The 71,881-nt window shown below is 49.6% G+C and overlaps 1 protein-coding gene across 1 annotated transcript; it reads right to left on the reverse strand.

Annotated features, from left to right (window-relative positions):
* Positions 1–35,158: 35,158 nt before the first annotated feature.
* On the reverse strand, positions 35,159–56,032 carry LOC126037046 (E3 ubiquitin-protein ligase RBBP6-like; the record flags this gene model as incomplete). The annotated part of the gene is made up of 10 exons (XM_049797274.1): positions 55,867–56,032; positions 49,367–49,459; positions 44,622–44,665; positions 41,799–41,834; positions 39,315–39,403; positions 39,099–39,195; positions 38,116–38,255; positions 36,595–36,764; positions 35,701–35,804; positions 35,159–35,251 (listed from the first exon to the last, which is right to left on the reverse strand). Coding segments are annotated over exons 1-10 (1,032 nt in total), but the record flags the coding sequence as incomplete, so codon positions are not given.
* Positions 56,033–71,881: the final 15,849 nt, after the last annotated feature.

Below are 71,881 nucleotides of genomic sequence, written 5' to 3' on the forward strand. Positions count from 1 at the left end.
CTGTTCTGCTGGGTCCAAACGAGTGTTGTTTCTGCAAGGCGATCCCCAAAGCTGAACACGGATTAAAGCTCTTCCTGGAGGGACCTGTGGGCAGGCAGGCCAGCCGGCAGAGCTGTCCGAGTCTCTGGAAGGTCTCTCTGAGCTCTTCCTGGCCAGAGGCAGCACTGGGAGGAGAGACAGGGTGGGCTGCTGGTGCCCTTTGTGCAGCTTGGTCCCGGCTAGGGGAGGTTTTGATGCTTCCTGGATTCCTGGATTCCTCTTCCTCTCCGGCACTGCAGCAGTCGGATGCCGTGCTCCTTCCTCATCCAGGTTGACAATCTGCCCCCGTCACCATCTCAGCACCCTGGGTGATTGCCTGATGGGCATCCCTTAAGGATCCCCTCCATCACCCTGGGGCACCTCAAAACTCCCTTGGAGACCCCAAAACCTGCCTTGGACCACCCCCCCAAAGCTCATTTAGGGCCCCCCAAAGCCCCCTTGGGCCCCCCAGCGCCAAGGGCCAGCGTCCGGGCCCTCGACCTGCTCTCAGTGCTGCGGGCGAGCAAAGCCGTGGGGCCAGGCCCTATAGGGGCTATATGGCCTTGGGCGGGGGGCAGCTATATGGAGCTCGGGGGGGGGTTCTGTGTGGCTGGGGGTGAGGATGTGGGGCTGCGGAGGGGGGTTATAGGGTCTATATAGGGCTGGGCAGAGGGTTTCTAGGGTCTATATGGGCCTTGGAGGGGTCTATATGGGAGACAGGGAGGAGCCAAGGAGAGTTTACACTAAGTCAAGGATTTTCCATCTTCTCCTGCCCAGCCAGCAAGAAGGCTGGAGGGGCACAAGGAGTTGGGAGGGGACACGGTCAGGGCAGCTGACGCAAACTGGCCAACGGGGTATTCCATACCCTATGATGTCATGCCTAGTATATAAACTGGGGGGAGTGGGGGTGGGGGTAATCACCGCTCAGGGACTAACTGGGCATCGGTCGGCGGGTGGTGAGCAATTGCATTGCGCATCACTGGTATATTCCAATCCTTTTATTATTACTATTGTCATTTTAGCATTGTTATTACTATCACTATTAGTTTCTTCCTTTCTGTCCTATTAAACTGTTCTTATCTCAACCCACGAGTTTGACTTCTTTTCCCCCAATTCTCTCCCCCATCCCACTCCGTGGGGGGGAAGCAAGCGAGCGAGCGGCTGCGTGGTGCTGAGTTGCCGGCTGGGGTTAAACCCTGACAAAGGTGTGGGAGGGGCTGAGGGTAGAGGGTCTCTATGGAGAAGGGTGTTCTATATGGGGTTGGGGGGGCTGTATGGGGTTTGGAGGGGCGGTTGTGGGAGTTTTATGGGGCTGGGGTGATCTATATGGGGGTGTGTGTGTTTTAGGATCTATATGGCTCTGGGGGGGATTATATGGTCCATATGGGGCTGGGGGAGTCTATAGAACTGTGGGGAGGGTCTACAGGGTTGGAAAGAGTGGCCTATAAGGTCTATACGGCCCGAGGGGGGAGAAAAACTATGGGGTTTATATGAGGCTGAGGGGAGTTATAGGGCATCTGGGTCGGGGGGGGCATCTAGCCCTGGACACCCTGGTCCGTTACCTGGACACCTGGGGCTGCCTGCATGTCCAGATGACCGGGTCCTCCTGTGACAGTGGGATCTATAAGGTCCAGGGGGATCTATAGGGTCCAGAGGGATCTATATGGCCCAGGGCAGGGAATAACAGAGGGATCCAGGCAGTCCAGGGGATCTAGATGGTCCAGGCTTGGGGGGAAGCAGGGATCCATAGGGTCCTGCGGGAGTGTGTGTGTGTGTGTATATAGCTTCCAGGAGAAATCTTTAGGGCCTGGAGGGGGAGTGGGATCCATGGGGTCTGGGGGAATCTACAGGGGCTGGGTTCAGTGAAAGGAGGGAATTATAAGGTTGGGGGGGCGGAATCTACAGGGTCCAAGGGGGGAAAGGTAGTGATCTATAGGGTCTGGGGGGATCTGTAGGGCTAGAGGGAGGGAAGGGAGGGAGGGATCTATAGGGTCTGGGGGGATCTGTAGGGCTAGAGGGAGGGAAGGGAGGGAGGGATCTATAGGGTCTGGGGGATAGGTACGGACAAGGGGAGGGAGAAATCTATAGGGTCGGGTTCTATGGGGTCAGGGAAGGGACTATAGCGTCCGGGGGGGCGGCAGGGATCCATAGGGTGGGGTTCTCCCCCCACTCCCTGTGGGGCCGCGGGGTCCGTCGGGGCGATGGCGGGGGGGCGGGGGGCTTGGGGCGGGGCATGGCGAGGCCACGCCCACTGCGGGGAGGGGGGAAGGACCCCGGGTGTTCGGGGGGTCACGGGGGGGGGGAACCCAAAAGTTCGGGTCCCACCCTCCGTCACACACACACCCCCCGGCTCCCCCCTCCTGACCTCACAGCCCCGCTAGGGCATCAGGCCGCCCAACGTGACGTCACACCCGACACCCCCCCACAACCTGCGGCCGCCGCCGCCCGGATTCAAACCTCCCGCCGCGTCGCCCCGTATGACGTCATTTCGGCTCGCCCGCCCGCCCACCGTCCGACCAACAGGCGCCCGCGCGGCCGCTCTGCGCCGCCGGAGGCCGCGTCTCGATGGTGCCCTGGAGGTGCAGAGAGGGGACGGGAGGGGGAGAAGCAGCCGCGGGGTGGCATTAGCATAAATTTGCATGGCTCCTCCCCCAGCCGCAGGGCACCCCGGCGGACCCAGGCGTCCGGACAAGCAGCTCAGCGTTTCTTGACCGGGGAGGTGGGGCAGGCTTCCGCCCCTGTTGCTCCCAGGATGATCCCAGTCTCGCCCAGCATGATCCCAGTTGCCAGCAGCGTAGTCCCACTTGCTCCCAGTATGATCCCCGTCTTGCCCTGCATGATACCAGTTGCTCCCAGGTACCCCAGCATGGTCCCAGGTGCCCCCCAACATAGTCCCACTTGCTCCCAGTTAACCCAGTATGGTCGCAGTTGCCCCCAGCAGGCTCAGAGTCACTCCCAGTACAATTCCAGTCGCTCCCAATACGATCCCAGTTGCCCCCAGCATGCTCCAAGTGACTACCAGGATGATTCTGGTTGCTCACGGTATGATCCCAGTTGCCCCGAGTGTGGTCCCACTTGCTGCCAGCATGATCTCACTTGCTTCCAGTGTGGTCCCAGTCACTCCCAGTTGCCCCCCAACATAGTCCTAATTGCCCCCAGGAAAATCCCGGCTGCTCCTAGTCACTTCCAGTCCCTCCCAGTGTGGTCCCACTTGCTCCTAGTATGTTCCCGCTTGTCCCCAGCACGGTCCCAATTGCTCCCACTGTTCTCCCAGTTGCCCCCGATTGCCACCATCATGATCCCAGTTCCTCCCCGAGTGGTTCCAGTCACTCCCAGTTGCTCCAATCATGTTCTCATTGGCTCTTAGTCCCTCCCAATGTCACTCCCAACGTCATTCCGCTTGCACCCCCTTGCTCCCAGCATGATCCCAGTACCTCCCAGTGTGGTACCAGTTACTCCCACTTGCTCCCAGCATGATCGCAGTTGCTCCCAGTCTGCTCCCAGTTGCTCCTAGTCACTTCAAGTCACTCCCAACTTCATTCCAATTGCACCACTTGTCTCCATCATGATCCCAGATCCTCCCAGTGTGGTACCAGTCACTCCCAGTTGCTCCCAGCATGATCCACTTGCTCCCAGCATGATCCCAGTTGCTTCAAGTCACTCCCAACATCATCCTAGTTGCACCCAGTTCCCCCCAACATGATCCCATTTCCTCCCAGAGTAATTCCAGTCACTCCCAGTTGCTCCAGTCATGTTCCCGTTTGCTCCCAGTGCCTCCCAATGTTACTCCCAGTGTCATTCCAGATGCCCCCACCTGATCCCAACATGATCCCACGTCCACCCAGTGTGGTTCCAGTCACTCCCAGTTGCTCCCAGCATGATCCTAGTTGCTCCAAACATGTTCCCATTTGCTCCTAGTCCCTCCCAATGTCACTCCCAGCGTCATTCCAGTTGCTCCCACTTCCTCCCAGCATGATCCCAGTTCCTCCCAGTGTGGTACCACTCACTCCCACTTGCTCCCAGCATGATCGCAGTTGCTCCCAGTCTGCTCCCAGTTGCTCCTACTCACTTTGAGTCACTCCCAACTTCATTCCAATTGCCCCAGTTGCCCCCACAATGATCCCACTTCCTCCCAGTGTGGTTCCAGTTACTCTCAGTTGCTCCCAGCATGATTCCAGTTGCTCCAAGCATGATCCCAGTTCCTCCTAGTCCTCCCAATGTCACTCCCAACATCATTCTAGTTGCCCCCAGTTTCCCCCAACATGATCCCAGTTCCTCCCAGTGTGGTTCCAGCCACTCCCAGTTGCTCCCAGCATGATGGCAGTTGCTCCAATCATGTTCCCACGTCCTCCTAGTAAATCCCAACGTCAATTCCAACGTCATCCCAGTTGCCCCCAATTCCCCCCAACATGATCCCACTAACTGCCACTGTGGTTCCAGTCACTCCCAGTTGCTCCCAGCATGATCCCAGTTGATCCAACTCTGCTCTCAGTTGCTCCTAGTCACTTCCAGCCACTCCCAACTTCATTCCAATTGCCCCAGTTGTCCCCAACATGATCCCAGCTCCTCCCAGTGTGGTTCCAGTCACACCCAGTTCCTCCCAGCAGGTTGCTCCTAGTTACTCCCAACGTCATTCCCATTGCCCCCAATTGCCCCCAACATGATCCCGGTTCCTCTCAGTGTGGTTCCAGTCACTCCCAGTTGCTCCCAGCATGATCCCAGTTGCTCCAATCTGTTGAGGAATGGTTAGTGGAACAGGGTCACAAGTCTGTGTAGGCTTTGTGCAAGCAAGAAGATTTCTGCTGAGACAAGACGGCGACGAAAGTAAGGAACTTTGTGAAGAGAAGTTGTGGCTGAAGAAATGTAAAAATAAGTAGCCTGTAACTGCAAGTATGTGCAGTATGGGAGTGTAGCCTTTTTATCCTGTAACCAATAAGAGAATGACTAGTAGGCATATGTTAGAGAAATCATATAAAAGAGCCCTGTTAGGAATAAAGATTGAAGACGCTTGCAGGATCTCATATTGAGTGTTCCGTGTCTTCCCTGCTCGAAACTCTCCGCAAAGTGGCGCCCGAACAGGGACAAACAGGGACCAGCAGGGACCCACAAGGACTCAGGAACACCAGACGCCAACAGGGACTTACACTTTCCCTGTGGAAACCAGCAGAGAGGAGCAGATGGATGGAAAAGTCCTGCCGTGCAGCCAGCAGGGGACGAAAGCTTGTTTGTGCGGGCACAGAGAAGCCGCGTCTGGAGATTCTAAGAATTCTTCGCCGTCCGTCCGCTACCTCCTCTTCGGAAGTGCTGCATTGAAAACGCTGGCCAGCATACATCAAAGGAGAAAGGAAATATGGAAAAAGAGGTAGCTTTACAGTTATTACAAAGAATTTTAGAAAAGAACGGAGCCAATTGTGTTAAACAGTTGGCAGGGCTGGTGGCACTAGGCACAGCCAAAGGATTCTTTGGGGGTCCCGGGCAATTGTTTTCTGTAGATGAGTGGAGAAAATATGGAGATATGTTATGGGATGCTATTATAGATGAAAAGAAGGAAAGTAAGGAATATAAGAAATTATTGAAACCATGGAGAGAAACCATAAATGCTTTAAAGAGATATCATTGTGAAAAGAAAGTAGCTGCTGTGGCAACAACAACCCTAGAGGAAGAAATGCCCAGCAAGGGGGTAACAGATAGAGAGCCTGGGAAAATTACAATAGATTATAGATATGATGCAATTCCTAGTACCTGTGCATCAGTTACAGTGAAAAGGCCAGTGAAATCACCGTCTCCTACTCCTCCAGAACCTGCTGCACCTTTGTTAAGTGATGAGGAGGCTGCAGAGGAGGAGGAGGGGGAGGTGGAGTTTCCTGATCCTCCACCTGTGACAGAGTTAGAAAAGTTATCTATATCTTCTAGCGGGAAACTGGCTACCAAGAAACAGCTATCAAGAATAGACTGGAGCTCATTAGCTACTCACGCTGCAGCTGAAGGAAATTTTGAAGTGGTTGCTGCTGCCGCTGGTATGCAGGCTTTGCCGGTTATTTTTACACCTGTACCAGGAGGACAGCAAGCTGCCTATCATGCTTTAGACTGGAAACTGTTAATGCAGTTACGAGCAACGGTCAGTGAATCAGGGGTACAAAGTGAACCAGTTCCGCAGTTGTTAAATTACATCTGGAATACGCATGTGTTAACGCCAGAAGATATTAAAGGGGTATTTCGTATGGCGTTAACCCCCTCGCAGTTATTGTTATGGCATGCACACTGGCAAAGGTTGTGTGACATCTCGGCTCAGACAGCACGGGCACACGGGGACCCGCTGGCTGACGTTACAGTAGATCAATTGATGGGCACAGGACCCTTTGCACATGTGACAATGCAGATGGAAATGGGTCCCGAGAAATGTCTGGAGTCCATGCGTTGCGCTCGGGAAGCCCTGTCAAACGTAAGGGAAGCTCCAGCCACTCCATCATATATGTCAATCAAACAGGGAACCCAAGAGCCTTTTGCAGCCTTTGTGGATAGGCTCACAGCAGCCTTGAATAAGGCAAATACGCCTCCGGCTCTAAAAGCTGCACTGTTGCGACAATGTGCTTTGGAAAACTGTAACGCTGCCACCAGAGCTGTATTGGTTACCTTGCCAGCTGATGCATCAATTGAACTAGTGCTAGAACGTATGAGCAAGGTCCCTATAGGTCCACAAGCAATGTTAGTGGAATCATTAGAGAAACTAGGGGAAAAGTTAATTGAAGGTCAGCCAGAACAACAGCAAGCCTTTGCAGCCGCCCTTGCACCTTTAAAACCACTAGGGGGCAATAGAGGCTGTAATGACAGTAGGGGTGGAAAGTTGAAATGTTACAGATGTGGAAAGCTAGGTCACAAGAGACAACAGTGTAGGGAGCCAGGAGTTTGGTGCCAGAACTGCCGGCAAGACACCCACAGTACCACTGCGTGCCGTCGATCGGGAAACGGGATGTCGAGCGCGAGGGGTCGCAGCGCGGGGACACCAATCGCGGCTCCAGCATCATTGAGGGACAACCCGACGCCAGCTCCAGAGCCACATCTCAACTCATCTCAGCAGGACAACTATCTCCAGCAACGCGTGGCAGCCTCGGATTGGACTTGGCAACAGCAGTAGATGTTACGCTTATTGACACTAAACCAAAAAGATTGCTACAGGAATATACGGACCAATAATTATAAATGGTGAGAAACAAGGGGCATTGCTGTTGGAACGTCCATCAAGTGGAATAAAAGGAATATTTGTGCTGCCCGGAGTAATAGACAGTGACTTTGAAGGTAAAATCTATACTGTAGCACAAACTTTGTTTCCTCCAATTGTTATACCGAAGGGAAGCAAGATAGCCCAGTTGGTGCCATTGTTACAATTAACCAAGGGAATGACAACTGGAAATCAGCAAATTAGAGGTGACAGAGGATTCGGCTCGACAGGAGGATTGGTGATGTTATCCATGCCTCTCACAGAAAGACCAATAACAACAGTCACTCTGGAAAATAAAGGGGAAAGAGTTATTTTACAAGCCTTGTTGGACACTGGAGCTAATATTTCTATCGTCAGCAAACCTTTTTGGCCAGAATCATGGCCAACAAGGACTGTTGCTGGAGGCGTGGAAGGAGTTGGGGGAACAGCTAGCATTCAACAAAGTCAGGACAGAATCGTAGTTTATCTGGATGGAAGAAGAACCAATGCCACAATTACTGTAATGCCCTTGCCTCATGGAGTTTCAGCCTTGATTGGGCGAGATATTCTTCTCCAGTTAGGAGTAAGATTGACAACTGAGTCGCCTTTTTAGGAGCGGTCGCTGATTGGACTTTCCCGATTCCTTTAGTTTGGACAAATGATGAACCTGTCTGGATCGAACAGTGGCCGCTAAGGAAGGAAAGTCTGGAGCAAGCAGAAATATTGGTAGATGAACAATTAGCATGGGGACATATTAAACCTTCAACTAGCCCGTGGAATACACCCATTTTTGTTATCAAGAAAAAATCAGGCAAATATCGGCTATTACATGACATCAGAGCAGTCAATGATCAGATGCAAGCCATGGGAGCACTTCAGCCGGGAATGCCTAGCCCAGCTATGTTACCGATAGGCTGGCATTTATTAATTATTGACTTAAAAGACTGTTTTTTCACCATCTTTTTACATGCCAGAGATACTGAGCGCTTTGCTTTTACGTTACCATCGGTTAATCAAGCTGGCCCAGCTCGCAGACTTGAATGGATTGTACTTCCACAAGGCATGAAAAACAGTCCTACTTTATGTCAACTTTTTGTGGACAATGCCCTGAAAGAAATCCGATCAACCTGGGACAAGACGGTAATATGTCACTATATGGATGATATTTTGTTGGCCCAACAACAACCATTTTCTACAAACCAGGAACAATATCTTGAAGAGACATTATACAAGCATGGTTTGAAAATTGCAACAGAAAAGATACAACGTCAACCAGTGTGGAAATATTTGGGATGGCTTATTACAGATTCCCAGATACGGCCACAAAAACTAGAAATACAGACTGATGTCAAGACTTTGAACGATGCACAAAATCTGCTAGGAGACTTACAGTGGCTGAGACCAATAGTGGGAATTACCAATGAGGAGTTACAAATTTTACGACCTTTGTTAAAGGGAATTGATCCGTCCTTACCAGTGAAATGATCAAGTCTGCAAGAAGAGACAACAAAAAACATCTCCACTGTTATTACATCTCGTATGGTGGACCGCTTTGATCCAGATTTACCTGTCGATCTCACTATCTTACACTCCAAAAATCAGTTCATAGGTACATTAACCCAATGTAAAAAGAAAAAGGGGGAGCCTCGGGTCTTAGAGTGGCTCTTTACGTCTTTGCAACCAAAAAAGACGATACAACAAAAAGATGAAAATTTGGCAGAGTTAATTCGTAAAGGTAGAATGCAATTGTTACAGATTTTGGGTAAAGAACCGGGAACAATTTATCTCCCAATTCGGCAAGAAGATTTGGACTGGTGGTTACAACATTCGGAAATGTTGCAATTAAGTTTATTGACCCAAGGGTTACAATGGATTCCGTCCAGATGGACTAGACCAGCTGTAAACGACGTTTCTACTGAGACGCCTGGTTTGTAAATAGAACTATAAACTGTTTGATCATTACTAACAACTTTGAACCTCCGCTTGCTTTATAACAGAAAATGGATAGAATTATAACCGGGATGAAGATTTTAATCATATTGTCTGTTATCTTAGGAAAGGGATTGGGAGACCTTCACAAGATTGATATTCGACAGAATATGTGGATTACTTGGGCTAACGAGACAGAACGCGATTCATTTTGTCTATCATTAGCTACCCCATCTGATCCGTTTCGTACGTGCTTAATTGGGGTCCCTTTAAAAAACATGAAAGGATTTGGGCCTTGGAAGACAGCCACAATTTAGGATGATCTAAATCAAGCAAAGACTGGTTTCTGTACCATTCGGCCTGGATTAACCACAAACAATTGGTGTGACACATTAAATATCTCCATAAATCCTTTGGGAGCCCAAACACATAACATTATTAAGAAATTGAATGTTACTGGTATAGAGCCTCAGGAACTTAATATTTTGGGGTCTGTACCTGGAGATTATTGTTTAACTTTTGGGGATTATCAAGGTAAAGATTTGGTTAAAATTAAGAACTTTAAACCTGAAAAGCCAAGAAATGATAGTATTTGGATTACCCCTAAATCTTTTTGGTACTATAACATTACTGGTTATTGTAATGGTTGGAATCGGCCCGTAACCGGGTATGACAAAGTAAAAAAGGCAAGAATGTTACCACCAGGAATATTTCTTATTTGTGGGGATCGTGCTTGGCCAGCCATACCTACAAAAGCACAAGGGGGACCGTGTTATCTTGGCAAATTAACGTTGTTTGCCCCCAGCATTCATCAATTGTTAAATATGAGTAATATAAGTCACAAATCTAAACGTGCCAGACGTGATACATATCAATTGGGACCTGAATGTAAGGATAATGTGGAATTGTGGGAACGTCCGACTGTTATTTTAGCATCTCTTTTTACACCTCAAGCTGCCTCTGCCAAAGCACTAACCCAATTAAAACGGCTAGCTTGTTGGACAGGAAAACAAATTAATATTACCTCCAGAATAATAGATGAACTCATCACTGATGTCGATAGTGTACGGCATACCTTATTGCAAAATCGAGCTGCCATTGATTTTTTGTTGTTAGCACAGAGACACGGTTGGGAAGAGTTTGAAGGAATGTGTTGTATGAATCTTTCTGATCACTCTGAATCTATTCATAAGAAACGTTCTCAATTGCAAGATAACATGAAAAAACTTACTGTTGTTGTAAATCCTGTTGATGACTGGCTTGAAAAATGGGGAATTACCGGTTGGTTAAAAACCTTGATGAAGAAAGGCATTCGGTTCTTTGTTATTATCATTATTGTACTTGTTATCATTTGTTGTGCTTTTTCTTGTGTGAAGAAGGGTTTAGAATCAGTTGTGAAGCGAGTTCGGATTGTTCAACAAAAAGAAAAAGGGGGAATTGTTGAGGAATGGTTAATGGAACAGGGTCACAAGTCTGCGTAGGCGTTGTGCAAGCAAGAAGATTTCTGCTGAGACAAGACAGCGACGAAAGTAAGGAACTTTGTGAAGAGAAGTTGTGGCTGAAGAAATGTAAAAATAAGTAGCCTGTAACAGCAAGTACGTGCAGTATGGGAGTGTAGCCTTTTTATCCTGTAACCAATAAGAGAATGACTAGAGGCATATGTTAGAGAAATCATATAAAAGAGCCCTGTTAGAAATAAAGATTGAAGACGCTTGCAGGATCTCATATTGAGTGTTCTGTGTCTTCCCTGCTCGAAACTCTCCGCACCAATCATGTCCCATTTCCTCCTAGTCACTCCCAATGTCACTTCCAGTGTCATCCCAGTTGCTCCCATATGATCCCAGCATGGTCCCAGTTCTTCCCCGTGTGGTTCCAGTCACTCCCATTTGCTCCCAGCATGATCCCAGTTGATCCTACTCATTACCAACATCATCCCAGTTGCCCTCAACATGATCCCACTTCCTCCCAGTGTGGTACCAGTCACTCCCAGTTGCTCCCAGCATGATCCCAGTTGCTCCCAGTCTGATCCCAGTTGCTCCTACTCACTTTGAGTCACTCCCAACTTCATTCCAATTGCCCCAGTTGCCGCAACATTATCCCAGACCCTACCGGTGTGGTTCCAGTTGCTCCCAGTTGATCCCAGCAAGTTCCTAGTTGCTCCTAGTCACTCCAAATGTCACTCCCAACATCATTCCAATTGCCCCCAAGTGCCACCAACATGATCCCAGTTTCTCCCAGTGTGGTTCCAGTCACTCCCAGTTGCTCCCAGCATGCTCCTGGTTCCTCGTACTTACTCCTAACGTCATTCCAATTGCCCCAGTTGCCCCCAACATGATCCCAGATCCTCCCAGTGTGGTTCCACTCACTCCAAGTTGCCCAAGCATGACCCCAGTTGCTCCCAGCATGTTCCCAGATGCTCCTACTCCCTCCCAATGTCACTCCCAACGTCATCCCAGTTGCTCCCACTTGCTCCCTGCATGATCCCAGTTCCTCCCAGTGTGCTTCCAGTCACTCCCAGGTGCTCCCAGCATGCTCCTGGTTGCTCCTAGTTACTCCCAACGTCATTTCAATTGCCCCCAGTTGCCCCCAACATGATCCCAGTTCCTACCAGTGTGGTTCCAGTCACTCCCAGTTGCTCCCAGCATGATCCCAGTTGCTCCCAGCATGATCCCAGTTGATCCTAGTCACGCCCAACATCATTCCAGTTGCCCTCAACATGATCCCACTTCCTCCCAGTGTGGTTCCAGTCACTCCCAGTTGCTCCCAGCATGCTCCTGGTTGCTCGTAGTTACTCCTAACGTCATTCCAATTGCCCCACTTGCCCCCATCATGATCCCAGTTCCTCCCAGTGTGGTTCCAGTCACTCCCAGTTGCTCCCAGCATGATCCCAGTTGATCCTAGTCACGCCCAACATCATTCCAGTTGCCCTCAACATGATCCCGGTTTCTCCCAGTGTGGTACCAGACACTCCCACTTGCTCCCAGCATAATCCCAGTTGCTCCCAGTTTATTCACAGTTCCTTCTAGTCACGTTGAGTCACTCCCAACTTCATTCCAATATCGCCCAGTTGCCACCAACATGATCCCGGTTCCTCCCAGTGCTGTTCCAGTCACTCCCAGTTGCTCCCAGCATGCTCCTGGTTGCTCCTAGTTACTCTTAACCTCATTCCATTTGCCCCCACTTGCCCCCATTATGATCCCGGTTTCTCCCAGTGTGGTTCCAGTCACTCCCAGTTCTCCCAGCATGATCCTTGTTGCTCCAGTCATGTTCCCATTTGCTCCTAGTCCCTCCCAATGTCACTCCCAACGTCATCCCAGTTGCCCACAATTGCCTCTATCATGATCCCAGTTCCTCCCTTAGAGGTTCCAGTCACTCCCAGTTGCTCCCAGCATGATCCTAGTTCCTCCCAGCATGATCCCAGTTCCGCCTAGTCACTCCCAACATCATCCTAGTTGCCCCCAGTTCCCCCCAACATGATCCCAGATCCTCCCAGTGTGGTTCCAGTCACTCCCAGCTGATCCCAGCATGATCCCAGTTCCTCCCAGCATGATCCCAGTTCCGCCTAGTCACTCCCAACATCATCCTAGTTGCCCCCAGTTCCCCCCAACATGATCCCAGTTCCTCCCAGTGTGGTTCCAGTCACTCCCAGTTGCTCCCAGCATGATCCCAGTTGATCCTAGTCACTCCCAGCATCATCCCAGTTGCCACCAACATGATCCTAGATCCTCCCAGTGTGGTTCCACTTACTCCCAGTTGCTCCCAGCACGATCCCAGATCCTCCCATTTGCTCGCAGATGCTCCTAGTCCCTCCCAATGTCACTCCCAACGTCATTCCGGTTGCTCCTACTTGCTCCCTGCATGATCCAAGTTTCTCTCAGTGTGGATCCAGTCACTCCCAGTTCCCCCCAGCATGCTCCTGATTGCTCCTAGTTACTCCCAATGTCATCCCAGTAGCCCCCAGTTGCCCCAAACATGATCACAGTTTCTCCCAGTGTGGTTCCAGTCACTCCCAGTTGCTCCCAGCATGCTCCTGGTTGCTCGTAGCTACTCCTAAAGTCATTCCAATTGCCCCCACTTGCCCCCATCATGATCCCAGTTCCTCCCAGTGTGGTTCCAGTCACTCCCAGTTGCTCCCAGCATGATCCCAGTTGATCCTGGTCACTCCCAACATCATTCCAGTTGCTCTCAAAACGCTCCCACTTCCTCCCAGTGTGGTACTAGTCACTCCCACTTGCTCCCAGAATGATCCCAGTCGCTCCCAGTCTGCTCCCAGTTGCTCCTAGTCACTTCCAGTCACTCCCAACTTCATTGCAATTGCCCCAGTTCCAACCAACATGATCCCAGATCCTCCCAGTGTGATTCCAGTCACCCCCAGTTGTTCCCAGCATGATCCCAGTTGCCCCCAGCATGATTCCAACTGCTCCCAGTCCCCCCCGATGCACAGAACCTGGTGACCCTCGCCTTCTTTCCTCCCTGGAATCGGGGGACACGGTGACCTCGGGTGACGCGGGTCCTGCCGACTCCTGTCGGGAGAAACCCCGCCGCCGCCGTTTCCGCCTCCCGAGCTCAGGGTGCTGCTGCCGGGAAGAAAGCGTTTCGCCGACCCTCGGCCGCCGGCTTCACCCAGATCCTGCCCACGGGAATTCCGAACTCGGCGTGACTCCCTGGTCTCTGCAACCTGGGTCATGACACTCCCTGACCCCTGGGACCCACCGTGACCCCCAACCCCTGCCGCCCCCTGACCCCTCCACCCCTTTGGCACCCCTAGACCGCCGTGACCCCCCTCAGCCCCCTACCCCATCACCCTCTGGGTCACTGGGGAGCACTAGGATGGACTGGGAGGCACTGGGATGGGACTGGGGGGCACTGGGATGGAGTGGAGGGGAGGCTGGGAGAAGACTGGTCCATACTGGGCGCACTGGTGCCGCTGGGCAGGAAGGGAGGTGACGCTGGCGGTGGTGACCTTCCTGACCAACACGGTGGTGGAGGAGCGGCTGCAGGAGCTGTGCCGTGTCCATTGTGCCCTGGTCAGCACCCCAAAACCGGGGGGGACCGCAAAACACACCCAGGACCGCCAAAACACTATGGCGAGACCCCAAAAGCTCTCCAGGACCCCAAAAGCCCCTGGTAGGACCCCAAAAAGTCCCCGCAGGCCCCCAAAGCCTCTGTGGGGATCCCAAACTCCCCCAGTGGCATCCCCAAACCCTTCCAGGACCTCCAAAACTCCTTGGTGGGAACCAAAATCCCCCCCAGACCCGCAAAAGCTCTTGATGGGATCCTCAAAGCCCCCAAGAACCAACCCTAAACCCTTTGGTGGGACCCCCAAAACCCCCAGGATCCTGAGGAGTTGGAGGGAGGGATTTGGGGAGGGGTCCTATGGGGTTTGGGGTGTCCCTGGGTATTTCGGGGGTGCCTGGGGAATTGGGGTCAGACACTGGCGGGTGTTTTGGGGTGCATCACCCCCCCAGCACACGCTGGCCCTGCAGCCCCCCCGGGACTCGCTGTGCCCCCCCAGCAGCCCCAGGGGGCCCCGCCCCCCGCCCCTGCGCCCGGCCACGCCCCCACCCCCGCCCCTTTCCGCTCTGGATCCGCCCACCTCCTGCCCCCTTCCGCGGCTGCCACGCCCCCTCATCCTCCCCGCCCATTTTAACCATGGCTCCACCCCTTTCATCCGTGGACACGCCCCCTTCCGCGGTCACCCCGCCCCCTCAATCTTCCCGCCCTTTGTAACGGCCATTCCCCTTTCCATTTCCTCACAGACTGAGGCGCGCAGGGGTGCTGGTGCCGCCACAGCTGGCAGGCGACGGTGGGGAAGGGGGGGACGGGGACACGGACACCCTAGCAGGCGGCTGACCGCCCCAGCATGGACTGGTTCCAGTACAACTCCTGCTTATGCCAAGAGGGAGCCTGCTTTGCTGTCGCCAGGTGCGGCCACGTCCTCCGCACAGTGTGCAGGGGCGCAGGTAGGAGCCCCTTCACCCCTGCAAAATGGAGGGGCACACCCCCACTTCCCCCTCACCTTGAACCCCTAAAATGTCAGAAGGGAAGGAGCCCCCTGACCTTAACCTGCTAAAATGGCAGAAGGGAGGGATGCCCTCTCACCTTATATCCATAAAATGGTGGAAGGGAGGGATTCCCGCCCCCCGTCCCATCTTGCCAAACATTTTCCCTCATAACCGCCATTTTGGAGGGGTGCTCGTGTCTGTTTCCTCACGCAGGTCCGTGCCCTGTCTGCGCCACCAACTGCTGCTGCCTCCCCATCTCCGACAAGGCGAGTTACTGCCCCGTCCTGGCTGCCATTTTGAACCCTTCTCCTCCTTCATCCCTGGCCACCATTGTGAACCTTCCTCGTCCTCCATCACTGGTGGCCATCTCCTCCGCTCCCCACAGGTGTGCCTGCAGGAGAAGCTCTTCTTCAAGAGCCCGGCTCAAGCACTTGACCCACAAGTCCCAGGCAAGGAGGAGGAGGAGGATGGAGAGCAGCCCACCCCACCCCAGCCATGGGGCCAGCCCCACAGCTCTGCCCCACAGGTCTGGCGTTTCCAGCGGGCGCAGTCCAACCTGCTGCTGGCCTCTCACAAGGAAGCTGGCCGCCATGTCCTGGACCCCAGCAATAGGTGACACTGTCCTCCCTCAGGGCTGCCATCTTGAGAGGAGTCCACCTTCCTGGAGGCCATCTTGGAAGGGTCTGTCCCCCCACACCCTCTCCCTGCCACCATCTTGGGAAGGTCTGCCCCACATCACAGCCCTGCTCCGGCAGGGTGCTGGAGGCGCTGTGGCTGGAGAACAGGGAGCTGCGCCGCACTCAGGTGACCACCCCCCCCACTCCCCCCACCCTTCTCGTTCAGTCCCCCCATCTCTTCCCTGCCCATACTGACCACCCATTTTCTCCCACCACAGCTCTCCCCTGGCTGGCGAGGGGGCAGCAGGTGAGACCCCCGCTGTGAGGTTTCAAAGGGGGGGCTGTGACAGCATTGGCAGTGGCACCCCCATATATCTCCACACACGAGCAGCATGCCCCAGCCGGTCAGCATCCCCTCCCTGGTGCAGACAGGTAGGTGCCCCCCTGCCCTCAAATTTTTGGGGTCCCCCCTATCCCCTATTCCCCCCCCTCTTTACTTATGACGACCACTGGGACCACCCTAGGGGCATCTGGGATCATACTGGGAGCAAGTGGGACCACACTGGGGGCAACTGGCATCATACTGGGAGCATCTAGGACCATGCTGTGGGACTCTGGGACCATGCTGGGGGCAACTGGAATCATAGTGGGAGTGACTCTCAGGGTAAACTCAGTTATGCATGTAAACCAAAAACTTGGCATACATACTGCACCGAAACGTATTCTCTAGCTTTGCCCTGAAAACCACTGGGGGATTTTTGTATTTTCACATGGAAAACACCCTTACAGAAGCTTCAAGAAGTATCTGTATCGCTGATACACCAATGCAGTGGAGTAAAATGAGTTGAAGACAAAACTGAGTCACCAAACCCACTCTCTTTTCTTCAAATTAGCCATCTGTTCTGTTTCCATCACTTTCAGCTTTGTCTGCCAGATTTCTCTGAAGATTTCTTTGAGGTTTGTTATTAAAGGATCTCCTCCCACATTTCCGTATCATTTTACCTCGAGGAATTCCAGGAAACCAACACTTTTGTAAGCACTATACGTTGCCCATCAACCACGCTTTCTTCTGTGCCTAGCTCCACGTCCAAAGCACAGATCTGAAGGTAGTTGTCAGAACAGCAACTGCAAAAGAACAGCTCTGTGAGGTCCCCAACACGAGTCACAGCTACATTATCACTTCCCACCCCACTTCATCCCTGGTGACACTTGATCAGCCTGACTCATGCTACATGGGCATGAGCCACAAAGGGCAGAGCATGGCTCCCGCAGGCCATGGCCGTCGCAGGGTCACCTGCGACGCCACCAGCCGGGCAGTCCCCAAGGCCCCGTTCCTCTTGCCCCCACGCACCTTCTTTGGTCTGGGCATTGGTGACGTGCAGGTCGCAGCTGGCCGCCGTCAGCTTCTCGGGGCCCATGATCTGGAGCTTGAGGTCATGCAGAGAGATACAGAGGCAGTCGAAGGTGACCGTACCATAGTTCAGCTTGGAGAAGAACTTGTGGTGGACACACGATGTGGTCAGGGCCAGGCGATGCCTGCTCTGCGACGGTATCTACTGTGGCAGATGGCGACGGCGCCCACCCGGCTCCTCCTCGCAGCCTCGTGTCCTGTCACCCCCCAGGCTGTCACTGACCCGTGTCCCTCCTGTCATACGCCTAGCCTGTCATTGACCCGTTTCCCTCCTGTCATTCCCAGGTGTCCCTCCTGTCACCCTGCAGGCTGTCATCTCCCCGTGTCCCCTCCTGTCAGCAGCCAGCCAGGACAAGGCAGCCTGGCGGAGATGCAGCGTGCCTTGCCGTGGGGCACTCGGCTGCCAGCGCCGCAGTGACAGTGAAGGGAGAGGACATCTCGGCAACCCGAGCGTGCCAGCCAAAGCTGTGAACAGGCACGCTTACAGCCCTGGGCAGGCTTTTATTCATCCAGCCCATGCAGCTGCAGGAAGAGGTGGGAGCTCTGCCGGCAGACAAACAGCCCTGCGCCAGCAGCATGTGCGGAGGTCCAGTGACTGCCGGCTATAGGAGGTGCCCGGGCTGTGGCGACTGTGGTGCTCGATGGCCTCAAGGGGACATGTCCCCGTGCAGCCCCGTGTCACAAAGGGGCAGTGATGTGGCACCTGCCCGGCGCTTGTGAGCACACCTGGCCAGGTCTTGGGATCCTGAAAAGCAGGCCAGCAAAAGCTAGTTGGGCTGAGCTGGCCTTCGGGATAACTCAGCTCCTTCCTTTGCTACTTGCGTGCCTACATTTTTCCAGCCAGTTATCATTTACAGCTCAATTCTCAACTTCCATCCTCTTTAAAGGTAATTATGATTTGACTTTCAGGACAGATCATAGAGTAGGTAGATACGGGATGAAAGTACAGGCTGGTCTGTGCCTTCTGAGCTGCAGGCTGAGCTATTACACCTTGATAGGCTGGCCAGAGATGGGCTATGGGTAGAGTTCCTGTTTGCTATTTCCTTACCATATCCTAGGATAGGTAAGTAGGGGGTGGCAGTGTAGTCTGAGGTGTTGGGCTCAGCCTAGAATGACAAGAAGCCTGCCCTGACTGAGGCGGTAGGAAGGGAGACAGAAAAGGAGCACGGCAAAGGCAGACGTTAAAATAGCGGCCGAAAGCCGGTCACTCCTGCATCCAAGGTGAGCAAGTGTGGGCTGGAGAGCCCGAGGGCTCTGCTGCTAAGGCTAGCCACAGGTAAGCAGCAGGTCCTCTTCCGAGAAGGTGACACGCAATGCAGTCTTTCAAAAGGGCCTCGGTAATTGCTGTCAACTGGAGTCCTGTGACAGGGACAGTGGGGCCATCAGCCTGCAGCTCGACAGCGGTTACAAGAGCCACTGAAACACTGTTGATGGTGGATGCTGTTCTGTGGGTTGCATTTGGGGTTTTTTTTTAAGCATCTTGTTGAGCTACAATTATTTCTTTGTGATCAGGAGACGGGATTGGCGCTGATCTTCTCTTTCTGGAGCACGTCCTGACCTCCTTTGTCATCCAAAGCTTTCCCCTCTGTTCCTGAGAGGAGTGATGGCCGCAATGGGGAACGACTCCCGTAAGTAACGGCTTCGCCAGCAGGCTTGGGCTTTGTGAATCCCCAAAGGCAACGGACGTGGCTGGTGCTCCATCCTTGAATGTGCTGACAGCCTAGAGTGAATTCTGGGGCATTTCCTGATAGCAGCCAGACTTATCCAGGTGCTTCCGATTAGACGCAGGAAAACGCTCCTCTGTCACTCCTCTGCCACTAGTACAAGACTTTGAAAGATGACCTTGCTCGTAGAAAGATCTGACATCAGTTGGGTTACCTTCTGTGCTAGATACTTGCTCGTTTTCATCAATTTACAATCAGGAACAGGGGAGACTTGGCCTGATAATCCAATTCAAGTCTCGAGAGGGAAAGGAAGGTAGCCCTGGGCACAGAAATCGGAGTGTGGGCTTGTTGGACTTTTGGCACAATAAACAGGGTAACAGCCTATTTTCCAAAGCTGTTTCTTGACCAGTAAGTATCAACGGCAGCATTAGGCTTCCCCCAGTGTTTCTGGGTTGGAGGTTGGAGCTGGTTGTCCTGAGTGCTCCTGTACAGAACTCGACTTTTAAAAATGCTTTTGTGCAACAAAATTGTGTCATCTCTTTTCAAACGTCATTTCCCTGCAGTCATTGCCAAGGAAATGGCTCCACAACAAAGGATCCTCTTTCCCCCGGAGAAGATTTGCATGGATTGGCAGCAAAGACAGAGAGCTGGAGCGGGACTGCACAACCTGGGCAATACGTGCTTCGTCAACTCCGTCCTGCAGTGCCTGACGTACACAGCCCCTCTGGCCAACTACCTGCTCTCTCGTGAGCACAGCCAGTCGTGTGAGTACTTTGAGGAACATTTCCTTGTACATCTGTGGGGCACTTCCCCAGGATTCCCAGAATCTGGAATTTGATTCAGGAGAAAAGCAGCCCTTCTTTGTCGACCCCACAAGGAGCTGTTCTTTGAACGCTCAGGCCTAGCAGCCGCTTGTCTTATCTAGGTGTGTTCACCTTCAGATAGGCACTTCTTTGTAGCCCCGGGTCTTGGTCCCTATTCCTGCAAGTCAACCTCTCTTTGCTTATTGCGCAGAAAACTTCTGTCAGTTAAGCATCCCTCTGAAGAAAGTTTTCTACACACTAAAATGTCCCGAGCTGGTTGGGACGTTGGCACCTTGGGAGGAGTGGAGACTGTTCTTAAAACTTCAGGATCTCCATGAGGCTTCCCATCGCTATGGCTATTTTGCTAACCTGAGGAGCTTGCTTCCCTCCCTCCCTCTCTCCCTCTTCAGGTCGTCAGCAAGACTTCTGCATGATGTGCATAATGGAAGCGCACGTTAACAAGGTCCTGCATTCCTTGGTCAGTGCCATCCAGCCTAGCGCTGTCATCAGTGTCCTCACACGTAAGTCATTTCAGGTGCTTTTACAGGTTTTCTCCCCTTCTTGCAGGAGAGAATTACTAGCTTCTTCCTTCTTAGGAATAGGAGAACATTTCCAGCTTGGCAGGCAGGAAGATGCCCACGAGTTCCTATGCTATACTGTCGATGCCATGCAGAGAGCTTGTCTGAGTGGAAGCAGCAAGTAAGCACAAGCAAATTACCTTTTCAATGTTCCCGAGCCCTTTGGACTCCTTGATGTATTCGCACCAAGGAAAACTTATGCCCAGGGCTTTCTGACAAAGCAAGACTCTTGGAGGAGATCACCCTCTGCCTTCCCATTTATTTCCAGATTGGACATGTCTTCTCAAGCAACTACCGTCATTCATCAAATATTTGGGGGCTTTCTGAGATCCAGAGGTACTTTTCCGCAACTATTGCTCAACTTGGAATTGTCTGTGCCCTTCTGTTGGCCTGTGATAAACAGCCAGTCGTGTGACTGGCATAGTAGGTATGAAGGACGGAAACTGGCACAGCCAGTGACTTCCCCTATCGCTGAGCATTTTGATTTGCCTTCCAGTCACGTGCTTGAGCTGCAAAGCAGTTTCTGATTCCTACGAGGCTTTCCTGGATGTCCCTTTGGATATAAAGGTAAGAGGGTTTATAGCTGTGCTTCAAGACATCCCAAGGCCCCTGTAGCTTTCCGGAATCCATGTGGTCGACTTAAAAACGTATACTGCGACCACAAGAGAGCTTGGTGGAGGGTCGGAAGTGGAATGGGCTGAGTTCTTCTGGGGAGGCCATGGCAGTGGTCTCCTTGGAGGTGCTGGCTTAAAGCTGGACAAGTACGAATTATCCTCTCTGCACCCTTGACGTACTCTCATCCTTCTTCCTTTTGCCCTCCCTCAGCACCCCATCTGGCTCCCAGGCTGATGGGTTGTATCGTTTTCATTATTGATGACCCTGCAGTGCCACAGGGAAGTAGCTCCCGATAGCCCCGGGAATCCCTCAGGATTTCAGTTCCCTGAGGGAAATGTTCAGCATCATACCCTCTTTCTGCCTCCTTCTGGACACTGCTTGCGGGCTCAAAGTGCGTCTCCTCAGCATCAGCTACCTGGGTCTTCTTGTCAACTCCTAGTAAGTGTTTGGGCAAGGGCATTGCCCGCAGCTCACTGCTCTCCTTTCTCACTCCTCCAGGCAGCCTCTTCTGTCACTGCAGCTCTGGAGGACTTTGTGAAACCGGAGCAGCTGGATGGTGAAAACTGCTTTAAATGTAGCAAGTAAGATGATTACTAGCGACCTAGTAGTACTAGATCCTGCGGGAAGGTGCTGCATGTCATTGAGCAGAAGTCATCGTTTCACATAGGCTTAATGCATGATAATGAGACGCAGCTTTTTTTAATATGGCCTTATGGTACTGAATAGCCTTAAAATAGTGTAAGGCTGTGTGAGACATGAAAGCTTGTCTGGTCTTCTTGGGGGAAAATTGGGTGCATTTCAGCACTTGGCTCTGTGCTTGCTTTCAAGGTGTGACAAGATGGTTGCTGCCTCCAAGGGGTTTACAGTCCATTGCGCGCCCAGGGTTCTCACAGTGTGTCTGAAAAGGTTTGAAGATTGCACCGGCAGGAAGATCAGCAAGGTTTGTATGCCACTGGAGGGCAATTTTCTCTTCCTGGAGCAGGAGATTTCCCAAAGCAGTACGCTCTTTCACAAGCTGTTCCTGTGGGGTTTTTCGTATTCCCTTCCGAGGAGAGGAGAGTTCCGGTGGGAAGACAAGCATGTACTCTGCTCCAACAGAGCTGCTTTGGCCGGGAACAGTTTCCTGCCAGCCAAACCATGCCATGTTGAAGGCTATTTCATGTAGTACTTCAGGATCATATCTGAGTCCTCCTGCTCTCCCTGTAGGTTGTGGAGTATCCTGAGTACTTGGATCTTCAGCCATACATGTCCCAGACAGCTGGAGAAGTGCTCCTCTACTCCTTATATGCTGTCCTGGTGCATCATGGTGACAGCTGTGGTGAAGGACACTATTTGTGCTACACAAAGGTAAAGAGCAACTTCCTTCCTAGCAGGGGAAAAATGTGTGCTGGGGAAGACAAACCTTCCTGGCAGTGTAACTGGCGGCCAAGGGTTGGGGGGAGAAGGTCTCCTTAGGGGCTGGATTGGATTTGTGTTGGCGTACACTTGGTTCTGTAGTTTTCCGCCCGTGTTTTTGTGGAGAATCCATGCGGTTCATCTCCAGAGACTGATGCCTTTCTTTGCAGGCCAGCAATGGACTGTGGTACAAGATGAACGACATGGCTGTGGATGGTTGTGGCATCGAGACAGTTCTCAGGCAGCAAGCCTATTTACTGTTTTATGTCAGGTGATGACAAGTATTAAAATGTGTTCAGAATACGTTTCCTTTTCCTGTCTTTGCTATTTTTCTTCTCCTCCTCCTGCCTGTTTCTCTTTCTGTCATAGGAGACAATTACTACCTGCCTCCTTCAGTGCTGTTGAATCTGAACTACCCCACGTCAGTCCTTATCTTCCCTTGCCGGGCTTCAGGCTGCTGCCCTGGTGTAAAGTGCTACTTGTCTGCTGTCTGAAGCTGGCTAATGTAGAGAAGAGTAGTTAAAGGGGGCCTACAGGCAAGATGGGGAGGGACTCTCTATCAGGGAGTGTAGTGATAGGACGAGGGGTAACAGTTTTAAAGTGAAAGAGGGAAGATTTAGATTAGATATTAGGAAGAAATTCTTTACGGTGAGGGTGGTGAAACACTGGGAGAGTTTTCCCAGAGGGGTTGTGGATGCCCTCTCCCTGGAGGTGTTCAAGGCCAGGTTGGATGGGGCTTTGAGCAACCTTGTCTAGTGGAAGGTGTCCCTGCCCATGGCAGGGGGCTTGGAACTAGATGATCTTTAAGGTCCCTTCCAACCCACACCATTCGATGATTCTATGATTCTATGAAATGGAGGCCGTAGGGATGATAAAGACGAGGACTTGCTCTGACAGGGGCAGACCTGGTGGGTTAGACCCCAATCAATTTTCCCATTTGTAGTCTTGGTTACATCTTCTGTCTGTTGTAGAAACCGCTCCAAGAAAATGACTGAACCCCAGACAAAGCTGCAAGAACAGCCCTAAATGCAGATCACTCTTTTTTTCTCCAGGTGCTCTGATTTGAAAATGGGAGAGAGGGTGCCTTCCTCACTGGCACCAGCATATGCCTGTTCCTCCCTCAGTCAATGTGGGGCCGACAGCAAGCAGGAGGATTCTGTGGGACCAGAGGGTCTGCCTCCTAGGACTAAGGTAACCTGGGGAGGTGGGTCAGGGCACCAGATGGACAGCAGGTTTCTTTCTGGGATCTTGGCATTGCTCTCTTCTCCCACCCATGCTGCCGCTTTCTTCATAGCCGCTCCTCCCTCTCAAAGCATCCCACCTCGATCCACCCCATTTGTCTGCCTTTGGCCCTTCTGCCTTTGCAGCCCTCCAGGAGAGCCTTTGGGAGGCCCTTAGCTGTCCCCTCCCACAGCTTCTGGGGTTTCCCCACTGTTCAGGTCCTTTCAGCAGGAAACGGCAGGACCTTTGCACAGCTCTCTTTGCAGGACGTGGCGGTGGGCATGGAGGACTCTCCAGAGGACAGCAGCTCCTCTGCACCAGCCAGCACCAGCCAGCTAACCCAGGCAGGTGCACGGGAGGCATCTGCAGGCTGGCCAGGCAGGCTCAGCATCGCCTCCTACGTGGGCTCCTGCTTGCATCGCTTCTTCTGCGGCTGCCTAAGGCTGGTGTCCAGAAGGAAAGCTGCATGCCCGGTCCGCTCTCCACCATTTGCCCCTCTGCACACTGTGCAAGAAGACAGCAACAAAGAGGAGCACGGATTCAGCCCTTCTTCCTGCTGCCAGAGGAACGGTGCCAGGGAGAGGGCCCGGAGCAGATCCCCACAGTGGGGAAGAGAAGTCCGCAGCTGGTTGGTAGACACCACAGACTACGACCACTCAACAGGGAGGAGGAGGAGGAGGAGAAGTAGTCCTCCAAGTCGTGATGACACTCCCAGGGATGGTGCTGCTCCAGGGCCCTCCAACAGCACCTCCCAGTCGGCTCCTGCACCCAGTGCTGCTCAGGAGCAAACCCTGCCAATGCAGAAGCAGAGCAGATCCCTGCAGCAGGGCTACGCTCTCCGCAGCTGGTTTTTGGAGACCACAGACTACCACCACTCAGCGAGGAGGAAGGGGAGGTGGAGAGCAAGTCCTCCACGTCATGACCGAGCCCCAAGGGATGATGCGGCTGCAGGGTCCTCCAATGCCAGCTCCAAGCAGGCTCCCACAGCCAGGGCCGCTCGGGAGCAAGCTCAGCTGCGGGGCTCTGCTCAGCCCACATCGGGGCTCTGACCTCTGTAGCCAGTTTGTGGACACCACCGAGTGTGACCCCTCAGCAGGGAGGAGGAGGGTTTCAGCACCCCGGAGATGCACATCAGGCAATCACTCGGGGTGTTGAGATCGTGACGGGGGCAGATTGTTGACCTGGATGAGGGAGGAGCACGGCATCTGACTGCTGCAGTGCTAGAGAGGAATTGAGGAATCCAGGAATCCAGGAAGCATCAAAACTTCCCCCAGCAGGGACCAAGCTGCACAAAGGGCACCAGCCGCCCACCCTGTCTCTCCTCCCAGTGCTGCCTCTGGCCAGGAAGAGCTCAGAGAGACCTTCCAGAGACTCGGACAGCTCTGCCGGCTGGCCTGCCTGCCCACAGGTCCCTCCAGGAAGAGCTTTAATCCACGTTCAGCTTTGGGGATCGCCTTGCAGAAACAACACTTGTTTGCACCCAGCAGGCAGAAAAGCCAAAGCCAGAATTAAAAAGACTCGTTGGCCTTCCCTGTTGAATTTAGAGGGCGTTTCTTTCTCTGTAGGTGTTGCGGCAATTGGTGGAAATACCCAGTCCGAGAAGTTTACATTGTGGGATTTTGAAAGCAGTGTGTTTGCGTGTGCCCGTCTTGCAACCTCTTCTTTTTAAAGATGGAGTTCAAGTCACTTGAATGGATGTGGGCTGGATGAGCCGACAGCGAGCGGGACTGCATCAGACTGAACGGCCGGGCCCTGAGGGTGCTGCTCAGTGGCACCAAGCCTAGTGTGAAGCCAGGAGCTAGCGGTGTCTCCCGGGCGTCAGTACCGGGTCCGATCCTGTTTAACATTTTCCTTAACTAATGGTCTGGGTGATGGGCAGAGTGCACCCTCAGCAAGTTGGCAGGTGACAGCAGGCTGGGAGGAGAGGTGCTTCAGCCAGGGGGTCGTGCTGCCATCCCGAGGGGCCTGGGCAGGCTGGAGAGATGGGCTGACAGAGACCTCACGCAGTTCAGCAAAGGGTGCTGTGCGGGTGACGAGCCTGTGGAGTCTCCATCCTTGGAGATGTTCCACAGCCCTCTGGACATGGTCATGGTCAACCGGCTGCAGGTGGCCCTGCTTGAGCAGGGGGCTGGGACCAGGTGACTTCACCCTCCAGGTGACCTCCTGGGCAGCCTCAAGTAGCCTGTGATTCTGTGAAATGGGTGCCTGGAGGAGGATCCAGCCACCACCCCTGTCGCCCTCAGGCAGCCTTTGACAGCTCCACCAGGAAGTTGCAGCCCCTGGAGAGGAGCCCTGGCAGCAGCAGGTTCTCTGGCCGGAGCTGTGGCCCGTGGGGTCCAGGCGGGAGCAGGGGAACGGTGTGAGGACAGCGCGGCAGAGACGAGGTGCTCTGGGCTGTCCAGCAGCCCCATTCCCTGTGCTCCTGCACTGCTTGGGGGGGTGAGGGGGTCAAGGAGTTGGGAAGGGAGGAGTGAGGCTGAGCCTGGGAAGAGCGGGGCTGGGGGAAGCTGTTCTCGTTTGGGTTTGTTGCTGCTGTCCTGCTCCCTTTTTAATTGGCAACAAACTGGTGTTCTAGTCTACCCGTCAGGGAGGCTTTGTTGCAGTTACAGGTCTTCAAGCAACCCAGCAAAGAAGTTTTCCAAGGCTGCTGTCCCAATGGAAGTGCAGGGTTTGGCTCCGATTGCTCTCTGTGTGGATTGTGTCTGGTGTCAGGCAGGCGCAGAGCAGCTTTCGGACAAGGAATGGGACTACTCCCGGCTTTTTTTTTCTCTTTTGGGGGAGGAATGTGAAGAGAAGAGAAAAATAGGTTTGGAATAGAGAAAACACCTGCCTTGGGTTTTAGGAGAACACTAAAACAAATGACCTGACCCGTCGCCTGTGCCCAAATTGTTGCCATTTTGAGGTCAGGATCTTTTAAAGATGTTTTAAAGCAGGGCCTCAACTTCTTAGGGGAGGAAAAAGTAAAAAAATCATTGATCTGTTTGGACCAGGGACTTGCCCAGTGGTTTTGGACACAATGTTACTAGATCCAACACTGCTATGCAAAATAATACCCCTTCAGTACTGTCAGTAGCCTGCACCCCAAGTAGGAATTACAGCGAGGTCAGATGGGAGACCTCAGAGCAGCGGCCGTGAGCCAGGACCCCACCAGCATGAGCTCCAATGAATGTAAAGTGGGTCCTCGTACTTTCAGCCACCCATGGCTTCGTTAACTCTGTAAGTCCTGTAAGTAAGGGACTATTCTAATAGGTGTTTTCTGACCTAGAATAGGAAGCATCGGATGTACACCAAAGACACATCTAACATACTTTTTTCTCATGCCACACAAACCAGCACTTGATCTGGCCACCTTTACCTGGATGACAAAACAAGCTGGAGTTGCATCTTCTGTCTAACCATGCTCACTCCCCTCAGCCAGGACGTTTCACTATACGTAACTACGCTCGCTTACCAGTTTGAAAAAGTAGCGCGTCCTGGCAGCCACTGCACACGTACCATTCTCTGGGAATGTATTGGTTTTGTGTGGCAAGGTTTTGGTAGCGGGGGGGGGTTACAGGGGTGGCTTCTGTAAGAAGCTGCTGGAAGCTTCCCCTGTGTTCGAGAGAGAGCGAGCCCATACTAGCCGGCTCTAAGACGGACCCGCCACTGGCCAAGGCCAAGCCAATCAGTGATAGTGGTAACGCCTCTGTGATAACATTTTTAAGAAGGAAAAAAAGTTGGGACAGGGAGAAACAGCTGCCGGAGTGAGGAGTGAGAACATGTAAGAGAAACAAGCCTGCGGCCACCAAGGTCAGTGCAGAAGGAGGGGGAGGAGATGCTCCAGGCGCCGGAGCAGAGATTCCCCTGCAGCCCCTGGGGAAGACCCTGGTGAGGCAGGCTGTCCCCCTGCAGTCCAGGGAGGTCCACGGTGGAGCAGATCTCCACCTGCAGCCCGTGGAGGACCCCACGCTGGAGCAGGTGGGTTCCCGAAGGAGGCTGTGACCCCATGGGAACCCCACGCTGGAGCAGGTTCCTGGCAGGACCTGCGGATCTGTGGAGAGAGGAGCCCACGGAGCAGGTTTTCTGGCAGGACTTGTGACCCCGTGGGGGACTCACGCTGGAGCAGTGTGCTCCTGAAGGACTGCACACCATGGAATGGACCCATGCTGGAGCAGTTTGTGAAGAACTGCAGCCTGTGGGAATGGCCCACGTTGGAGGAGTTCGTGGAGGACTGTCTCCCGTGGGTGGGACCCCACGCTGGAGCAGGGGAAGAGTGTGATGAGCCCTCGCCCTGAGGAGGTGAAGCGGCAGAAAATATCGTGTGATGACCGTAAACCCCATCCCTGTCCCCCTGTGCCGCTGGGGGGGCTTGGTGGAGAAATCTGGGAGTGACGTTGTGCCCGGGAAGAAGGGAGGGGTGGTGGGAAGATGTTCTGAGATTTCGTTTTATTTCTCATTACTTTGCTCTGGTTGATTGGTAATAAATTGAGTTAATTTTCCCACATTGAGTCTGTTTTGCCCGTGACGGTAATTAGTGAATGACCTCTCCTGTCCTTATCTCGACCCGCAAGCTTTTTGTTATAATGTTCTCTCTCCCCTGTCCAGCTGAGGATGGGGGAGTGATAGAACGGCTTTGGTGGGCACCTGGTGTTCAGCCAGGGTCAACCCATCTCATCCCTGTTGCCCCCAACATGATCCCAGTTCCTCCCAGTGTGGTTGCAGTCGGTCCCAGTTGCTCCAACTGTGCTTCCAGTTTCTCCTAGTCACTCCCAGTCACTCCCAATATGATCCCAGTTGCCCCCACTCTGATCCCAGTTGCCCCCAGCATGGGCCCAATTGCTCCCAGTGTGATCCCAGTTGCACCCCAACATAGTCGCAGTTACTCCCACTTGCCCCCAGTAGGATCCCAGTTACCCCAGGAGCTGCGTTCCCATGGGGGGGCCCTCCTGGACCCCTTTGAGGTTTTCCCCTTCTACACCATCGGTCACCTCCTCTTTGGGGAGCTGGTAGGGAACCCGGGCATCTGGGGGGGAACCAGGAATGCCGGGGGACACCCAGGAGTTCGGGGCTGTGTCCTTGGGTGGGGGGACTGTTTGGGTTCTGCGGGGACCCAGGCGTCCGGGCACGCAACTCAGCGTTTATTGACCAGGGAGAGGGGCCAGGGCGGTGGCCCAGTTCCTCCCAGTATGATCCCAGTCGCTCCCAGTATGATTCCAGTTGCCAGCAGTGTAGTCCCAGTTGCTCCCAGTATGATCCCCGTCTTGCCCTGCATGATACCAGTTGCTCCCAGGTACCCCAGCATGGTCCCAGGTGCCCCCCAACATAGTCCCACTTGTTCCCAGTTAACCCAGTATGGTCGCAGTTGCCCCAGCAGGCTCAGAGTCACTCCCAGTACAATTCCAGTCGCTCCCAATACGATCCAGCGCCCCCAGCATGCTCCAAGTCACTCCCAGTATGATTCTGGTTGCTTACGGTATGATCCCAGTTGCCCCGAGTGTGGTCCCACTTGCTGCCAGCATGATCTCACTTGCTTCCAGTGTGGTCCCAGTCACTCCCAGTTGCCCCAGCATGGTCGCAGTTGCCCCCCAACATAGTCTTAATTTCCCCCAGCAAAATCCCCATTGCTCCTAGTCACTTCCAGTCCCTCCCAGTGTGGTCCCACTTGCTCCTAGTATGTTCCCAGTTGTCCCTAGCACGGTCTCAGTTGCTCCAGCTGTGCTTCCAGTTTCTCCTAGTCACTCCCATTCACTCCCAATATGATCCCAGTTGCCCCCGCTGTGATCCCAGTTGCTCCCAGTTGCCCCCAGCATGGGCCCGGTTGCTCCCAGTGTGATCCCAGTTGCTCCCAGTTGCCCCTAGCATGGGCCCACTTGCTCCCAGTGTGATCCCAGTTGCACCCCAGCATAGTCGCAGTTACTCCCAGTTGCTCCCAGCATATCCCACTTGCCCCCAGTGCTCTGCCTGGCCATGGGGCCCCTATAGGAGCGACAGAGCATGCGGCAGGGACAGGGCAGGGGGGCGTTCTCTAGGGCCCCTACAGGGGTCTACAGGGTGCCTACAGGGTGCCTACAGGGCCTGATGGACCCCCCCTCCCCAGCTCTCCCCAGGGCAGCAACTGGTTTCCCTGGAAAGGCTTCGAGTTCTCCGTCCCCTTCACCGAGATGAAGCTGCGGCCGCAGCGCGACCGAGGGGACCCAGGTGTCTGGGGGGGTCCCAGGTGTCCGGGGGGGTCTGCTGGCAAATGACAACAGCTTTCCAAACAAACTGGAACAAGGTTGAAATGTGACAGCTTCGTATTGAACGTTATTCTAAAATAGTCAGGACCAGCTGTGAAGACTGGCTCTCTGTTTGGGGCCACATCCTACCTTTTACAATACAAAAACAAGGCCACTTGGCACAGGAAAAAAACATACCTCTTGGCAGCACCTCCCCACGTCGCATCAGTTCAAAAGATTTAAAGTCCTACCTGTCTTTTCAAAATGAAACCCCTTGATATGTTATTTTTTGTACGTGTTAGCTACCAGCAAGCTTCTACTGGTACCTTTTTTCTGTCACTAGCCTCTTCTCTGCTCCTGTTCAGCTATCACTGCAAATCTCATCACGTTGGATAGTTTACTGAAAATTTATTGTAACCAAAAAGGGACATAACAGGGCTGTAATGGATTCTGCAAAGCATTTTGCTGCTGCTATTCTGTAACAGGTACCACCTTCTTCTGCCAGGCAAGCAAAACAAAATTCAGCTGTGAAATTTTTTGCAGTATACCCCACCCAAACTAATCAACAATGGTTAAAAATAACATGCCCCAGCAAAACCTTTCATGATACATGGCCACAACTCACAATTCTCTACAAAATGTTCACTTCTATAAAGCTCTGATGTAAAACTCAAATAATCAAGCAGCAATATTTTAAGTGCAGCACAGGGTCTTCCATGTCACTATTTGCAACGCTTGAATTCATTTACATTTTAACAAAATTTAATACCGATGACTTGGGAATTAAGTCATTTTTTTAATATCCGTCATTCTATGTAGTGACAGATTTCACGTTTTGCTTATCTTTATCTTTGCTCTCCTTCGATTTTTCCTTCTTGTGTTTGTGGTTTTGGCTCTTCTCCAATTCCGTTTCGCTTCCAATGTGTTTCTTATGCTTCTTGTGACTCTTATGCTTCTTGTGACTCTTATGCTTCTTGTGCTGCTGCTTCTCTTTTTTCTTTTTCTTTTTCTTGCTGTCTTGACTCTCACCTGAGCTGGCACTGCTGCTGTGGCTTCGAGGCTGACTCTCAGGAGGCCTTTGACTACAGCTAACACTGGGACGGCTTTGACTTCTGCTTGCTTCAGGCTGGTCAACTGCAGCAGGTGCTGCCGTATCCTCTTTCACCTTATCAGCAGACTTTTCTTTCGGGTCTTTTGGACGTTTTCCTGCAGCTCCCTCATCTTTTGCAGATACATTACTCTCACTGTCATTTTCATTGTGGTCTTTCTTTGCCTTTTCCTCCATGGCTGCTCTGGTTTCTGGGTGATCTTTTGTCACTTTTGGGTGAACTTTCTGGGGGGTACCAAGAACCTTCTCACCCTTTTGAGAGGAAGATGTTTCAACACTGCCTGTCTTGGGCAACTCCTCCTTCACTTTTTTCGCAGGAGGTTCCATTCCAGGAGATTTTTCACGAAATGAAGGAAATCCTTCATTCTCATCTCCTTTTCTTCTCTCCTGGTGTTTTTTATGTTTATTTCCTTTGCCACCTCCCTGTGGATATTCCACTTCCTTCTCTTTTGATTTGGTAGGATCTTTGATGACAGGGCGCGCTCTTCCGGAAGATTTTTCAGGGTAACTTCCAGCTCTATTACCAGGTGACCTTGACCTAGAACAATAGTTACGACTCTTCCCTTTGCCTCTTCTTGGATACAGCTGCGATGGCGAGTAGGAATGCAAATGGGAACGACAAAATGATCGAGAGTGGGAGCGAGAGGGGGAAGAAGCTGATCTTGACTTGGAGTAGGTATAGAAACTTCTAGAGTAGGACGAAGCACTATAAGGAGGCTTGGACCTTAAAAAAAACACAACACACACACACACAAGTTAATTCAAAACAGTCACTCTCCCCAGTTTTTTCCTCCCAAATTTGGTTTGAGGTTTTTTGACTCTCCATACACTTATGTTCTTTCAGCTGCTGACATAATGCTACTGCCAGCTGAAGAACTTAATAGCATGTAAAAGTTTCTGCTCACAAGACAGAACAGCTGTTGCTTTGTTAGTGGAAAAACAGAGAGGAAGGCTAAGTCTGTTTCCACTCACTTCTACCACATGAACTACCAGACCTATTGGCCGATTTCAGGTGGTGTATAGTGCCCTCTACTGCTATGTCAATGCACACTTTTTTTCACTACTCTGCAACTACATGCAGCGCAATTCATTGCAGTTGTTGCAGTAAGATGCAAAAAGAGCAAGTCTTAATGGCTACAGTGCAGTATCAAACATCAGGAAAACATGGTTTGGCCTGAAGACAGTAAAGCTCAATTTCAAAATGCCTGCTTAGTCTCTTTAACTTCACTACTTCTTTGGCAATTTGTACAGGATGCAAAATACTTGTACTGCAGTCTTACAATCAACACTTCTAGCCCAACGTCCTAGCAAAATCTTGCACATACCTCTAGCTCTAACCAAGGATAGTGACCGTGCTTCAAGAAAAAGTCGTATCTAAAGGCTTCTAAACTCAGCCTCGAGTAATATGACTCAATGCCATTACTCTAGGAAAGCTACTGACAGCATTACTAAGAGACAGCTATTCAGACTCCTGCCCAAGTGATTTGGGGGATAGAAAACATCAGCTGCCCTGAGTTTTTTCTTCACAAGTTTTTCTTGTTTTTCATTTAACAATGCCAACAAAATTCTAGTGAAAGCCACCAGTTTGCAGTCCAGCTTAAAATCTCTCCGTGTATCCACAGGAGAGAGACAAAAGACGAAATGGAGACAATTGTCTCACTTATCTCCTCCGATGTGCTTTGAGGTAATGGTTACAATCAGAACAGGGAGATGCAGAAAATCCGGCTGCTACACCTATTCAGTTCCCAGCCTCCTCACGGCTCTCAGGAGGTGAAGGGTGTCATTGCAGAGAAGCTTCAGGAAAAGAGACCCCTCTTCCTTAACAACTGCTGCCCCATTATCACTATCAGTCAACTGTAATCTCTGCCATATTTGAGCTAGTAACCTACATATGAAACTCCTATCCCTGCTAATCCCTTGAATCATCCAATCCATCCAATGAGAGAGAGGTGCAGTGGAACTCCCCCTGATTCTTCCAGACAACCTGCTTCTCCATTACAGACATGTAAACCAGTTACCTGGAAAATGAATGCCTCTGCTCCTTTGGAATCTTTTTACGTTCCATCAATTCCTTAGCAAAATCACTGGCAAACTCATCGAGTTTGGACTTTTTCTTTTCCCTGTTAAAATAAGTTTGACCTTTATTACAAAAAGGCACCAAGAAACAAAACATGGCCTATATGAGAAAATATAGACTGCGTGCAAACGCAAAAGGGGAACGTGCTATTTCAGCAAAAACAGTTTAGCATTCCTACAAGTTTTAGGGAAAGTTCTAGAATGACATTTGTCTTGGTTTAGTTTTGCATGTTTACCATCTGCAACAAAAAAAGTATATTGGAAAAAACACTGTCATTTTTGCTTACGTCAGGTGCACTTGAGTGTAACTGCAGCTCGTTATGCCATCAAAATACAAACATGAAGCCCCACGCAGCTTCACTGAGCCAAATACTTACTCCTCTTTAAGACTCCGTTGTTCTCTGTAAAACTCCTCCCTAGAGAAAGGAGATGCTTGTGTCCTTGGGATGGTAAGTGAAGGAGACATGGGTACTGCTCTTGGGACCCAAGCTGATGATGTGTTTGCAGGAGCTGGGGGATATCCTGGAGGGGGGACAGTGCACCCAGCAGATGGAGGCTGGCCAGGTGGAAACTGAGGAGGAAACGGTGGTGGTGGTACCCCCAGTGGAAGAAGAAGTGCATGGCGTGCTGGAGGATACAAGGGAGCTGGAGGCACAGGCACAAAGACTGGTGTTGATTCTGGTAGTGCTGGCGCCTGAGTCCTTTGGGTACACTCACTGTGCAGGCGTCCTCGGTTTGGACCTCTAACGAAACCCGAAAACATGTGTCACTGTTTGTTACACTCTGCCTGATTTTAAAGGGGAAAGCGAAGGAAGCGGGAGCATCGTGGCAAGCACTTCTTGTTCTCAACTTAAGCATTTTTCCCCCTGCTTTCCATTCATGGGAGATTACACTCATTTCTTGATCCTCATCCTCGCCTTAGACATCCTCACCCCCAACATTCCCCTCGGTCTTCTCTCCTTACACTCAGCTTTGCAGCTGCGGGTGGAGGCTGCCCATGCTTAACAGAGGCTCCCATCTCCCACGTGCCATGTGCCCACCGCCCCTCTGCTACTCCTTGAGACACTTAATATTTCGCACTTCTAACCTTCAAAGTCCTGCACAAATATTAACTCATCTTCTCTCAAACTTCTTTTAACCTCTTCCACATATGCTTCCTGTGCTGTTGCCTCATGATGATGTACTTGGCCTGTTCTTGTCCCTGCATTGGTATTTTCTTGCTTACTGGATCTGAGATTTTAAACCATCTGTGGGATGGATCCCGATTTTTGTTTGGATTTATCTTTGAGATTTTATAAAGACTCTGCACCCTTACAGTCTATCTAACGTCAAGTATATAAAAAAATGAAGGACTGACTTGGCACAGCAATAATAGATAAAACAGACTCTTCTCTTCCCATCGGAGAGAAAGCAGCTGGGCTATTTGAGACGACTAAATTGAAGAACCTCAAAATTGTCCTATAATAACAGCCTTGACTTTTCCAATGATTTGCTCAATCAGAATCAACTAAGTTGTTCAAAAAAGAACGCTGGAGGCTGGTTTCTATTGGGAAATCAATTTCTTCAGCCTTATACAGCAAGTGAGCAAAAGGGTGGCTTTCCACCTGATCCTTTAATTATATTTGATTTTTAGATGCACTTATCGTTTCCTCAGAAAGCGTTCATTTTTCAGAGTCCTCTTTTCAATTATGCACTGGACTTTTATTGTAAATAATCTTACTGTGAGCACATACCCCTTTGTTAAAGCCAATTCCAATTAGGCCATTTAAAAATTAATGACCACTTGTATTCTACACAACTATCGGTGCACACTTACTTCATTATGAATCAGCTGTTGTAGAACTTATGTGTTACAGCCTCATTTAACAGGTTACAAGTATTAATACATTGCATTTCTGTAGAACACTTACAGTTCCCAGCCTGGTCTGCCATCTGCTGAGCAAATTGTACCGGCTCTCGCGGGATGACCTTTTGGAGCAGAGAGAGGAAAAAGCAAAAAATCCCATTCGGTTTATCTGAAGATCGTTTTTAAAAAGAAATTCTTTTTACAAAATTAAAAGTTACAGTTCCTTACCAGTGGTGAGTGTTGATTGTCCTTGGGGGCCCAGACGACTTGGTAATGCTGGTTGTCTTAGTACAGGAATCTGACAGCCCTTGTGAATAAATGCAGACAGCTGGCAAATAAGCTCTACTAAAATACAAGAATCGCTGCAAATGTTGAAACAAAGCTTACCTTCTCTTCCAACAAACTGCTGATTGACAGAGGCGAATATGGAGACGCTTCAGCAGCAGTCATCAGAGCAGCAGGAGGTGTAAGAGTCACGAGTGGTGGCGGTGGCAGTGGCAGCTGCTGTTGGTGCCAAATCTGCTGACGGTGCCTTTTTCTGTAACCGGCTCCATTTTTGAAGTTGCTCACAGCCTAGAGGCAGAAGAACATTTACGAAAAGGTAATATGAAACTTCAGCAGATACACAAACAAAAGCCTCCACAGAGCAAAATTACTTGTGTAATTAGCTGTAAATGCTATCAATCCCAAAAGAAATCAACATGCCGATACATGAACACATCACATTAAACACTGATACTAGTGACTGGTAACTCAGAGCGTCTGTATTCAAAGTACTGCCGTGTTAACACAGAATTTGAAAGCGAGGCAATCACCTTAAACAAAAGCGTGACCTGAATTTGCCAGATTGTCTCCAAGGAGCTGTAAGCTTCTGTGATAACAGATAATGTACTGGAAAGGTAAATTTAGCCTTATTCAATTCAACCTTGCTTAAGCAGATGTAAATGAATATTTCCTTCCCTTTCAGCTTTTGACAAAGAGCCTATTCTTACAAGCACTTTACGTAAAAGTCATCATGTTACCCGGCGTAGGCACTTGTTGGCCACTAAAGCATCAGGCGAAACACCTGTCTGATGACACTCTGGGCATCTATGTTCCTCAGATTCCAGTAAGGCTGTTCTAATACCTGTGTACAATTAGAATAATCAAAATAGCATTTAGCCAAACTAAGGAAGTTTTGGGCATTCTAATCAACTATAAAAACACGTATATGATCAACAGGTGAATATGGTCTTGAATGGAGAGCAGGAAGCTATAAAGGTTCAATAGCGTAAAAAATTTCTAGTATGCAGCAAATAACTCTAGAGTTTTGGTATGTCACTGTTGTAACATTTGAAGATGTAGAGTAGGCTGTGTCTTGATGTTTCAGCTAGTCTTCTTCCCACTACATAGTACAGTGAGAAGTCCCCACCCTCAAGGTTAATGAATAAAACTTGTCTCAAAAAAACAAATAGTCGGTTCAAAAAACCATTACTAGGTTCGAGTTCTGAAGGTTTTAAGCAACTCTCCCGTGGAGAAAAATGGGGATTAAATGACTCTAACTATCCGTTTGTTGCAGACCACCATAAATCACCAGAGTTGGCTATATAGTTTTGCATGAGAGAAAGGGCTGTGGGCAACCTAAATGCATTCAATATTCAATACTGCAATCACCTGCACAACCAGCCACTCCTCTCATACTCGTCCTTCCGCATGTAAATTTAACTAAAAAGCTATTTTTTTTACTATTCATTTATTTAACTATTACAGCTCTCTGGCTTTTTTTCCCCTTCCTACCAGAAGAGCCCTTTCCTATTCAGGGTATACTTAAGTATAAAATAGAACTGGTAACAAAGTAATTTCTCTACCTCCTCTTTCTGCTTTCAGAAGAGCAGATGTGCTGTTTTGAATTAACAAACATGGGAGTTCACACTTACATTCATCACAGTAACTGTTTCCACAGCAGGGAATAATAGCTGCATCAGTCATTATCTCCTTACAAATGAGACATAAAATCTCATCTGGAATAGGAGCATCTGAGGAGGAAGAGGATGGCTCCTCCGGTAAAAAGGGAGGCTTTTCCTTCTTCGTTCTAGCATAAGCTTCCCTGGAGGAGGGGAAAGGGGAAGGAAAAAGAAACAAATTAAGGGTGGGTAAAGGAAAACTTTTCCAAGCTTTGGATATTATGAAAGGAAGACAGGAGATGGAATTCTTCTCACTCCACATTAGCCTTCTAAAACATAGGCATTTAGTTGAAACTACTTTTCTGTCGCCACCACACTAGAATAGGGAGGGGGGAACAATTTTCCCGCTGCAGAGCTCTCCTATTCAGTGGATCAACAAAGAAATTAGCTCAGATGAGCTGGTGGGTCGAGATAAGGACAGGAGAGATCACTCACCAATTATCGTCAAGAGAAAAACAGACTCAGCTTGGGGAAAATTAACTCAATTTATTACAAATCAACCTGAGTAGGGTAATGAGAAATAAAACCAAATCTCAGAACACCTTCCCTCCACCCCTCTCTTCTTCCCAGGCACAGCTTTACTCCCGAATTCTCTACCTACCCTCCCCCCCGCAGCGGCGCAGAGGGACAGGGAATGGGGGTTACGGTCAGCTCATCACACCTTGTCTCTGCCGCTCCTTCCTCCTCAGGGGGAAAACTCCTCACTCTTCCCCTACTCCAGTGCAGGGTCCCTCCCACGGGAGACAGTTCTCCATGAACTTCTCCAGCATGGGTCCTTCCCACGGGCTGCAGTTCTTCACGAACTGCTCCAGCATGTGTCCCTTCCATGGGCTGCAGTCCTTCAGGAGCACACTGCTCCAGCGTGGGTCCCCCACAGGGTCACAAGTCCTGCCAGAAAACCTGCCCCGTGGGCTCCTCTCCACAGATCCGCAGGTCCTGCCAGGAGCCTGCTCCAGCGCGGGCTTCCCACGGGGTCACAGCCTCCTTCGGGAACCCACCTGCTCCGGCGTGGGGTCCTCCACGGGCTGCAGGTGGAGATCTGCTCCACCGTGGACCTCCCTGGACTGCAGGGGGACAGCCTGCCTCACCAGGGTCTTCCCCAGGGGCTGCAGGGGAATCTCTGCTCCGGCGCCTGGAGCATCTCCTCCCCCTCCTTCTGCACTGACCTTGGTGTCTGCAGGCTTGTTTCTCTTACATGTTCTCACTCCTCTCTCCGGCTGCTGTTTTCCCTCTGTCCCAACTTTTTTTCCCTTCTTAAAAATGTTATCACAGAGGCGTTACCACTATCACTGATTGCCTCAGCCTTGGCGGGTGGCGGGTCCGTCTTAGAGCCAGCTGGTATTGAACATAGGGGAAGGTTCCAGCAGCTTCTTACAGAAGCCACCCCTGTAACCCCCCCTGCTACCAAAACCTTGCCACACAAAGCCAATACACACGTTTACGCACGGTTTCTCTCGTTCACTTTTTGGTCGGTCCAATTAATTCCGTACTTACACATTAACACATGGTATTGCGTATTTTCCAGTTCTTGTTAGCATAACACCCTCCACATTGGGATCTTTCACCTCCAGCAAGAGACTCCTCGGAATTCCCGTGCTCTTTTTCATTCTGGGCACAGACCCAAAACTTTCATCCTGTTGAGACAAGAAATGCAGACATACCGCATCTTAAGACCCACACTTAAAATGACACTTCAATGATTATTTTAAGCAGCAAGAGCCTTTAATCCTCTCCTTTTACCTAGCAGAAGGGTCGCTCGACTAAAATACTTCTTTTCCTAAATGAATACAGCCAGGATGTTCCGAAGGTTAGAGCAGTGTTTTGAACTCAGCCGACATTCTTTGGCTTACCCTCAGGTTCCTTAAGGGTGAAACAGCCCTTAGCTCACCATCCACTCAGAGAAGAGACACAAACCCGCTCCTCATCCTCCAGAGGGCAATTCAGAGGGTGAGCTTAATTCAGTGCTCTGAATCACTCACTGGGGAAACTTACGTTCACCATCTCTATATGAAGGCTAAATTCATACCTCATGCATGTACATTCAGTGACTAACTTTAAACGGCATGAAGACGCAACCAGAGGCTTGTCTAATTAAAACACACAAATGTTCAGTAGATGGGGTCAACAGAAACATCTTCTTATTATACAAAATACTAAAAACTATGAACTGTCATTAAAAAGAGTTAAAACCAGAAACACTTCCAATCAAATTGAAAAGTACAAAAACATGCATGCAAGTTCACAGAGAAAGATCTATGGACACATTTCATGTCCATGACCTAGAAAAAAGAAAATTGTACATTTCTCATTCCAGGTTTCCCTGGAATTCTGAAAGGCTTTGCAACATTGCCATATAAGCTCTGTATTTCACCCCAAGAGAAACAATGCTTCACGTGAGCATTCATGTACTTGTTACCTAACTGCCAGGGTAAAACAATTAAAAACCAAGTTAACACCCGAAGTCCCCCACATCTTACCCCATTTGTTGGGCAGTTCTTTATGGAATGGCCAGGTTTTCTGCAACGATGGCAAGTATATGATGATGGAGGTGGACCCAAGGGTTTCTTCATGTAACTACAAGATTTTGGAGAAGAAAAGAACAAGGTATGCATGTGTCTCTCTTGTTCAACCAAACACCTCTACAGTTTTTTCCATAATCTTCAAAGAACAGATCTGACATTATCAACACTTACTTGGTTGGACCATATTGACGGCTGGACTGTATCATCATAGCTTTTATTTTATCCTCTTCAGAAGCATTGGCTTCAGCCAGATTGGCAGTCTGTTTAACAGGCAATTATTTGACACGCACATTAGAAACACGTTTAAGCCCACACAGCCAAAGACAACACCGCTCACCCAGTCCTGTAAAGAGCAGCACAACGCTAGCAGAGGTTGCATGAAAACAGCTGCTTAGAGACAATACCGTTGTCCTGAAGATGTTCTGGGGAGCCCTTACACCGTTATTACATGGTGTTTGTGTGCTACAAGAGCTACTTGACAAGAGCGTTCTTGGGCACTCAAAACCTTAGGCCCTGTTTGTACCTTACAGAAAGACTTGCGTAACCAACCCAATGGTCTTCCAAGTGGACCGAAGGCATATGTAGACAACATGACACGATCCAGTATTTTTAAGGTGATTTTTAAGCTCCAGCCTCTTTGAAGAAGACATCCACTGTACATTTAATTCAGAAAGATGCATGCAAGTATCCTTATTTACATTTTGCAGCATTAAAAAAAGGGACACACAACTTTTTGCTTGCTGAAATGCAGCTTCCCACACAGAAGCATTAAAAGCAAGCAATCTGTTTAGAATCCCTCAGCAAGACAAAAGATACTTGTCACTACAAATTTGACCATCATGGCTGGAGGCAGTCCACACTGCATGCTTCCCCCTCTACTAACTTCTTCATATTAAGTGATTTAAGTACAGGAAGCACAACCTGCATTTTTTTTCCAGTTGACTGTGTCCTTTTCACATACAAATTGTAATATCAACCTTATGCAGAAATAGACCTTTCAAATTAATGAAGCCAGCTGTTTTTTCAAAGTAGTATTTGTTCCAATGTTTTTATTTCACACTAGTCCAGATCCAAGCAGGGTCTAAGGGAGAGGCTGTAAAGGATGGGGACCTTCAAGCACCTAGCATTCAGACCAACCACTCAGATCAACCACTCATGGTTCTGTTTTTATATGCGTTCATTCACAAAAGCAACCAACTAGTTTCAACATTCTATTAAATGGATGTTTCATAGACACCATTTTTTCCTCCACAGTAACATAATCCAGATCAACGCCTATGAAATCATTTCCTTTAACATTTACAGAAAACTTTACAGATACTTGACTAATTTCTTTGAACCCAAACAGTTTACAAAACACATCCAAAACCCACAACACATTAGTAGGAATAGACCAAAATTCAGATATGGCATTTCACACGTAGTAATAATAAACCAGAAAACTCTTAACATATCACCTCCATGCCAAGCCAGTCTGCACTAAAGAGCTCAGAGTAAGTAACAGGTTTCAGCTGCTTTACATTACGTTCCTGTATTTTTCTGAAATACTGAAATTCTCTCAAAAGCTTAAATGTGTACACCACAAGGACACTTCTTCATATTTTAGAGTTAAATTGGGCATAAGTTTACAGAACCAAGGACATGTTTAGGGACAGCACTAATGGAGACCAAGTTCTTTTGGTGGCTACCTTCCAAACATTTTTTCCCGCCTCCCCAGATGCACACAATTTAATTTCTTCAGTGAGAAGGGAAAGAAGTGACCAGTGTGAAGAGATTCCTCTTTCTTGGAAATGAACTCCAGCCTTCATTTTCAGAAGAGAGAACTAGCTCCTCTGCATTAGGCCCTGCCTTCTCTAAGCTTTGCAAATGTAAAGACTAGTTATTTCATTGGCGAGCACTATGCCTTTTCACAAAGTGCAGCCAGTAGTGCTTTCCCAGAGGAAGGTACACATTGTTGAGCGAAAAATGCAAGCAGTTCCATTAAAACATGGCATTACAACAGTTCCAGAAGGTCACATCTGCTAATATGCCACATATACACATCGGTGTATTCCTAGAAACAATCAGGTGCACTTTCACACTTTACACAGGCTGCATTCAAACAAATTAGATTATGTTGTCTACCGTCTATATACTAGTATTTATGAAACTGTGCAGCATTAAAAGAATGGATCTGTAACTTTAATGGCTCGAAATTCAAAAACAGCCATGCAATTGTCCATGTTACAGAAACGATTCTCTTTTGGCTGTTGCACGCTCCCCCCTCCAAATGGCCGTAACTTACAGCCCATTCAATTCTTCTGTAAAAACTGTTGGTTTCCAATGCAAAATTAATGAATCATATGAGAAATGGCGAACAGCTTCTGAAATGCTGCTTCTCTGTGTCTGGAAGATGCGTAATAGTGCAACATTACGTTGAGGCTGATAAGGTACTCCCCTTCTATCTTCCCAAAGTGGGAACTACTCTTTACAGGCTAGTACCAAAATAGACACACATTTTAAAGTTAAAATGAATACTTTAAATGAATAAAAATTAAATTACAGTTTTGTTCCCATTACAACAGTTATCCAGCTATAGATCACAGTATAAGGTTTTAAGAAACAAAGCAAACACTTTTTTTCTTTTAAGAATTTGACAAGAATATATACATATACCTTAGCAAGGTGGGCCAGAGAAAGAGATGCAGGAGACTCATCTATCTGTTCACAAAAAATTAAAAAACACATATTCAAGTTCTACAGTCAAAACATAGCAATAGTTAACGTCTACTGTAGTCTGAAAGTCTGCACTATATCCTCTGCGTGCCACTGACAGGGGCACTGCCAACCCCGTGGAATTTGTGTTTGCTCAAAACAAAGTCCAAACCTATGGCACCTTAAGAGTGCCTGTGTGGTTAATGAGAAGAAACTAAAATAAGCAAACCCGCACGACATCAACTTACTGCTCCACACTATCTCAGAGAGGGACCCTTGTCAAAGGCTCACATCTGTCAATTTTCAGCTAAAAAGGATTTCGGTTTATTTGAGAAGGAAGCATCACTACAGGAGACTTATTTGCGGTGTAGCTTGTAAATTAATCAGTTAACATCTCATCACTTCTAAATGCACACAGTTATGCTTTTATGAAGGCAGTAGCTGCCTGGCAAAATCAAGCACAGGCGTATCGGCCCTCAACCATGAACTCTTCCCCTCCTGTCACGAAGTTTAAAAATGCCAAACTCACCATACCCCACAACACCCAAATAAAAACACCAAGCCAGAACATCAGCCATGAAAGTAAACCACCACTTTGTCTAGAAAAAAACCCGACTGCTCAAATTAGTGAAATAAAGGTGTTTCCCATGACAGAGCAGCCTACAAAAACAGAGAATACTGATGTCTTGTATTTTATTAGACCACAGGCCATACTATCCAAATTAGTTTGGGAAGCGTGAGAATTTAATATTACGCTCCTTACTATCAGAGCAAAACCAATTTTTAATGATGGTGAAAACACGGAGTCAGAGCACAGTCCTGTAATTTTTTTCTCCACTGCAACCACACTCCTCCCTCCCACTGACCTCCTGGAACACCCTGCAGGAGTCAAGCCCTCAGGCCACTAGTTTCTAATAGGCTGCAGTGTTTACTGAGAACTAATAGTGAAATGCTGCTTTTCCACAAGTAAACAGGGTAACACTTAGCTTGTTCCTTTTCCAGAATATGGAATTATATTATGCCACAAGCAGCAGTTAAGCTTACACTAGCAAAACATGATCAGAAAGACACCTGAATCACTGCTTATTAGGTCTTCAGTTGTTCAAAAATGTAGAATAAAGTGTCACGGCATAAACTGAACAGCTCTCCTCAAGACGTCACTAAATGGATCGGAGGAGAGATTAAAACCCTTCCTTGGAAAAAAGCCCTTGTCCTTTATTACCTAAAGTTGCAGAAGAATTCAAGGGAGCAGTTTTAGCAGATTCTGGGGACAAAATATTTACAGGCAAAAGATGCTTCCTCACTCCAGTTAATCATGTCTTCTCTAGATGTTTAGGAAAGCACAGACAACATGACTCTAACACTAACTGAAACATTCGTGAAAACGTGCCTTTGGAGAGGAGCACCCTGATCTGGAACAAGAGGCCGCCTTTCCACTGCAAACCTTACCAGAAGATTCAACTCTCCTCCCCTTCACAACATTTGGTACCCACCCACTTCTGTCAAAAGGGAAGTCTGATCAAGTATTTTGAAGCTTCATGCCCCACATGCCACTCTTCTTCACGTGTGGAAAAACAGGCCTATGTTCTCTCATGGCAGGCACAACCATTATCACTTTGCGGGTTTTCAGAAGCAAACAAGGAATTGGGAAAGCTCTCTATTGGAGTCTGGCATTAAACAGGCTAGTATTGACCAGTAACTGAAACATAACAGTTCATAGTAGTCCTTGTATTTTTTTAGGAAGCCGTTATTCTATGGCCTGCAGGCAACAGTCTGATTACTTAAAGGAGATGAAAGCGCTCCTTTCTATGAACAGTTACCACAAGCAGCAAAGAGAAAATTCATGTACTATTTAGGACGTTTGCCCAACGGCCATCTTCCAATGATCCTACATTCTTGTGTCTTTGGTTTTTTCCTTTGAATTTCTACTGAAGTATTTCCTGCCAGTCCCTCCAATCGGTCAAGTAGAAACAACACCTCCATGAAACTTGTACACAAACCTAAGGTAATACTGCAGAAGAATTGGGGAAAAAAACCCAAACCAAAAAAAAATCCCACCCAAAGTAAGCGAATAAAGAAAACCCTCAAAAAACCAGAATCAACAGTCAATGTATCAACTCCCATTTCAGACAGAAGACTAAACAGAAACTCACATAAAGCAAGTGGGAAAGGGGACAGAAAATAGGAGGAAAAGGCTAATCTCACTGCTGGAGTGCTGCATTTAAATTACAGTGGTTTCCTAAAACCCAATAGCTTGGTTAAACTGAAAATTCAGCCACGAAGGATCACAGCTGTGCTTGACGGTGCTAAAACAATGCGCATGACTCTCTGCATTTCTGCAGCCTCTGAGGACTAATACCAGCTAGAGCTCCTTGCAGTTACTGAAATAGGAATACGAAAACAAATAGGACTCACTTTCTTGATTTGGCAGTAGGAACAGTAGGACAGCAGCACAGATTTGGAAGTGTAGAATGACAGCTAACGTAAGAGCAAGACAATTAAGAAATAGTCAAAGTATAAGTTTTTGTGCATCCTTTTTAAAAAAAAATCTGGACTGATTTTAACATTGCTGCTTTACTGTTCAACAATAATTGGCAAGCCTTCCCAGTGATTTATTCAGACCACGCTAAGATCCAGGTTTTGCTTTGAAATACATGCAGAAAGATGTTTATTTCAAATAACAAAACAAAACAACCCCCCCACACACACACTTTAGACCAAGACCTGAGTTAGCTTTAAGAATACCGCTAACTGTGCTCCAACGCTAAAAGCACCTGAGGCTGCAGTGCTTTTACTCTGTGAGGAGGGCGGGGGACGGGACACGACGACTTGTACAGAGAGATGCAAGGCTTCTACCCTCCCTATGGCTACCCACAACCCACATCAGGTACCGTCAGAGCAAACAAGAAGGGAACAGTTTTGCTTTGTCTTCCTTTTAATTAGTTCTAACTAACACTAAGTCTTCCCTCCCACTCCAGGATTTTTCCTTTCTTAAAAAAAAATTTTTTTGGAGACATCTATCTAAGCTTATGGTAAGATGCTACTTAGAAATGTAATACAAAGACACCAGGGAACACACGAGGCTGAAAGAATGGTAACCTTATTGATGAAGATGAGATTTATGTTTATACACCAAGCTAGTAAACAAAGAGAAAACTAACTCTTTCCAAGAAATAAAACCCCATCTCAATTAGATCAAATACTATAAACGTGGTTTACATAAATGCGTTACATTAACTGCTGGCGTCACTGGGCTCACAGTGACAGGCTTTCATGTCCAAAAAGGAATTTGAACCAGTCAGTGATAGAATTATGGAAGTCAGGTTTAGGCTTAGTGGTTTTACACCAACGTACAAGAAGTTTTCCACTTTAAGTTCATTGTATACCATTCCACGAGAATCAGAGGCTGTATTCTTCAGAGAACACAACCCCAGAGCTCATGCATTTCTAGATTAAGTTACCCGAACAGCTGATCAAGGGATCAGATCCAATGATCCAGGGTTAGTGCAAAGCCTCACACCATTCTAGTGAAGAAAAAGCAGTTAGACTTCAAGATGAAAGATAAAAACCAACAAATAGGAATTTTTACATTATAAGGGCTATTTTGAAAAGCACAGTTACACCTAGCCTTCGACCCAAGTCGCAAATCCAGATCTAGACCATTACCGGTTAGGTATGTCCTGGTGTGACTTCTCTCTAGTTTAGCAGCCAAATGACAGTGTTTTCTAACCTGAAGAAAAATCCTGCCCCTTTTCCAAATGGAAATTCAGAGTGGGGGTATACTAAAGAAAGGCTTAACCTTTGGGAAATCAAAGCAGCATCCAACCCCGAAGCCACCCAGATCCAAAAATGTACTGCAGGCAGAAGTTCAGAAAAATGTCAGGGATTTTACCCACAAATACACCAGGCTCTAACCTTGTGTCAAAATCTGTACACTGGGTTTTAGATATTTTCATTTGCAGACAAACTATTAAACTAAACCGCTTCATCAGATAGACTGGAAAGATCAAATGCAGAACTTCCGAATACCACTTTGCGTAGCAACCATATTTAAATCCATGGCAATCTCTTAAAGACGCACATGTACTCAGAGGGGCCCAAATCATATCACTTCAATTATACACTTTTAGGAACAAATACCCAAGCATTTAAGGACATGAAAAGGAAACATTTAGCTGCACGTGACTATCCTCAAAATGTATGGGATATGTTGGTTTGGGTATTTGTTTGGACCCCCAGGTCAAAAGTAAGAAACAGTACCAAGTTTAACCACAGTGGTTTCTCAGTGGGTTTTGATAACATTTTCAAAACCCATTAGGAAAAGAGTATTTTAAAAAAAAAGCTAAGTGATATAATGTGGAAATGGCAGAAAATTCACTCCAAACAATTTGGATTGCAAGAAACAAAAAGCACAAAACAACCTACAAACAAAACAATGTACAAACATACACATTACTAGCTATACACAGATGTAGAACACGGCACCACGTTCAGTTGTGCAAACCTCGGACCTACATGACCTAAAAGCGATCATACATTACCTGTGCAACACAAAGTCGTACAGGAAATATTCTAGCATACTCAATGTGAAATGCAATGCATCACTAGGCACCAATACCAATATTTACATTAGAACTGTGCAAATGATGGCATTACCCAGTTTTTCCTACGCCGAATCAAAGACATTGTCTTTACAACATAGACCAGGTTTTACTGGAATACATAATTAGTTAATGTTTGGAAAATTAATACAAGGCTACGTTGTTTAGAATTAAGAGCCGTGTGTAGAAAAAAGTGTGAGATTGTGTTTTTACATACTGCTTTTGATGTTCCACTCACTGCCTCAGTACGACTTCTGGAAGAAGAAAAGAAGGTGATCAGAATTTCAAGTAAAGCACTTGTACCCAGCATAAAGCAGTGACAACAGATTATGAAACCTGAACCTCAAAACATTATGTTCTGATAGTCTAGGGAATGGGAAATGTATTCATATACCTAAACTGTTCTCTCTTGGCACATTCAGTGCAACTAAAAAAAACCAACAACCCAACCCAAATCCCGTTTCTACTTTGTCACAAATTAAGATGTACAGTTACAGAACACAACAGTGCAAGAGGAAGTCCTCAGGTATTTTGTCTCTGCTGCGTCAGTATCAAAAAGATGACGTCTGTCTCACAGCTTGGTGTTCTTAAATAATCAACTATCAAAATACAAAGGCAACTTTAACCAATCTGTACATATCTAGTATTACAAATGGGTACCAGATACAGTACTTTAATTTCCAAGAAAGAACACTGACGTTCTAGACACTTTGAAGTGCAAGTTTACTTCAGAGAAAACAGTCAGTCATCTGACAAAGAAATAACAAAAACGGCAGCAGCACAGGCTTTAGAACAGAGTTTCTTTGTGAAAGCCCAAGCACTGTATTCAGAGAGCTACTACATTTAGCCATGAAAGTGCCAAAATACTAAATGTGTTACATATGCAATATTGACTAAAAATAGTAGTAGAAATGTCACCTGAAAGCAGTTTCTGGGGTTTGGTGTGATTTAGGAGCCCTGTGACAAAAAAGAAAAGGCCTTACTTGCCAGAATTTGCTTTAGGATAATCTTGAAAAGCCTACGATCTTTTTGGCAATAGTCATTACATTTGAAAACTTGCTGAGATTCCACACACTTATTGATCTGTATCTGCATGCCACTCATCATGAATCAGACGTGCAGCCCTTGATCTAGTTAACAAACAATTCATACGTCATCCAAAGCGTCCCATGAGCAGAGACAATTCAAAGGCTGCTGTGGAATTTACGTACAAATAGAAAGGCTCGTGCTTCCTGCCACTGCTAGAATACCACCAGGCTCGCAAGTACAGCCACGTACCTCCTGAAGATGAGGAAGTACAGGGAAATACTTTAGATTACCACACAATGGTTTCTTCATCCATTTACCTTGAAGAACATACAACAAGGTGAGTAACCCATTTTTGAAGGCCTCTCCACCGTTATAGCATACATTCCTCGTTCCCAAACATTAACCACGCTACCAGTTGTTTCTGCAATGTTTCCAGCTGAAGGAATAGAAAGCTCATCTGCCTGGTTCATTTTCAACACTACAACAGCAGCGCCATTCTTTCCTTATCCCCACATCCAGGTCTTGGTTTGATCTTTGATGCCAGCAGCATCTCTCCTCTCATTTCAGGGCAGTATTAAGATACCAGGAGAGAGCGCCAGCCAACCAGAAACGGAGGATGCGTTGACAAGGTGCCACTAAGCACACATATTTAAGTTAAACATGGCCAAAACAAGGCCATCGTTATAAGCACAACACTGTGGCGTCCTGAACCCCTAGGTAGTGCCTGAAAGCACTGCAGCAACTACTGAAGGAATATACCCAAAGTTTACAGGCAGAGTCACAGCAATCAGGGGTTTTTGCTCGCAGATGCTTCACAGGTACCAGGATGCTGCTGTACTGTTTTTTCGAGACACACCGTAACTCACCAGTCTACTTTACTGACTGAGAACCAACATGAGAAAGACATGGCAAAACCACAAGCTAATAATACCTACTAATTGTGGGGGAGAGGCGTCTCTTCAAGAAGGCTGGAAAACATGAATGTTCAAACAATGCTAATGTAGCTGAATACATACATGACAGCAATAATCCTGTAGTCAGCATTGCATGTGGATAGCTGTAAGTTTAACCAACACATCCGATTCTCTGTCCTTCAGAAATCTGAGGAATATAGGTTGAAAACCTGGAGCACGGATATCAACTTAGGGTAAAAACAGACTTAGATAACTAGTAACGCTTGGTAACGTGCTGAACTGCTTAGTGAGTTTCAAGTTTGGAAAGGGTTAACTATTCCTTTGTTGTACTCGCTCAAAAGGTGATACACGTTAGGAGAGTGTTCTTTTTCTCTTGCCTGAAATGGACATTGTCCTTAGGAAACTAACAGGAATCACTTATGAATGGAACTTCTGGTTTGCATGGTTTGCCAGCTGGCAACCCTTGGTCTTTCCTCTGTGTCTGGTATGCAAAACACCCACATTTGGGGGGTAAGATTACCTGCCATATCCCACCCTGCCTCCCCCAAATGCAAGAAATAGTCAAACACTGACTATCAGACTCTTCTGAGGTGGGAACAAATTAGAACTTTACACAACAATGCCTATCTGTCTTTACTATAAAAGCAATCAAATCAAACACATAAAATAAGGAATCTCTCCACGTAGAGGAAATGGGATCTACAACTTGGCTCTCAGAAGAATCAACCCCAAGAACAAACCCAATGGAATCATCTTAAAAGCTACCATTGTTGCAGTTTGAACCCCATCTCCCAGCAGGCCAAAACATGTAAGTCTGCTTTGCGACAGATCTATTAAAATCTAGCCCATGACAACAAAAATTAACAGCAGCTTTAACAAGAAAGATACAATCTGAATGCCTCTTGTCAACTCATATCAGTTTGAAAGTTAATGCACTGAAACCCCTAACCAAGAATACAATGCTTTACGGATACTTACGTAACACAGGTTTTGCTGGTGACTTTAACTCCTCCAGCAGGGATTCTTCTAACAATTACTGATGAGTTCCTACGAATCAGGGCATTACCATCTGTGTATTCTGAAAACAACATCAATACAGAAAAAGAATCTGCCAGTTTACGAGAACCTATATCAATACATAATTACACAACATTTCAGAGAATCCCTTTACCGATAGAAAAGCAAAATCTGATATGTAACATTGTGCTTTTATGGTCCCAACACACTGAAAGTACATTTCAAGAAACCTTCAGGTTTGATCATCAAACACAAGCAGCACAATCTTTTTCATGTTTCTAAAATGGTTGGAATGCCAACAGCAAAATGGTCTCAAAGGTCACTGAAGCGGAGTCTGCTAATGCATGAGGTTCTTCCCCGATCTAGCTTAAGTTGCTTTTGCTTCTGTTAGGCTACAAAACCAACAGAGCTTTGGAGAAAAACCAACCACAGCAAAGTCTCACCTGCATAAACCAGATTCTGAAGTCTGACTAGCTTGCCCTGCAACAAAAGAGTCCCTCAGCTAAAGCATGACAACTCTGCGCCATTGCTTTCGTAGCTGTTAACTGTATCAATTCCCCCGTGCTGCTAGTGGCCAAGACTGACAGAACACAGAAGAGCGCCTGCCATCTCTGTCTATTCCTTGGAGCTTAATCCATCAACACCGCCGCTTCTCAGCTGCTCAGCGCTCTACATGTAAATGGAAACAAAACCGGCAATGCTAGCATTTGGATCAGAGAAATCTGGGGGGGTTTTGAGCTTGCTTTCACAAGTAGGGCAGAACTGGCTCCAACTAAAGTGCTATCTCCCCTCTGAAGCTTATCATCTAGTTTGAATTAACCCAAGGGACATGAATTGGGTGTCAATAGTTGTGGATGCCCCGTCCCTGGGCTTTTGAGCAACTTGGTCTCGTGGAAGGTGTCCCTGCCCGTGGCAGGCAGGTTGGACCTAGATGATCTTTCAGGTCCCTTCCAACCCAAACCATTCCCTGAGTCTAGGATTCTATGAATTCTTGTGATTCATTTTGCAGAGCTGAGAGACTCAAACAAAATTCCTTATGACGACAGCCGTGAAAAGCCTTTTGAAAAGAGCGTGTGCCTGAAGCTACCCGTGCTTTGCCTGGGCTTACACCATGTTAGTCTTTGAAGAGGAGGAAAGCCTTCTGACCGTCTACATAAGGCCCAAACAATCAAAAAAACAAACTACCTGAGACACTTTGACTGTGTAAGCTTAAAATGCAAAGATCTCTCCATGAGAGTGGTTTTTATATTGTCCTTATACAAGCTGGATATGACTAAATATTTTAAATCACTATCAGCAGCCATTCCCTGTAATCTGCCTACAGTTTTAAATATTACAAGCTCTTACCTTTGCAGACCCAATCAGAACAATGGTCTGAAAACCAAAGATGCTCTATATCTAGTCAAGCTCTGTCAGGGTGATTTTGCCCAGTGATCACACACAAAACAGGAATATTTCACAACTTATGCTTCATTTTTCAGTATATTATTCCTACAGGCAGGAATCTCTCTTACCCCAAAACTCACCTACCAGAAGACATTATTTCAACAATGAAACGAACATTTTACTTCTATTTCCAAATGACAGAAAGCTTCTTCAGAAAACTGAGAAATCATTTAGCTGAAACTAATTCCTGATCCTCCCCCCCAGGGATCCAAACAGCACGTTTCCTCTGGACGTCCGAGGAGGTTCAATTTGTGGGAGAAAGGACTACTAATGACGAAAACAAAAGCTTTTACAGAAGTCATATATCCTGAAAGCAACCCCTAGAGCTCTTCTCAAAGCAGAAACTCTGACCCTTCCACAGCCACCTGTCAAGAAAGGCCTGCGCTGGGACTTTTGGATGAAGAAGGAGCTGAAGCAGTACTGGGGCCCAGGCAGGCAACTGGGAGATCATGGCAGCTGCAGATCTAGAAGCCCAAACCAGCTGTTTCGACCTGCTGAATGGAGTCATACAGAGCGTTCTTTCTGGGCCAGATCACAAACCGCTGCACTGACATTTCAGACATAGAGGACAAGCAACAGCGGCTCCACAAAAAGGCAGGAGTTTGCTACGCCTGTGCTGAACTGAGGATTACTCTAGTTCTGCAGCAGATTTACAAGTGGCAGCACCTCGCCTAGGAAGAGACTGTATACATGAGGACAGTAACCAATGCATTTATTCACAAATGATGCAAGCCTGCAGAGGTCAATTCAAACATGCCCAACAGTGATGCAAAAAGAGGACTAAGTCCTCTTCTAGTACTTGGTGACAATTCATTGACCATTAGAAGAGAAGCATTGACACCTGCCTTCTGAATAGACTTATCCTTGAATGTGTGTGCATATATATATATATCTATCTATATCTATCTTGTGATATATGATTGTTTTCAATTCGCTTGTTAAGTGCACCATGAAGAGAGGTCCAGCCATCTAGGAAGAGACTGATATAAAACTGAATTCCCCTTAAAAGTCCATCAGTGCACATTTAAATGGATCAGCTGAAGAGTGACAATAGCGCGGTGAAGGAAAGGCTTTCTTTGTATAGGACAGTTATCCCGGCACCTATTTGTATTTGGTACTGAAGTATCCCACCAGCTTGGTCACTGTGTCAGAGCATTTGTGGAAGAGTGTTTACATACAGCAGAGTCCATTGCTGAGTTAGTTCTGTGAAGGGGCCTGATACCAATTGGCTTTAATACATTTATTTTTCCTTTGCCTCTATTAACTGAATTAATTTTGGTGATGAAATTTTATGAGAGGTGAAGCCAAACAATGTCGCCTAAAAAGTCAACTTTTTTCTTTTTTTAAATAGGGAAGGACTAAATCTGGCGCACTATTCCTGAAGTCCCTCTCAACTTGAATTTAACAGATGCCAGCTTAGTCTAACAGCTCTCAGACTGAACTGGTGTCTCCCAGCAGGAACCTGTTCCCCATGGGCAGCAGCATCCCCTAGCAGAGACTCGGCAACTACCAGGACCTGCAAAGCAGTGTCACACTGCCTCACCTCGTGACTCCACATCTGCAAAGTGAGCGGTGACGTCATGCCCAACAAGGCTACTTTTCACACTTGGCCAAGCAGCGCTCCAATAGAAATGTTCAGCAAAGCTGGAGGTAACAACATTCTTGATTCCTATTCCCTGATAGCACAACACGTGTTTTTTGTTTTACTGGCAGAGATGGCCAGTAAGGGGCTACTGGGCTTTTGTCAATCTGACCTGTCATTAAAAGTAAGGATCCCGTTAACTCAGAAAGCTTGCAAAAGCCAAGGAAGATTTGGATGTTATCTCAAAGTCAAGAGCAGAAGAGACATAACAGTCTAAAAGACAAGAAATTTAGTATGCTTGAAAGACCCAAGGGAAAGAAGTATTTCATGGAGGCAGACAAGTTAAACAAGAGCTACTTTGACTGCTGCCTCATACGGACTCGGAAATCTTACATCAGCTACTGCATTAGTGTCCACAACCTTCTTCCTGCAAAAAAGTACAAGCAGCTCAGGTTATGCTCTGCTTCGCACTGAATGCACAATTTAACAATCCCATTTTTAAATTCACCTATACTTCTGAAAAACTGCTAGCTTTCTGTCACATGTATGCTATCAACAGGTTACTGAAAAAAGCTCCTACTTTATTTTACGGCCTGCTTTAATCCACCGTTTGGAGTCTGACAGCCGCGCAAAAGCACCTCTCCGAGCACTATGCAGAGAAGTATTTTCACCCAGATAAAGTACAGAAGCTCTTCAGAACAGAAGTCATCAGAAGGCAAGCCTATATGTGCAATGACAAAGAAAAGCCTTTGCTAGCCTTAGATGCCTTGCCGACCAGCTGTTATGCTACTGGGGAAAGGATTTGCAGAGTAAGAGCTGACAAGGACTACTAACATGCCAGACTCTCCCTACCAGAAAAGAGGGTAACTCCCGAGAACACGTTTTCCCCCTAGCACTTAAAAATATGCCTTCTCACGATGCGAGTTTTTAGCTCTCTTCTAATCAACACCACTTGCACACTTTGCGACAAACAAATCATCGGTGTAGCTGCACTGAAAGCACTGCCTTGAAACATCCTGATGAACAGACTGGACTCCTATTTCTGGATTTTCAGCTTCCACCCAGGCAGGTATCCCTGATCTCACCTCCAACTGGTATATCATCATCTCCTGAATGAGCTAGCTCAGGAGGTCAGACAGTTCATGGAGCTTTCATTTGCATTATTGTCACACAGTACTGTGCTCCAAAAGAGCACCTGTATTGCTCTGAAAGGATGAGTCAATAAAATCTGGCATACTTGCAGTCATTAATCTGATTATACAGACCGCCTGATGCCTTCATGTCTTATTGGCACTGCTCGCTGCTTCAGCATGTGACTGGGAAAGCGAAAGCAATGCTGGAGGCAACGTGGTAATGTCCCAAACGGAGCCTGCCCTAAGCACCTGGCCAAGGGACATTAACCTAGCTGACAGCACACCCCCGAGAGGTCCCAAACCTGCTGCTGACAGAGTCCAAGCAGCTGACTGCCAGACAGGCAGTGCATGAGCTCCACTGCAACGTCTCGGTTTTTGAATGGGTACTTACATGACTTACCCTCAGCTCAGCCTGGGAAACGGGGAACGCCATACCCTTTCTGAAAGCTCTACAAAAGAATGCTGCATGGCAGCCCAAGAATTAATTGCACTCGGAGCTCTCATCAAAGCAATCCCCCGTACTAGCACTGCAACACAATATGCCACAGTGAAGGACAAGGTTTAAAAGTTGCTTAAAGTCTTCTCTAAAATGCTACGTTTGCACAGTGCTGCAGACATTCCAGTAGACACAGAGACAGACTGACATCAGCTGTGAGGCCAGATGATTTCATTCACAGTTAGCATGGGGTTTTTCTGAAGACATCGCATTGTGGCACTGCTAAAACTGTCAAGTGCATGCTGCAACACTGAACTCAAGCAAGTTCTGCATTCAAGAGACAGTCTTCTAGGAGCACTATTCTTCCTTAAAACTCTTCATCGGAGACCAGTTCTGAGACCCATTTTTGCTTTTCTATTTTCTTGCATTTTGCCTGATAAGCAGAATAGCACATTCTCCAAGTGTTTGGAGTCAGAATGGTACAGGCCAGGAAAGAGTGTGCAAGAGACCTGCGTTCGGGAGTTTGCAGTTCTTCCACAATACTGTGAGAACATCCTATTACAAAAGACAGGTCAAGAAATCCAGATCAAATTCAAAGGAGGCAAGTTTGAAGGCATCATTCTGGCCTAGAGGCTTTTGGAAGGCAATTCTGCCTTTATAGAACATGCCTCCATAGTAAGCTTGGAAGAGGACACCCACACTCCCTCCCTATTTTTAAAATAGGTCCCAACCATCCATTTTGCCTTCCCAACATCTTAAAAAGAGTCCTTCCTATCATTTTTTCCCACTGCTATTTAAAATCCTGTTTCCTTTTAACCGATATTAACATTGCTTCTCCTACTAGATCTCCATTATGAAAAGTAACCGTTACTGAACTGTAAAGCTTAGAGTGCTTGGAAAAATCTGAGCAAGTAGGCCATCTTCACTCAAGGTTCACTTTGCTCTTTCCAAGATCATTTCAACATTTAGGCAGGACTCCAGCACAGACAAAGTTAGAAAAAACTCAGTCCTTTATGTCCACATGGAAGAATTCCAAACACCCCTTTTAGGCAGAATATCCTGGTCTACATTTTTCCTTTACCTTCTGAAGGTGAGCTTAAGCATCTAGATCTGATTAATAAACACTGAAATTCACGGTTACGCATATAAGCCAAAATCTTGGCATACATACATATTACACCAAAATGTACTCTCTAGCTTTGCTCAGAAAACCACTGGGGGACTTTTGCATTTTCCCATCAAAAACACCCTTACAGAAGCTTCAGGAAGTATCTGTATCACTGATATACCAATGCAGTGGAGTAAAATGAGTTGAAGACAAAACTAAGTCACCAAAACCACTTTTTTTGCTTCAAATTAGCCATCTGTTCTGTTTCCATCACTTTCAGCTTTGTCTGCCAGATTTCTCTGAAGATTTCTTTGAGGTTTGTTATTAAAGGATCTCCTCCCACATTTCCTTATCATTTTACCTAGAGGAATTCCAGGAAACCAACACTTTTGTAAGCACTAGACGTCGCCCATCAACCACGCTTTCTTCTGTGCCTAGCTCCACGTCTAAAGCACAGATCTGAAGGTAGTTGTCAGATCAGCAACAGCAAAAGAACAGCTCCGTGAGGTCCCCAACACAAGTCACAGCTACCGCTTGTGGCCGAATCACATTATCGCTTCCCACCACGCTTCATCCCTGGCAATGCTTGCCCTCCTGGTCCCCCTGCACACCGGCAGGATGGGCCCCAGGCTGACTCATGCTATGTGGGGATGAGCCACAAAGGGCAGAGCATGGCTCCCACAGGCCATGGCCGTCACGGGGTCGTCTACGACGCCGCCAGCCAGGCAGTCCCCGAGGCCCCGTGCCTGTTGCCCCCACGCACCTTCTTTGGTCTGGGCGTTGGTGATCAGCAGGTCGCAGCTGGCTGCCGTCAGCTTCTCGCGGACCATGATCTGGAGCTTGAGGTCACGCAGAGAGATGTAGAGGCCGTCGAAGGTGACCATATCATAGTTCAGCTTGGAGAAGAACTTGTAGTGGACACAGGACATGGTCGGGGCCAGGCGACACGACAGCGTCTACCGTGGCAGATGGAGGTGATGCTCGCCCGGCTCCTCCTCGCAGCCCAGGCGGGCAGGCGGATGATGGGGAGAGGCCCTGTGAGAGACTGAAAGAGTTAATGTCTCAAACATGGCGGTGGGCCAAGTTCTACGTAATGACGAACTCTGCTTAACAACGAACCCTGCACAGCAAGGAACCACAGGTGAAAAGAAGCCAATCGGCACAGATCAGCACAGACATCAGCAACGGGATGGGGAGGCCATGCCGGGGGGTGTGCAGCTCTGTGTTCTGCTATGCTGATCTGATATGCTGAGCAGGGCAGCTCACCATGCATGGCCAAAGATCCAACAATGGTCATGTCTGCAGGGAAGGAGGAGTTACTCCCCAAATGACCTCCAAGCCCAGCGATCCATTTCCCAAAGGTTCTGAAAGCACAAACCGCACATGACGCTTACCTAGTCTAATGAGTTCAAGCGCCCGCCTGAAGGAGGGGCAAGGATGATAAAAGGACACAAACTGAAGCCCCACCAGAACTGGACCCCTAGGCTGACTGGACCAACGCTGGACCCAGGACCAGTGAAATCTTTCTCTTTTCCTTTTACTCCCTCTGCCTTGCTCTCTCTTTCCCTCTCCCTTCCCATAATCCTTACACCTCATCCCTTTAAGACTTAAAACCGCTGACCAAGTCTGGGACTAGGAGTGGATTCAGCCGCCCCTACGCTCTCCTCTGAGAAGGAGTCTAGAAAGCAAGGGGGTCTGCTCCGAACCTCCAGACTCAACAGGAGGGACCTCCTTCTGCCCTGAATTGATGCATATGGTTACCACGGGTTACACAGTCTAAAACACTCATCTTGTGCTTTGCCTGGGAGAACCAGGGTAAAAGCAGTAGCCTCAAGCCTAACCTGGCACTTGGGCCCTGCATTGCTGCCGTCCCAGTTCTTAAGAAAGGCAATTCACAATTGCACTTGTGACCGGTACCCCCATGCTCCTGACACCTCGTAGGACGGTTAGCAAAACGAATGCCATTTTATGAGGCAAACAGCCATGCTCTGTGACCAAGCTGGCCACTTATCAGTCCCCTTTCCCCTCTGCACCAGGCCCTGGAGGTCCCGCGCACCAGGCAGACTTCTTCCCCCGCTCCCTATCAGCCTCAAGGTTCCTGGGTGCCAGGCTGACTTTTTCGCTCCTTATGGGCCTCAAAGGTCCCAGGAACCTGGCCAGCCAGGTTCTGATGACCCTGGCACACAACTGGGAAGCGCAGCAGCACGCAGAGCACCGCCTATAAAATCAAACAGAACTTTTTCCCTCTTCTCATCCGAGGGCTAATTGGTGGAGGAAATGAAAATGACACCTTCCCCTCCCGTGGGGCAGAGGCTTTCTGCCTTCATACACATCAAACTGGATGGGAATGGTGTGAACCTCACGGAGCCACGTGGGTCTTCCACCTGCCCTATATACACCAAACTAACAGCACTTAAATAACGACACTTTAATAATGGGCAGGTACCCACTGGACACCCAGTGGAACGAGCTGATTTTCCTGCTCTCTCTAACCCACAAACCCTTTAAAACCCCCACTGTCAGCCTGTCATTTCTGTCACGCTGGCACCAGGCAAGGGCCTATGGAAACCCATTTCTAAATGGGGAATCGAATCCCTTGAGCCATCACTGAGTCCCAGACACCCAACCAACCAGGCTGTGATGACCCCATCGCAGAGAATTAACAGAAGGACAAACAGGAGGAGAATAAAAAGAAAGAAGACAAACAGGACGAACTGGTGGACCGCAGGAGGAGGAGGAAGGGAATGAAGAGGACCAGGAACATAGAAAGAGAATGAGAACAAGGAGGAAGAAGAGAGAGAAAAGAAGGAAGAGTAAGAACATGGGGAGGAGCAAGAGGAGGAGAAAGACGAGGTGGAGGAGGACCACAAGGAACAGGTGGCACAGGACTAGGAGCAGGAGGAAAAACAGGGAGAGAAGACGGATGGGCAAGAGGAGGAACAGAGCACAGGAACAAGATACCGAACAGGAGGAGGAGAACAAACATGTGAAAGGAGAGAAAAGAAGTGGAGGAAGAGGAGTAGGACAAGAAGGAGGAGGAGGAGGTAGAGGGGCAGGAAGAGGAGAATGAGGAAGAAAATGGAGAAGGAGAATGAAGAGGAATGGGAACAGGAGGAGGAGGAAGACAGAGAGAAGGAAGAGGAGGATGACATACGGGATGAAGAGGAACAGAACAAAGAGGAGGCAGTGGAGGAGGTGGGGGAGAAAGGGGAAAAGAAGGAGGATGAGAAGCAACAAGAGGATGAGCAAGAGGTTGAACAGGAGAAGGACGACTAACAGGAGAAGAGGATTAGGGTGAAGTTGTGGAGGAGGAGTGGGAGGAAGGGGGAGGAAGAGGACAACTAGAGCAACAACAAACAGGAGGACAGACAGAAGGAGGAGAAGAAGGGTAAAAGAATGACAATGAAGAGGAGTAGGAACAGGCGGTGGAGGAAGACAACCAGGCCCAGTAAGACGGGCAGAAGAGGAGGAAGCAGTGCGAGCTAAATGTTCTGAGGCACATGTACAGCAACGGACAATGAGAAATTACAAATAAATATACTTGGAAACACGTCCCCATGGTCGCCTTTTTTTCCTTTTTCCCTTCCAGGTGACACTGGTCAAGCCCCAGGCACCTGCAGCCAGTCGCTGTACACAGCTCCCCTAATGCTGGATATCTGATACACGTTTAATAAAAGAACGCACCCCCAGAGATTTTGTCTGTTCACCTTGAGCTGCGGAGAAGGTGTTTATGTGGGTGAGGACAATCTGCTTTCTCCCTTTAATTTTTACACCTCAGTAAAAACACTGCATGATTCAGACTAGAGGACAGCACGGAATTCAAAGGGTAAGCGACCAAGAAGGCTCCAACCACACATTTTCACCTGATTGCCTTAAAAACCCCTGAGTTTGGATCCCGATTGCCCACTTCAGCCTGGAATAGGCCCATTCCTCATCTGAAAGCTACTGCATGCTGGCTGAGGACAGACACAATCCACACAGAGAGCAATGAGAGCTCATCCCTGCGCTCCCCTCAGTCACATTTCCTTGGAAAACTTCTTTGACGGGTTGTTTGAAAACCTGTAACTGCAAGAACCAGGAAGAAAACTTCCCTGATGGGTTGACTGGAACTTCCCAGCTGTGGTAAAACCACCCTCCCGCCGTACTTCCATTTCACAAGAGCCAGCAGCACAGCTTGCGTGGGGGGAAGGCACCAGGAAGACCTTGGGGCCGAGAAACGAGCACAAGCATCTGCCAAGGGAGCTGCGTCCAACCAGGAGCGCTCCCCATTGCTTCTCTGACAACAAAGCCCCGGTGAGTGCTCCCACCACGAGGGAGAAACAACTTCCACTTCTGCAAACCCCTGTTGATGAAAGACTGCCAACAGAGATGGGGCCGTCCAGGAGTACGAGAACCACATGAAGGCCAGAAGAAAGCCAAGGCACCTGCTCTGACCGCCCCCCTCCAAAGCGTGGCGGCCTCCTGTCAGAGAGGAGGCAACTCTACCTTCCCCTGCCCTGCTGGCGTGAAACATCGGTCTCCAGATGTCAGGGCTCGGGCTGCCGACACTTGGCGTACCAGCAGGAACGCTTTGGCCTATGTGCCCAGTGTTCCCAGAGCTTTCTGCTGGCCTTTGCACAGCTCACAGCCCAGGAAAGGTGCGTCTCGGGCCACCACCTGCTTTTCAGTTTGCCATCCCGACCAAGCCAAGCTGTGATACGAGAACTTTGGTCCTCCCTGTCTCCCAAGGAAAGCTAGAGATGGCTTGATCACCATCGAGCTCCTGTGGGATAGAAAGAAAACTTGTCAGGCAGCAGGCGCATCCTGTTGTGTAGGCTTTGAACTAGCCTGGTGAAAAAGCTGACCAGCAGATTATGCTACGTAAGAAAAAGCTCCTACGTGAAGATGGCTTTGAAGACACGTGCAAGAGAACTTGACCGACAGTGACCTTGCCTATGCAGGTGGGTCTGCTGTTAGAAGAGACCAGACAGAAACGAGCTGAAAGTGGCAAAGTTGCAACAAAATAGTGCAAACACAGCTAATAAATAGGCATTTAGCCTGCTTGCATGCGGGAGTTGTGTGGACAAACACTCGAAAGGGAATGGTAACAGGTGATCTCACGGCCAAAGCCAAGAGGGTTTTTTAGACTGTAAAAATGAATATGTGAGTAGCCTTCAGATTGCATATAAGGAGTCAAGCATTCTTATGGGGGATACTTCTCAGGCTCCCAGCTGAGAGGCACCTTTATGGCTGACAATAAAAAGGGGGTTCATCTAGTGTGTACATCTGCTACCTTCTTTCCTGTACCCACGCGTGAACTCAAAGAGAAGAAAAGCGCAAGCAAATCCATTTTGGTAAAAGTTGAGGTCAACATTTAAACAACAAAAACTCTGAACAGTTATGCTGGCCCTTCCTTACATCTTGATTGTACCTTCCTTTGACCTCTAACTAAGCACATTCCCTTCTACCCACAGTCTTTCCTCCCAGACACACAGCTCTCTTACATAAGAAACATAAGCTACAAAAGAAAAAAAAACTGCTTTGGTGAAGACCAAAACACCCATCATTTTCTCAAACTCTTCACTGCCCCATCTGACAGTCAAGGGACAGGATCTCCTAAAGGCTCTTGCATAGGCACTGCCCTGAAAACCCCGCACTGCTTCTCTACCAGTGCACAAAGAGATTAGCAGGGGTTTCATTTTTGAGTCGATGTAGACAGTTTCTGAAATTAGACAAGTAAACTTTAACGAGGATAACTGTATTGGTTTTGTTTGGCAAGGTTTTGGTAGCGGGGGGGGGGTTACAGGGGTGGCTTCTGTAAGAAACTGCTGGAAGCTTCCCCTGTGTTCGAGAGAGAGCGAGCCCATACTAGCCGGCTCTGAGACGGACCCGCCACTGGCCAAGGCCGAGCCAATCAGTGATAGTGGTAACGCCTCTGTGATAACATTTTTAAGAAGGAAAAAAGTTGGGACGGAGAGAAACTGCCGCCGGAGTGAGGACTGAGAACATGTAAGAGAAACAAGCCTGCGGCCACCAAGGTCAGTGCAGAAGGAGGGGGAGGAGATGCTCCAGGCGCCGGAGCGAAGATTCCCCTGCAGCCCGTGGTGAAGACCCTGGTGAGGCAGGCTGTCCCCCTGCAGTCCAGGGAGGTCCACGGTGGAGCAGATCTCCACCTGTAGCCCGTGGAGGACCCCACGCCGGAGCAGGTGGGTTCCCGAAGGAGGCTGTGACCCCGTGGGAACCCCGCGCTGGAGCAGGTTCCTGGCAGGACCTGCGGATCTGTGGAGAGAGGAGCCCACGGAGCAGGCTTTCTGGCAGGACTTGTGACCCCGTGGGGGACCCGCGCTGGAGCAGTGTGCTCCTGAAGGACTGCACACCGTGGAATGGACCCATGCTGGAGCAGTTCGTGAAGAACTGCAGCCCGTGGGAATGGCCCACGTTGGAGGAGTTCGTGGAGGACTGTCTCCTGTGGGTGGGACCCCACGCTGGAGCAGGGGAAGAGTGTGATCAGCCCTCGTCCTGAGGAGGTGAAGCGGCAGAAAATAACGTGTGATGACCATAAACCCCATCCCTGTCCCCCTGTGCCGCTGGGGGGGCTTGGTGGTGAAATCCGGGAGGGTAGTTGTGCCCAGGAAGAACGGAGGGGTGGTGGGAAGGTGTTCTGAGATTTCATTTTACTTCTCATTACCTTGCTCTGGTTGATTTGTAATAAATTGAGTATGTTTTGCAAATTGAGTCTGTTTTGCCCGTGACGGTAATAGTGAATGATCTCTCCTGTCCTTATCTCGACCCGCGAGCCTTTTGTTATATTTTCTCTCCCCTATCCAGCTGAGGATGGGGGAGTGATAGAACGGCTTTGGTGGGCACCTGGTGTTCAGCCAGGGTTAACCCATCACCCTTTGCCTTCCATCTGGCAACCAACAGGGATGCGGACCCGGCAGCACAGATCAGTGCCAGGCACAAACCACCACCCTACACACAGGGAAAGCACGACAAGTCAGATGCAATATCCAGTAATCGCAAAAAAATGGCTCTTGACATCAGTTCTCCGTATGATCACGTTAGTTCTTTTACTCAGACACAGAAATCAGGAGTGATTTCTTTGTCTTTTGCTGAAGTAGACTTTCAAGTAGATATTGCCAAAGAATGCAAAAGCAACCAAAAAAAAAGGTTAAAGCAGGTACTTGCATCCTCACTAGCTGCATATCATTGAAGCGTTTCTCACATTCTCTTCTCTACTCTAAAGGGTCCCCACTTCAGATGCACTTGAGTTACATTACCGTTAAGCACACACCACTAGCAGACATTTCTCTAGACTGAAGGCTGACAGCAGTGTACAAGGACAGCTGTCCTGGGTTTGGCTGGGATAGAATTCATTTTCTTTCTAGTAGCCAGTAAAGTGTTATGTTTGGGTTCAGCTGGTAACACACTGATTTTTTCAGTTGTTGCTAAGTAGTATTTATGCTAAGGCAAGGATTTTCCAGCTTCTCATGCCCAGCCAGCAAGAAGGCTGGAGGGGCACAAGAAGTTGGGAGGTGACACAGCCAGGACAGCTGAGCCAAACTAGCCAAAGGGGTATTGCATACTGTGTGACGTCATGTGCAGTATATAAACTGCGGGGAGTTGGGCGGAGGGGGTGAGCTGCTGCTTGGGATCTAACTGGGCATCGGTCAGCGAGTGGTGAGCAATTGTACTGTGCATCACTTGTTTTGTAGATTCCAATCCTTTCAATGTTATTAATGTCATTTTATTATTGTTACTATTATCATTAATTAGTTTCTTCTTTTCTGTTCTATTAAACTGTTCTTATCTCAACTCACAAGTTTTTCTTTTTTTCCCCCCAATCCTCTCCCCCATCCTACTGGGTGGGAGGTGGGGGGGGGGGAAGTGAGCAAGCGGCTGCCTGGTGCTTAGTTGCTGGGTGGGCTTAAACACTGACAACAGTCCTTTCTGGACATCTCACTCCTGGGTAGAAATCCTAGACACTTCCTTTAAGGAAGGAAATCCAGAGAGCTACAATAAGCTTTTTAAACCAAGCACCGCAAATAAGAAGCTGTCGTGGTTTAACCCCAGCTGAGATTGACATAAGAACAGTTTAATAGAACAGAAGAGAAGAAACTAATTGATGATCATGATAACAATAATACAATTGCAATAGTGATAATAATAAAGATTGGAATATACAAGTGATGCACAAGGCAATTGCTCACCACACACCGACTGACACCCAGTTAGTCCCCAAGTGGCAACTCCTCCCACCCCCACTCCCCCCAGCTTATATACTGGGCATGACATCACATGGTAGGGAATACCCCGGTGGCCACTTTGGCTCAGCTGTCCTGGCTGTGTCCCCTCCCAACTTCTTGTGCCCCTCCAGCCTTCTTGCTGACTGGGCATGAGAAGCTGCAAAACCCTTGACTTGGTATAAATACTACTTAGCAACAACTGAAAACGTCAGTGTGTTATCAACATTCTTCTCATACTGATCCCAAAACACAGCACTATACCAGCTACTAGGAAGACAACTCTATCCCAGCCGAAACCAGGACACAAGCAAACAGACAGACAACAAATGACAGGTAAAACTCTGAGGCACAAATGAGGAACAAAAGGTCTCCCATTCAGTCCACTACCCTTCACAAAACAGAAGCGGCTTAAAGAAATGCCTGCAAAGAAACTGCAGATGGAAGATGACTCTGGTAAGTCCAGTACAAGCGACCAACGTGGAAACAGCAGTGATGACCCTCCTCCTGCTCCCCCTACGAGCTCTTCACCTGCCACGTGAAGAGGCAAAACCAAGGATGATCGAATTGGAGCTGACAAGAAATTGCCCCCCCCAAATCCAAAATGATCAAGAAATCTATTTGAAATGGCAAGGTTCACGTCCACTGTCATGGATGATGAACCTCACCCTAAGCACACATTGTGCCCTGAGGTAGGAGCCAAGGACTGCATGAAGTCACCACCACGAGCACATGTTCAAACCCAAAGCATCCAGAACGCACAGACAAACCTCCACCATTTCTCAGCAATGCTTCAAGTCACGCGACACTCAGTCCAGCACTTTACAAAACGTCACTGAACTTAACGATAGCAGCCTCCCCGCAGCTTTTTTACTCATGAGCAAAAACCAAAGAGCCACGTTCCCTTGGGAAACCCTTGTCCTTCCGTGTGGCTGGTGTCTTCCCATAGCTCTTCCTCAAGGCAGGAGAAATGACCATGAATTTGGAAGTCCACATACATTCAGAAGTACACTTCGTCCTCTGGCAGTCATTACCTATGGGCCAGAAAACCTCTCACCTCTCCCCACAATTGCCCGTCAGACATCTGGCAGTCATCTTCCATTAACCGCAAGTCCTCCCTACCTACCTACCTACACACCAACCCACCAGAAATGAGTCAGACCGCACCAGAACTGCCACTGCCCAACCACGGCGGCACTGGCAAGCCCTCCTCAGGCCGGAATGCCTGAGAAACATCCCTGCGCTGCTCCGGATCTCACCAAAACCAGGGGTGGAGGAAGGCTGCTTTGGTGGCCTCCAAGAGAACCAGCTCACCTGGGCTGCTCTGCGGCCACCGGGCACCTTTGCTGTCAGGCAGGTCCCAGCGTTGCTGTCACGTGCAATTGGCTGTCACCTCCGTGCAGGATGCTCTCCAGCAGACAGCACGTCTCTTGCTCTCCCTGCGGACAAGATCAAAAGGTAGCAATGAGGGTTTGCTTTGCCCCATCCCCAGGGTGCCACAAGAGAGACCTGCCACCCCCAAATCAGCTGTGTGACGTGGACACCCCGTACGAGCTGCAGAGATGGGTCAGGACTGGCTGGGGGGAGCGGGCAAGCCATTCTGTCACGCAGCCTGCGCTGGCAGAAAGCAGAGCTGAGAGAACGGGGGAAGCCCAGGGCAGCCGGCGGTGGGGCCCAGCAGAGTGCAGCGCCTGCAGAAATGCCCGGGTCCTTGAGACTCTGCCCCAGGGCTGCAGCACGGGGCCGACACCAGCTGGGGCTTCACTGGGAAAAACCAGGCAGGGCTGACCCTGGCAGCCTGCACGCATACCCAGCCCTGGGATTTGACAACCTGTCCCTCTGCCTATCGCTGCCACAGGATTCAGAAAGCAGTGCTGCCGGCCCTGCCGTGGTCCTGAGCCACCGCTTGACAGATGGGTCTTCAGCCAGCAGGCCTAAAAAGAGGAAAAACTGCCCAGAATTAAGCTGTGCTCAAGTGTTTGCAGGCAGCACGGTTTTCTGAGGTACCTGGTGGTGCCACTCCTGGGGAGCACTCAAGAAACAAGGGCGGCCGCTTGTACCTGCAGGCAGGTGGTGGAGTGTGTGCAGCGTGAGTGAGCGGTGGTTTGTGTGGCTGTTGAATGGGTTCGGGCCTTAAATGTGTCCAGCGTGCTACGCCTGGTTCCTTCTTCCTTGCAGGTGGTCTTTAGAGCGGAAACAGGTTTTTTTAAAAGCAAAACCAACAAGCAAACAAACAAAAACACAGCTGGGTAAGCTTTTTCCCCCCAGCTGGCCTTTTTTTCCCCCGTCCTGAACACTCGGCAAGGTGGTGACTGTCACCAGTGTCAGGGCGCAGGACTGGGCCCCAGGCAGGGCTTTTGCAGGCAGCACATTTCTCGAGGCTCCTGGGGAGTGCTCAAGAAATGGGGGCAGCTGCCCAGAACTGCTCTTTGTGGTCCCTCCCCATCACTCTCTGTCCAGCCCCCTGCCCCCAGTTGTTATGCCTCCCGCTCTCTCTTTAGTCCATCGCTGTTTTCTTCCTCCTCTTTCTTTCTTTCTCTGACTCTCTGCCTGTATTTTCTAATCCCTCTCCGGCTGTCCCAGAGCCCCGTGCTATTTTTTCCTTTCTCCGCACCTCTCTGTCCCGCTCCCTGTACAAGGAAGGAAGGAAAATGACAGTACGGCCACGCAGAGCGTGTGTGCGCACGTGCAGGGCTGTGTACCTAGGAAGCCTCGTGTTGTAAGAGCTGCAAGGCACCAGCGTGTTCTCTTGGGTGGAGGACAGTCGAGTGAGTGGAGCTACAGAAGAGGAAGGGAGGAAAGGACAGACAGATGAGGGAAAGAAGTGCCTGAACTCTAAACTTTGCCTGGCAGGGCAGAGAGCAGGAACTCGGGCGAGTCCTGGGCCCTTGGGGTCACGTCACCCCTCTTCTGTGTCCCAGTCCCTCCCTGCCCCATCCCCTTTCCCTCCGCGTAAGTTTTCTTGCTCCCCGGTTGTCACGTCCCACCTGTGGGGAGGGGGGAAGGGACCGAGATCTGCAAAACCCCTCCGTGTGGATTAAGGTGAGGTTACACTCCAGGTCCACACACAGACACCCACTTTGAGGGGAGAAGCCTAGAGAACGAATATTCTGTCAACATTGGCCCCCTCACAGGTCTAGCTTCTACCGAAGCGATGTGGCTCTCTGGGAAACCAAGGTTAAGGCCTTGCCTTAACAACTTGAAGAGAAAGGGGGGTGGGGGGAGAGAGCTCACCAGCCCCGGCTCCAGCGTCGCAACTGCCAGCCGGGGAATTCGGTGTCGGGAGGGAGTGAGACAGGGTGTTTCTCACTCCTGCCTGCCCCTGTTTGTCGGCCCCAGGTCCTGGCCTTCTGGAAGCTTCTCCCGCCCCTGTTCCAGGAGTGGCCGAGACCCCCGTCAGTCAGGAGAAGGGACGCCGGGCCCCTCCCCGCGACGTCCATGTTGGGTCTCTCGGGGCGTTGCCCAGGCTCTCAGGACCGTCCCTTGGGGCTCGACCCTCACACCTGGACCTCTCCTCCTCTCTGGGACGGGGCTCTGCTCCCTGACCCCCCTTTCCCTCTCCTCCAAGGCTCTCTCTTCCTCTGCCACCCCACCTCTCCCTGGACTTGCCTCGGCTTTTCCCTCTTTCCTGCTCCCCGGCCCTCGGTCTTGCCGTCAGTCCGTGGATAATCCAAAGTTTTACTGAAGCAAGCAGCAAACAGGCAAAACAGCGCTGGGCGGCCGGGCAGTCTCCGCTCTACCAAGGGCGCGCCCACCCTCCCTTCAGAGTCCCCCTTTTATAGTTTTTTTGTTGCTGGGTTAGAGTCCAGAGTCCGGGCCCACGTGGGCTTGTTTAGTATCTCTGGTGCCTTGTTACTGGGGGAGTCGTAGTCTTCTTCTGTGCTTCTGGTCATCTGGAGCATGCGTACTTTCAAATACATCCTTATTAGGCACTGAAAGCTAATACAGCTTGCTGGCTTAGCAAGACATTGCAGTTACAAAGTTTCCAATCGCACCTGCTTGCAAAGGCCAACACTGCCCTGCAAAAACTGACGCACTGTGCAAGGCTTTACAGAACCGGTTTGATTAACAAACACATAAAATAAATTTATCACAATCGGCACCCCTCTCTTCTGTCCCATCATCTCTCTGGCCTGTTCCCTGCCCTGAACCTGAACCCCACCCCCCCGGCCCAGGACCCCCGAAATCCTCTCGGGCCCCTGCCATCCCCAGCATCCCCCCGCAGTGGGACCCCCATGTCCCCAGCACCGTCACAGCCCCCAGTGTCCTCATTCCCCGCCATGACGCAGGTGCCCTCCCCTCCCGCCATGACACGGTGTCCTTGTCCCCCCCAAATGTCCTTGGGTCCCCTCCTGCCCCCCGACGGTGTCCCCCAGGACATGGTGTCCCCTGTGCCCCTCCGGCCATGGTGGCACTGTCCCCATGTCCCCACAGCCACAGCGTCCCCATGCCGGCATTGTCCGCAGGGCATGCTGTCCCCCATGTCCCCATCCCCAGGGTGGTGTCCCCAGGGTGGTGTCCCCCATGTCCCCATCCCCAGGGTGGTGTCCCTTGCCCTGGGGTAGGGTGTCCCCAGGCTGTCCCCAGGGTGCCCCCCTGCGTGTCTCCATGGTGTCCCCCCCAGTGTCTCCGTGTCCCCAGGTGTGGGAGATCAGCTTGCTCTTCCCTAGGGGGGGTGGGCTCTTGGTGGCAGCGCATGGCACTGGTGGCCCTGCAGGACGGGGGTGCTGCGGGGGCGGTCCCATGGGTGCTGGGGGGACATCGGGGGGGGGTCCCATGGCTGCTGGAGGATGCCCACCTCTGCTCCCTGCACGCCCGCTGCGTCACCCTCAACCCGGAGGACCTGCAGCTGGCCTGGTGCCAGCAGGGGCTGGAGGTGGGGGTGGTCTGAGGGACACCCCCACCCACTGCAGGCAACCCAATACATGGGTGTTGTTGAACTGCCCCCCCGGGGGGTTGCTGTTGCTGCTGGGGTGGGTCTGGCAGGGGGGCCATGGGTGCTGGGGGGGACATTGGGGGGTCCTATGGGTGCTGGGGGGACCTCTGAGGGGGTGCTAGGGGTGCTGGGGGGGGACCCTACGTGCCAGGAAGGGGGCCTGGGGTGGGGCCGTGGGTGCTGAGCGGGTCTTATGGGAGATGGGGGGGGGGTCCTCAGGGTGCTGAGAGGGCTCTAGGAGGGTCCCGTGGGTGCAGGGCGGGGGTTGGGGCACCTCTTCCTTGGGGGTGCAGTTTGGGGGGGATGGGGGTACTGAGGGGGTGATGGAGGGTGTGGCTGGGGGCGGGGCTTCAAGGGGGTGTGGCTTCCCGGGTCCCCCCTCGAATATAGGCACTCCTCCGGGGTGCACCCCACGTTGCCCCCCCCCCAGGAATGGCAGTCGCGCTGCTGCTGCTGGTAAAGGGCGGGGGGGGGCAGGGGTCTGCTGGGCGCTGCACCTCCACCGCCTCACCTGCCGGCACGGGCCGTCCTGCACGTGTGCCTGGGGGGGCAGTGAGTTTGGGGGGCACCCCAAAGCTGACACCCCCCACCCAAACCCCCAAACCTGCCTCTGCACCCCCCGCAAACCACAACCTACCCCTTGGGGACCCCCAGACACTGATCCCCCCCCAGCCACCCCCAAACCTGCCCCGGGACCCCCACCCCCCCCCATCCCATTAGGGACCCCAAAATCACCCTTAGAGCCCCTCCCATCCCCCTCGGGTGCCCCGAAACCCTCTTAAAGAACCCCAATATCCCCTCAGGACCCTGCAACATTCCCCTGGAGTCCCCCAATATCCACAATACGCCCTTAGAGATCCCCAAAGCTCCCTTAGTGCCCCACCCTAGCACACCCCAATATCCTCTCTAGGGACCCCAATACCATCTTGGGACCCTCAAACCCTCTTAGGGACCCCAAACCCCCTTAGGCTCCCCAAAACCCCCTTAGGACCCCCAATGCCACCCATGGGGACCCCAAAACCCCCTTAAAGGCCCCTTATATCTCCCTGGGACACCTCAATACCCTCTAAACGTCTCCTATATTCCTCTGGGCCACCCCAAAACCCCTTCAGGGTCCCCAAACCCCTGCTTAGGGCCCCCCAGGACCCCGCTGGAGACACCAACACTCCCCCCGAAACTATGCTCTCACATGGGGGGGGGCCTGGACCCCTTAGGGACCCCTCTATCCCCCTGGGACACCCCAAAACTCCCTTGGAGACCCCCAAAACCTGCCTGGGACCATCCCCCCCAAGCCTCACTTAGGGCCCCCCAAAGCCCCCTTCGACCACCTGTATCCCCTTAGGACACCCTAAAATCCCCTTAAGGTACCACAGAACTCCCTTGGGGTCTCCCAATACCCCCCTGTGCCCCCCAAACCCCCTTCTGACACCCCCCCCACCACCACCCCGCAGGAGCTGTGTTCCCACAGTGGGCCCCTGTCACGACCAGGGCTGGACAGACCAGGGGGTCCTGTTGAATTCGGCATTCCCTCAGGCTAAATTAAGGTGAAACTGAACTTGGGAGGTAGAACAGGAGGCGGTGGGCTTTCTCACAACAGGAGTTGGAGCGGAGCTACCTCAGGGACCCGTGTCGCCTGTGGTGACCATGTCCATCACTTCAGGGCAGAAGGAGATCCCTCCCGTTGGGTCAGGAGGTTCAGAGCAGACCCCCTTGCTTTCTAGGCTCCTTCTCAGAGAAGAGCCTGGGGGCGGCTGAATCCACTCCCAGTCCCAGACTTGGTCAGCGGTTTATCCCTTTATAAAGGGAGGAGGCGTAGGGATTGTGGGAAAGCAAAAGGAAAGAGAGAACAAGACAGAGAGAGAAAGATTTCACCGGTCCTGGGTCCAGCGTTGGGCCAGTCTGCCGAGGGCTCCAGTCCCGGTGGGCTTGCGCACGACGTGGGGCTTCAGTTTGTGTGCTCCTCCTTGGCCCTCCTTCGGGCGGGCACTCGAACTCATTAGGTGTCCTGATCAGTTGGTGAGCTTTTGGGCTTGGGGGTCGTTTGGGGAATAACCTCCCCCTCCCTGCAGACGCGGTCTTTGGCCATGCAGGGTGAGCTGTGCTGCTGAGTGTACCGGAACAGCACATCAGAACAGGGAGCTGGGCACCCTCCGGCACCCCCCTCCTGTTGCTGATGGGTGCTGATCCGCTGCTTTTGCCCTGGGGTTCCTTGCTATGGGGAGTCGGTCAGTTGAGCAGAACTTGCCCCCCCGCAGTGTTTGAGACATTAACTCCTTCAGTCTCTCATAGGCCCCCCTGGGCCCCTTTGAGGTTTTCCCCTTCTACACCATCGGTCGCCTCCTCTTCGGGGAGCTGGTAGGGGACCCAGGAGTCCGGGAGGGGACCCAAGCATGCACCACTTGTATATCCCAATCCTTTTAGTAGTAGTAGCAGTAGTAGTAGTATGGTCATTTTAGTATTGTTATTCCTGTCATTATTAGTTTCTTCCTTTCTGTCCTACTAAACTGTTCCTGTCTCAACCCACGAGTTTGACTTTTTTTCCCCCAATTCTCTTCTAGAGATGGGTGTTCTATATGGGGTTGGGGACGCTGTATGGGGTTTGGAGGGGTGGTCATGGGCGTATTATGGGGCTGGGATGATCTATTTAGGTGGTTTAGGGTCTATATGGTGCCGGAGGTGGTAGTATATGGTCTATAAGGGGCTGGGGAGTCCACAGGACTGTGGGCAGGGGCTGCCTGGGGCTGCCTGCTGCCTGTGTGCTGAGACATCTGGGGCTGCCTGCACCCCTGGACACCCTGGTCCACTACCCGGACACCTGGGGCTGCCTGCATGTCCAGATGAATGGGTCCTCCTGCTGCCTGCATCCCCGGACGCCTGGGTCCTTCCCTGGATGCCTGCGTTCATAGCTGTTGATCTGGATTACGTTACTGCGGAGAAAAAAACGGTATCCATGAAACATCCATTTAAAAGAGTGTTGAAAGTAGCTGGATGCTTTTGGCAATGACCGCATATAAAAACAAAACCATGAGTGGTTGATCTGAATGCTAGGTGCTTGAAGGTCCCCATCCTTTACAGCCTCTCCCTTAGACCCTGCTTGGATCTGGACTAGTGTGAAATAAAAACATTGGAACAAATACTGCTTTGAAAAAACAGCTGGCTTCATTAATTTGAAAGGTCTATTTCTGCATAAGGTTGATATTACAATTTGTATGTGAAAAGGACACAGTCAACTGGAAAAAAAATGCAGGTTGTGCTTCCTGTACTTAAATCACTTAATATGAAGAAGTTAGTAGAGGGGGAAGCATGCAGTGTGGACTGCCTCCAGCACCTGATGGTCAAATTTGTAGTGACAAGAATCTTTTGTCTTGCTGAGGGATTCTAAACAGATTGCTTGCTTTTAATGCTTCTGTGTGGGAAGCTGCATTTCAGCAAGCAAAAAGTTGTGTGTCCCTTTTTTTAATGCTGCAAAATGTAAATAAGGATACTTGCATGCATCTTTCTGAATTAAATGTACAGTGGATGTCTTCTTCAAAGAGGCTGGAGCTTAAAAATCACCTTAAAAATACTGGATCGTGTCATGTTGTCTACATATGCCTTCGGTCCACCTGGAAGACCATTGG

Source organism: Accipiter gentilis, unplaced genomic scaffold, assembly GCF_929443795.1.
Source record: "Accipiter gentilis unplaced genomic scaffold, bAccGen1.1, whole genome shotgun sequence".
NCBI classification, from domain to species: Eukaryota; Metazoa; Chordata; class Aves; order Accipitriformes; family Accipitridae; genus Astur; species Astur gentilis.